Below are 55,837 nucleotides of genomic sequence, written 5' to 3'. Positions count from 1 at the left end.
AGGATTAGATACACAGCTCAGCAGACAGTATCACACAGGATAGGATTAGATACACAGCTCAGCAGACAGTATCACACAGGATAGGATTAGATACACAGCTCAGCAGACAGTATCACACAGGATAGGATTAGATACACAGCTCAGCAGGACAGTATCACACAGGATAGGATTAGATACACAGCTCAGCAGACAGTATCACACAGGACAGGATTAGATACACAGCTCAGCAGACAGTATCACACAGGATAGGATTAGATACACAGCTCAGCAGACAGTATCACACAGGATAGGATTAGATACACAGCTCAGCAGACAGTATCACACACGATAGGATTAGATACACAGCTCAGCAGACAGTATCACACAGGATATGATTAGATACACAGCTCAGCAGACAGTATCACACAGGATGGGATTAGATACACAGCTCAGCAGACAGTATCACACAGGATAGGATTAGATACACAGCTCAGCAGACAGTATCACACAGGATAGGATTAGATACACAGCTCAGCAGACAGTATCACACACGATAGGATTAGATACACAGCTCAGCAGACAGTATCACACGGGAGAGGATTAGATACACAGCTCAGCAGACAGTATCACACAGGGCAGGATTAGATACACAGCTCAGCAGACAGTATCACACAGGATAGGATTAGATACACAGCTCAGCAGACAGTATCACACGGGATAGGATTAGATACACAGCTCAGCAGACAGTATCACACGGGAGAGGATTAGATACACAGCTCAGCAGACAGTATCACACAGGACAGGATTAGATACACAGCTCAGCAGACAGTATCACACAGGATAGGATTAGATACACAGCTCAGCAGACAGTATCACACAGGATAGGATTAGATACACAGCTCAGCAGACAGTATCACACAGGATAGGATTAGATACACAGCTCAGCAGACAGTATCACACAGGATAGGATTAGATACACAGCTCAGCAGACAGTATCACACAGGATAGGATTAGATACACAGCTCAGCAGACAGTATCACACAGGATAGGATTAGATACACAGCTCAGCAGACAGTATCACACAGGATAGGATTAGATACACAGCTCAGCAGACAGTATCACACAGGATAGGATTAGATACACAGCTCAGCAGACAGTATCACACAGGATAGGATTAGATACACAGCTCAGCAGACAGTATCACACAGGATAGGATTAGATACACAGCTCAGCAGACAGTATCACACAGGATAGGATTAGATACACAGCTCAGCAGGACAGTATCACACAGGATAGGATTAGATACACAGCTCAGCAGACAGTATCACACAGGATAGGATTAGATACACAGCTCAGCAGACAGTATCACACAGGAGAGGATTAGATACACAGCTCAGCAGACAGTATCACACAGGAGAGGATTAGATACACAGCTCAGCAGACAGTATCACACAGGATAGGATTAGATACACAGCTCAGCAGACAGTATCACACAGGATAGGATTAGATACACAGCTCAGCAGACAGTATCACACAGGATAGGATTAGATACACAGCTCAGCAGACAGTATCACACAGGATAGGATTAGATACACAGCTCAGCAGACAGTATCACACAGGATAGGATTAGATACACAGCTCAGCAGACAGTATCACACAGGATAGGATTAGATACACAGCTCAGCAGACAGTATCACACAGGATAGGATTAGATACACAGCTCAGCAGACAGTATCACACAGGAGAGGATTAGATACACAGCTCAGCAGACAGTATCACACAGGATAGGATTAGATACACAGCTCAGCAGACAGTATCACACAGGATAGGATTAGATACACAGCTCAGCAGACAGTATCACACAGGATAGGATTAGATACACAGCTCAGCAGACAGTATCACACAGGATAGGATTAGATACACAGCTCAGCAGACAGTATCACACAGGATAGGATTAGATACACAGCTCAGCAGACAGTATCACACAGGATAGGATTAGATACACAGCTCAGCAGACAGTATCACACAGGATAGGATTAGATACACAGCTCAGCAGACAGTATCACACGGGAGAGGATTAGATACACAGCTCAGCAGACAGTATCACACAGGAGAGGATTAGATACACAGCTCAGCAGACAGTATCACACAGGATAGGATTAGATACACAGCTCAGCAGACAGTATCACACAGGATAGGATTAGATACACAGCTCAGCAGACAGTATCACACAGGATAGGATTAGATACACAGCTCAGCAGACAGTATCACACAGGATAGGATTAGATACACAGCTCAGCAGACAGTATCACACAGGATAGGATTAGATACACAGCTCAGCAGACAGTATCACACAGGATAGGATTAGATACACAGCTCAGCAGACAGTATCACACAGGATAGGATTAGATACACAGCTCAGCAGACAGTATCACACAGGACAGGATTAGATACACAGCTCAGCAGACAGTATCACACAGGAGAGGATTAGATACACAGCTCAGCAGACAGTATCACACAGGATAGGATTAGATACACAGCTCAGCAGACAGTATCACACAGGATAGGATTAGATACACAGCTCAGCAGACAGTATCACACAGGAGAGGATTAGATACACAGCTCAGCAGGCAGTATCACACAGGATAGGATTAGATACACAGCTCAGCAGACAGTATCACACAGGATAGGATTAGATACACAGCTCAGCAGACAGTATCACACAGGATAGGATTAGATACACAGCTCAGCAGACAGTATCACACAGGATAGGATTAGATACACAGCTCAGCAGACAGTATCACACAAGAGAAGCTGTGATCCAGGCTCAGCAGGCTGTATCTCACATGAGAGGCTTAGATACGGCTGTGCTGGCCGCTCCCAGTGTTTGGGGCTCTGGAGATGGTGAGGGAAGCGCCTGTGGCCCTCAGTGATGTGAGGAGAGGAGCAGGAGCCATGTCTGGGTGTACTAACATGGCCGCCGGAGGTGTAGGGGGCGGGGCTAGTGCTGACTGACCAGTGTGCCGGACGTCACACCGCAAAGCATGCTGGGAGAGTTGGCCTAGAATAATGTCCTAGATGTCATCCTACCATATTAAATTACTGATGGATTGGTAAGTATATATATATATTTTTATTTTATTTATTTATTATTATTGTCCATTTCTTTTTTATATTTATCATTTGCCTGCATGCGGTTCTTCTAAATTCTTTGTCACGAGTGTTGACCTCAAATATCTGTAGTGGATTTTAGTTCATGTGACAGGTTCTGTAAATCCTTGGTTTAACCCCTTACTTTTGCTCCTATCTTGGTTGGATAGATAATATTCTATTTTGTAATTATTTATTCAGAGGTTTCCAGAATCTCTCTTCAGAGGAACGAAGCATATGTGAAGCCCTCATTGAGACCATGAGGGGCTAGACAACCCAGACGGTACATCCAGCGGGTTTCCTCCTGTTGTAATCTCTTTTGTCCAGGTTCCACATTCTGGGGCCTAACTTTACTTTTTGGATACCCTAAATTTTTAAGGTCTGGGTATTCCCTTTATGTTGGGTTTGTATATGTCTTGAGAGGGTGTATCACCGTCGTATTGATTGTACTGAGGTGTTTAGAGATGTGTCTCCTCAGTTCCTGTGTTGTCTTGCCCACATAGATTTTGGGGCAACCACATTGTATGGCATACACTACTCCCCTAGATTTGCAATAAATATATTTTTTAATCTGATATTCTTTTTTTTTTATTGTCAACCGGGTTGATGAATTCTTTTTTTGCTATTATTTTTCCGCAGAATGTGCAATCGCCACACGGATAGGATCCCACCGTACTCAGCCAGGTGGGTTTATTTTGCTTGTCACCCAGCGTAAAGTGGCTATGCACGAGTTTGTCCTTAATATTATGCCCCCTTCTGTATGTGATAGCTGGATTCGGGGTGATGATCTCTTTAGGGCTCTTTCACACTTGCGTTGTCCGGATCCGTCGTGTACTCCATTTGCCGGAATTACACGCCGGATCCGGAAAAACGCAAGTGAACTGAAAGCATTTGAAGACGGACTCGTCTTCAAAATGCGTTCAGTGTTACTATGGCAGCCAGGACGCTATTAAAGTCCTGGCTGCCATAGTAGTAGTGGGGAGCGGGGGTGCAGTATACTTACAGTCCGCGCGGCTCCCGGGGCGCTCCAGAATGACGTCAGAGCGCCCCATGCGCATGGATGACGTGCCATGTGATCACGTCATCCATGAGCGTGGGGCGCCCTGACGTCACTCTGGAGCGCCCGGGAGCCGCACGGACGGTAAGTATACCGCTCCCCTGCTCCCCACTACACTTTACCATGGCAAACAGGACTTTAGCGTCCCGGCAGCCATGGTAACCATTCAGAAAAAGCTAAATGTCGGATCCGGTAATGCGCCGAAACGACGTTTAGCTTAAGGCCAGATCGGATTAATGCCTTTCAATTGGTATTAATTCCGGATCCGGCCTTGCGGCAAGTCTTCAGGATTTTTGGCCGGAGCAATAAGCGCAGCATGCTGCGGTATTTTCTCCGGCCAAAAAACGTTCCGGTCCTGAACTGAAGACATCCTGATGCATCCTGAACGGATTTCTCTCCATTCAGAATGCATTAGGATAATCCTGATCAGGATTCTTCCAGCATAGAGCCCCGACGACGGAACTCTATGCCGGAAGAAAAGAACAACGCAAGTGTGAGAGAGCCTAAGTTCATCATCTGCTAGTAAGTAGTATGTGCCAATGCCGTCTTAATATACTTCAAATTTTCTCATGTTGCCCATCAAAATTTCCTATGCATCGCACTACTTTTTCATTTTTATTTTCTGAATGTTGTTTACTGTCACGAAGCAGAGTAGTTCTGTTACTTTTTTTGACCCAATTATACACGTAATGCAGTGTTTTTTTGGGGTACCCTCGTGATATAAACCTATCATATAGTGTTTTGCACTCTTCCTCAAACCCTTCATTTGTAGAGCAGTTTCTTTTAGCCCGAAGGTATTGTCCGATTGGAATTTACTTAACTTTTTTAAGGGTAGTGGGGTGATAGCTTCCCCAGTGCAATAAATTGTAGAGGTAGGCTTCCTAAATATGGTGGTATTGACACTCCCATTGTTCTCCAGGGTAATCGTAAGGTCCAAGAAGTTTAATGTTTTTTTAATCAATTTCAGCCGTGAATTTTAAACCTAGTAAATTATTGTTAAGTTCCTTGAGGAAGTCAAGAAAATGTGTGACAGTGCTATCCCATAAGATTAAAATGTCGTCTATGAAACGACCCCAGTAAAGTATGTGTTTTGTGAATTCCTGATTTTCCTCTACTGTGCGTTCTTCCCACCACCCTAAAAACTAATTTGCAAAACTGGGTGCACAGATCGTCCCCATTGCTGTCCCGGTGGTCTGTAAATAAAACTTGCCATCAAAAGTAAAATAATTGTGAGTTAGTAAAAAGTGAAGTAATGATAATACAAAATTGTTGTGCTCGTGGTACTGTGTGCCCTTTGTGTTCAAATAATACTTAATTGCTTCTAGGCCCTGATCGTGTTTGATGTTGGTGTAGAGGGCCTCTACGTCCAGACTCGCTATCAGGGTGGTCTCATTAACCTGAATATCCTGGATTTTACTCAGTGTGTCCTTAGTGGTAAGACGATAAACCGGTAACAAATGGGGATATCATCTGGTCCACATAGCTGCTGATCCCTTCACACAGGCTCTGATTGCCCGACACTATGGGCCTCCCTGGTATGGGGCCACGTTTTTTATGCACTTTGGGAATGGCATAGAAAGTGGCTATGGTGGTCCCCAATGCACGGGCAACGTCCGTGCGGTGGCCCTCTCTGTGTTCCCTACACAGTAGTAATGCCCTCTCTGTGTTCTCTACACAGTAGTAATGCCCTCTCTGTGTTCCCTACACAGTAGTAATGCCCTCTCTGTGTTCCCTACACAGTAGTAATGCCCTCTCTGTGTTCCCTACACAGTAGTAATGCCCTCTCTGTGTTCCCTACACAGTAGTAATGCCCTCTCTGTGTTCCCTACACAGTAGTAATGCCCTCTCTGTGTTCCCTACACAGTAGTAATGCCGTCTCTGTGTTCCCTACACAGTAGTAATGCCCTCTCTGTGTTCCCTACACAGTAGTAATGCCCTCTCTGTGTTCCCTACACAGTAGTAATGCCCTCTCTGTGTTCCCTACACAGTAGTAATGCCCTCTCTGGGCCCCACTGAGAGTGGTAATGCCCTCTCTGTACCCTCCTGTCACGGCGGAGAGTGGGGAAAACCTCCCACCATGCGGTATCAAAGGGTAAAGGGGATCAGCCTGGCCAAAAGCAGTAATAAGAGAGCAGTTCACCTCCTACCGCGTCCCTAATCCTCTCCCTGACTCCTCACCGTATGAGCGGACCCCGATGGTAGGACAATTCATACTCAGGATACCTAAAGACCCTAAGTCGCCCTGGTAATACCTCACCAAAGAACAGGGAAGAGACGACCTGTTCATCCCAGTAATGGAGGAACAGGAGTCTCTCTCTGAGGCCAGGCTGCCTCAAAGTAGTAATGCCCTCTCTGTGCCCCCCTCAGAGTGGTAAAGCCCTCTCTGTACTCCCTTAACAGTAGTAATGCCCTCTCTGTGCCCCCTTAGAGTAGTAATGCCCTGTCTGTGCTCCCTTAACAGTAGTAATGCTCTCTCTGTGCCCCTTCAGAGTGGTAATGCACCCTCTGTGCCCCCCTGAGAGTAGTATTGCCCTCTCTGTGCCCCTGCACAGTAGTAATATCCTTTCTGTGCTCCCTTAACAGTAGTAATACCCGCTCTGTGCCCCAACACAGTAGTAATGCCCTCTCTGTGCCCCTTGCAGAGTAGTAATGCCCTCTCTGTGCCCCTTGCAGAGTAGTAATGCCCTCTCTGTGCCCCCTTCAGAGTGGTAATGTCCTCTCTGTGCCCCCTTCAGAGTGGTAATGTCCTCTCTGTGCCCTCTCAGAGTGGTAATGCACTCACTGTGCCACCCGAACAGTAGTAATGTCCTCTCTGTGCCCCACAAACAGTGGTAATGCCTTCTCCGTGCCCTCCGCACAGTGGTAATGCCCTCTCTGTACCCTTCTGAGAGTAGTAATGCCCTCTCTGTGCCCCCCTTAAGAGTGGTAATGCCCTCTCTGTGCTCCCTTAACAGTAGTAATGCCCTCTCTGTGCCCCCGTAGAGTACGAATGCCCTCTCTGTGCCCACCGAACAGTAGTAATGTCCTCTCTGTGCCCCCCTGAGAGTAGTAATGCCCTCTCTGTGCCCCCTGAAAGTAGTAATGCCCTCCCTGTGAACCCCTGAGAGTAGTAATGCCCTCTCTGTGCCCCCCTGAGCGTAGTAATGCCCTCTCTGTGCCCCCTGAGAGTAGTAATGTCCCCTCTGTGCCCCCTGAGAGTAGTAATGCCCTCTCTGTGCCCCCTGAGAGTAGTAATGCCCTCTCTGTGCCCCCTGAGAGTAGTAATGCCCTCTCTGCGCCCCCTGAGAGTAGTAATGCCCTCTCTGCGCCCCCTGAGAGTGGTAATGCCCTCTCTGCGCCCCCTGAGAGTGGTAATGCCCTCTCTGCGCCCCCTGCAGAGTGGTAATGCCCTCTCTGCACCCCCCTGCAGAGTGGTAATGCCCTCTCTGCTCCCCCCTGCAGAGTGGTAATGCCCTCTCTGCGCCCCCCTGCAGAGTGGTAATGCCCTCTCTGCGCCCCCTGCAGAGTGGTAATGCCCTCTCTGCGCCCCCCTGCAGAGTGGTAATGCCCTCTCTGCGCCCCCCTGCAGAGTGGTAATGCCCTCTCCGCGCTCCCCTGCAGAGTGGTAATGCCATCTCTGCGCCCCCCTGCAGAGTGGTAATGCCCTCTCTGCGCCCCCCTGCAGAGTGGTAATGCCCTCTCTGCGCCCCCCTGCAGAGTGGTAATGCCCTCTCTGCGCCCCCCTGCAGAGTGGTAATGCCCTCTCTGCGCCCCCCTGCAGAGTGGTAATGCCCTCTCTGCGCCCCCCTGCAGAGTGGTAATGCCCTCTATCTGCGCCCCCCTGCAGAGTGGTAATGCCCTCTATCTGCGCCCCCCTGCAAAGTGGTAATGCCCTCTCTGCGCCCCCCTGCAGAGTGGTAATGTCCTCTCTGCGCCCCCCTGCAGAGTGGTAATGCCCTCTCTGCGCCCCCCTGCAGAGTGGTAATGCCCTCTCTGCGCCCCCCTGCAGAGTGGTAATGCCCTCTCTGCGCCCCCCTGCAGAGTGGTAATGCCCTCTCTGCGCCCCCTGCAGAGTGGTAATGCCCTCTCTGCGCCCCCCTGCAGAGTGGTAATGCCCTCTCTGCGCCCCCCTACAGAGTGGTAATGCCCTCTCTGCGCCCCCCTGCAGAGTGGCAATGCCCTCTCTGCGCCCCCCTGCAGAGTGGTAATGCCCTCTCTGCGCCCCCTGCAGAGTGGTAATGCCCTCTCTGCGCCCCCCTGCAGAGTGGTAATGCCCTCTCTGCGCCCCCCTGCATAGTGGTAATGCCCTCTCTGCGCCCCCCTGCAGAGTGGTAATGCCCTCTCTGCGCCCCCCTGCAGAGTGGTAATGCCCTCTCTGCGCCCCCCTGCAGAGTGGCAATGCCCTCTCTGCGCCCCCCTGCAGAGTGGCAATGCCCTCTCTGCGCCCCCCTGCAGAGTGGTAATGCCCTCTCTGCGCCCCCTGCAGAGTGGTAATGCCCTCTCTGTGCCCCCCTGCAGAGTGGTAATGCCCTCTCTGCGCCCCCCTGCAGAGTGGCAATGCCCTCTCTGCGCCCCCCTGCAGAGTGGTAATGCCCGCTCTGAATGTAAAATAACATACTAATACTTTTTAGTAGGATAGGGTATTTTAAGGACCATGAAAGGTCAGCACTTGTGTGAAGTGTCAATTTTGACAGTTCTTGAGACGACAATAGTATTTGGAAAGGTTAGGAATCCTCCTAACTCAGCATATCATTATTAGCTTTACAAATAAGGAATTCATGACGTAAGGGGTTTTACTTGTTAACCATATATGTCTGTTATAATGGTAAATTTAGGATACAATGTAACTCTATGGAGAGTCAACCTATAAAAAGGCTTTGTCTCATGACATTGGCAGAGCATTCTTTGACAAGACACCTGTTGCTCTCTACACACATTCACACATACACGTTACTTAAAGGGAATTACTTTTTTTTCACTCATTTTAAATTAGTTTATTGCTTGCTTGTTACCTTTTGTTATTCATCTGCTGAACTTTATTTTTTCTCTTCCTAAACTTTGTAACTGTTTCTTTTTATGCAAATTAAATCCTTTTAACTTTTATCTTTCATCAAGAACTCTCCATATTTTGTTGGCTCCTTCTGAAGCATCTCTTACAAAATTAAGAAATGCTGGACGATATTTAACAAATGGCGAGCCACCGATCTGATTTTTTTCTCAGATTTTCCTTCTGCTTGAAAAGGAGGGTCTACTAAGTAATTACTATTACAAGCTTCAGGAAATCGACAAAAAACAAACTTATACAAGAAGGAGTGAGCCATACATCTGTTGCACGTGTTCCAAGTGTCACTTCCCAGACGTATTACAGACGGAGGCCTGTGAAGAAACTACACAGAGATCCTTCCATAGACTGTAGAACAAGACGTGAAGAGGACATTGAGGACATTTTACCTGAGTAAGTAATGGAATTTCTTGATTCTTATTCTGATAAAAGTAAATTGGAGTTTAGAGTTGTGAGTAGTCATACTAATGGACAACTATGGGCAAGTTTATATAGTCAATGTGAAGAGGAGAACAAAAGAATTGATAAAAAGTTGTTATGTATAGATAAATTACAGAAGAAACTTAGAAATGTGTTACATATGGTCAAAATATTCAATACATTAGTTCTTGAAGACAGGCAGCCACAGAATCAGACACATAATGATAAGATGGATGCATTTCACAATGCTGATATCTTTGAATCTAATACTGATAAGTTTAACCTTAATAATGAACAGAAAAATAAAGTATTTAAAGTATGGATTCCCTCACATATGGCAAGGAGATTAGAGACCACGCCAAGAACAAATCAGGAGCGTGAAATAATACATAGTTCCCGAGCAGATCGATTGAGGCAACTTCTTTTATTTACTACTGGAGAATCTACTCCTACATTTGAAATCCTTGACATGTTAAAGACAACTTTACAGGATGATCCATTTGCATTCTTAATAAAATTTGAACAGGCGTATAGAATGGTCATGGAAATTGAGGATGACTCTGAACCCACCTCAATGATAAAGTCATTTGTGAAAAGATTTAAATACCTTGATCCAGTCTCCAGGGAGTTAGCATTAGGAAAGCTTAGTCTACAAGAGGCAGCGACGTTTATTGATCAGATTAGGAGATCGATGAAACAAAGTAGTGTAAGGGTCAAAGTTGCTGCTGTCCAAAAAAAGGATGAAAAACAGGTAACCAATTCAAATCATCTTAAATCAAACCCTCCCATGAAAGGGGAATATTCCAAACAGAAAGGAAAGGTGTCATCAGGGCCGGTGCAAGGATTTTTGCCGCCCTAGGCAAGATAAAAATTTCCGCAATAGCGGACAAGAATAGGCATATTCTCTTAGTGCCGGCAATGTGCGGTCCGCAAAATGTGGAACGCACATTGCCGCTGTCCGTGTTTTGTGGATCCGCAAAACACACACGGATGTGTGAATGGACCCTAAATGTGAGGTAAATTAGTTTCCAATGTAGTATTAATAACTAAACAATTACATAATAAACATATTGCATTGTCTACTGACCACCAGGACAATAAGATGATCTGGTCTCTGGCTGCAGTCTGGCTCTGGGGACTCCCTTGTCACTCTCTTCTCCCCCCTCCCTTGTCACTCTCCCCCCCCCCCCTTGTCACTCTCTTCTACCCCCTCCCTTGTCACTCTCTTCCCCCCCCCCTTGTCACTCTCTCCCCCCCCCTTGTCACTCTCTTCTCCCCCCTCCCTTGTCACTCTCTTCTCCCCCCTCCCTTGTCACTCTCTTATCCCCCCTCCTCCCTTGTCACTCTCTTCTCCCCCCCCTCCCTTGTCACTCTCATTCTACCCCCTCTCCCTTGTCACTCTCATTCTACCCCCCCTCCCTTGTCACTCTCTTATCCCCCCCCTTGTCACTCTCTTCTCCCCCCTCCCTTGTCACTCTCTTATCCCCCCTCCTCCCTTGTCACTCTCTTCTCTCCCCCCTCCCTTGTCACTCTCATTCTACCCCCCCTCCCTTGTCACTCTCATTCTACCCCCCCTCCCTTGTCACTCTCATTCTACCCCCCCCCCCCTGTCACTCTCATTCTACCCCCCTCCCTTGTCACTCTCATTCTACCCCCCCCCTCCCTTGTCACTCTCATTCTACCCCCCTCCCTTGTCACTCTCATTCTACCCCCCCTCCCTTGTCACTCTCATTCTACCCCCCCTCCCTTGTCACTCTCATTCTACCCCCCCTCCCTTGTCACTCTCATTCTACCCCCCCCCTCCCTTGTCACTCTCATTCTACCCCCCCCCTCCCTTGTCACTCTCATTCTACCCCCCTCCCTTGTCACTCTCATTCTACCCCCCCCCTCCCTTGTCACTCTCATTCTACCCCCCTCCCTTGTCACTCTCATTCTACCCCCCCTCCCTTGTCACTCTCATTCTACCCCCCCTCCCTTGTCACTCTCATTCTACCCCCCCTCCCTTGTCACTCTCATTCTACCCCCCTCCCTTGTCACTCTCATTCTACCCCCCTCCCTTGTCACTCTCATTCTACCCCCCCTCCCTTGTCACTCTCATTCTACCCCCCCTGTCACTCTCATTCTACCCCCCTGTCACTCTCATTCTACCCCCCCTCCCTTGTCACTCTCATTCTACCCCCCTCCCTTGTCACTCTCATTCTACCCCCCCTCCCTTGTCACTCTCATTCTACCCCCCCTCCCTTGTCACTCTCATTCTACCCCCCCCTCCCTTGTCACTCTCATTCTACCCCCCCCTCCCTTGTCACTCTCATTCTACCCCCCTGCCACTCTCATTCTACCCCCCCTGTCACTCTCATTCTACCCCCCTGTCACTCTCATTCTACCCACCCTGTCACTCTCATTCTACCCCCCCTCTCTTGTCACTCTCATTTTACACCCCCCTCCTCCCTTGTCACTCTCATTTTAAACCCCCCTCCCTTGTCACTCTCATTTTGCTCCTCCCTGGTCACTCGCATTTTACCCCCCCTTGTCACTCTCATTTTGCACCCCCCTTGTCACTCTCATTTTACCCCCCCCCCCTTGTCACTCTCATTTTGCCCCCCCCCTTGTCACTCTCATTTTACCCCCCCTTGTCACTCTCATTTTGCACCCCCCCATTGTCACTCTCATTTTACACCCCCCTTGACACTGTCATTTTACACCCCCCCTTGTCACTCTCATTTTACACCCCCCCTTGTCACTCTCATTTTACACCCCCCCTTGTCACTCTCATTTTGCACCCCCCCCATTGTCACTCTCATTTTACACCCCCCTTGACACTGTCATTTTACACCCCCCCTTGTCACTCTCATTTTACACCCCCCCTTGTCACTCTCATTTTACACCCCCCCTTGTCACTCTCATTTTACACCCCCCCCCCTTGTCACTCTCATTTTACACCCCCCCCCCCTTGTCACTCTCATTTTACACCCCCCCTTGTCACTCTCATTTTACACCCCCCCCCATTGTCACTCTCATTTTACACCCCCCTTGACACTGTCATTTTACACCCCCCCTTGTCACTCTCATTTTACACCCCCCCCCTTGTCACTCTCATTTTACACCCCCCCCCTTGTCACTCTCATTTTACACCCCCCCCCTTGTCACTCTCATTTTACACCCCCCCCCTTGTCACTCTCAATTTTACCCCCTCCCTCCCTTCCTCCCTTCCTCCCTTCCTCCATTGTCACCTCTAGTGTAGCGTGGCCGAGCTCTGTTCGGTCCGCGGTACAGGAGCATTTGTTTCTTGTACCCGGCCGGACTGAAAGGAAGTGCACACTAAGTGAGCACTTCCTGTCAGTCCGGCCGGGTACAGGAAACAAAAGCTCCTGTACCGCGGACCGAACAGAGCTCGGCCACGCTACACTAACAACAGCAGTAGCACAGAGCAGACACAGCAGGCTGCGCAGCACTGAGCCGGAGATTCTTTAGAGCGGCAAGCGCTCAGGAGGCGCAGCATGAGGGGCGCCGCCGGCCGGCCGCCCGCCGGAACTTCTATAACCAACTTTTTTTTTTTTTTTTTACACCGCAAAAGGGCGCCCCTTGCTAGATGGCGCCCTAGGCGACTGCCTAAGTCGCCTTACTGGTGGCGCCGGCCCTGGGTGTCATTTCACAGAGGACAAGTTACTTGTTATCATTGTGGGAAAATAGGACATTTAAAATGGCAATGTAGGAAATTCTTTAGTGAGACACAGAATTCAGGGAAAGAAAATGGTTTTGTGCCAACAGCTCCTTCTCCAGAGCAGGATCAGTCGCAGTTACCGTATGCACCTCTAATACGACAAATTAGAGAAGTAACATTGAATAACACAATGTACAAGGGGAAATCTTATGGTGATAAGATTGAGGAGACAACTGGTTTGTTACCTTCCCCATGACTAGTCCTTTGGAACTAGTAGCTCCAGTTTCATTAGATCAGTATGGGAGACCTTTTGTAAGGGGATCTTTACAGGGCAAAGAGGTGACATTTCTCATTGACACAGGAGCTCAATTAAGCGTGACTAATCAGGATTTGCCTCTAACTCTAAATGCACCTGTTTGTACAATTGTTGGTTTTAGTGGAAAGAGCGGCACTAAAGCGATTTTAGCTCAGAATGTTGTTTTGGAAATACCTGACTATCTGAAAACTGAAATTGACATTTGGCATAGTACTAGCGCTGAAAACGTCATAGGAACTGACATCATGAAAAAATGGGGTTTGGTCATTGACTTAGGGAATACGGTGATCTGGAAAGATGTTGATGGATCTAAACCTGTAGTCACTGATCCCACTGAATACAGTCATGTTGGGACTGTTAGCTTAACTGAAGTTGTTTCTTCAGAACATTTGTGGCCAGACACTGGTGATGACGAAGATATGCTATAGTCAAAGTTCCCCGCACATAAAAAAGGCAAACATGAGCTAGTTATTGGAAACAATACAGTAGATGCATTGGCTAAGGAAGCAGCTAAGACACGAAAGTTGGAGGGAGAAACTGAATCTTTGAAAGCTTTACCAGTTAGGAAAACAGACACGCATTTGCCTTCCTTTGCAGAAGAACAAGCAAAGGATTCGTCCATTGCTGCTTCTCAGGTTGATCCAAAACCTCCCTTTGTTTGTGAAAATGGGGTTTTGTGTCATGACTGTAAGGGGGAATTGCGTCCTGTTGTCCCAAAACACTTACAAATTGAATTCACCAAATACAATCATGAGAGTTTAGGTCATTTGGGTCAGGAAAAGTTGTTAGGAGTTCTCAAAGAGAAATTTTACTGGGACAAAATGGAGAAGACTGTCCAAGATGTTGTTCAGTCATGTCTCATTTGTGCTCAAGTCAACCCGCGACCTAAAGGACAAAAGCCTCCACTTTTACGAATTGCACCTGCTGATGGTCCTTGGTCTACATTACAGATAGACTACATAGGTCCTCTACCTTCAGGTAAACATGGACTCAGGTATGCATTAGTGGTGGTGGATGTATTTTCAAAATGGGTAGAGATCTTACCTGTCAGGAAGGATGATGCTCTGTCTACAGCAAGGGCACCGATGAATCATGTGTTTTGTACTTGGGGGATCCCAAGAATGATTACATCTTACAGAGGAAGTCATTTTACAGGTAAAATCATGCAAACAGTTTGTGCTATTCTAGGAGTACAACAACGGTTCCATGTATCGTATCACCCACAATCTGCAGGCATTGTGGAAAGAATGAACAGAACAATTAAGACAAGGATTGCAAAAATGTTATTAGACAAAGGGAATACATGGGTTGATGCAGTACCCTTTGTACTGATGAGTATAAGAGGAACCGTTTCCTCTACGACACAATATACTCCATTTGAATTGATGACGGGAAGAATAATGCCATTAATTTTCCCAAGCAAACCATTCTTGTCTACTCCTCAAAAAGATGCAGTAGCAAGGTCCAGGTGGTTACAGTTATTACACACACACATTCACGTTACTTCAAGGGAATTACTTTTTTTTCACTCATTTTAAATTATTTCATTGCTTGTTATCTTTTGTTATTCATCTGCTGAACTTTATTTTTTCTTTTCCTAAACTTTGTAACTGTTTCTTTTTATGCGAATTAAATCCTTTTAACTTTTATTTTTCATCAAGAACTCTCCATATTTTGTTGGCTCCTTCTGAAGCATCTCTTACAAAACTAAGAAATGCTGGACAATATTTAACACTATGCCCCCCTGCAGAGTGGTAATGTCCTCTCTGTGCCCCCCTGCAGAGTGGTAATGCCCTCTCTGTGCCCCCCTGCAGAGTGGTAATGCCCTCTCTGTGCCCCCCTGCAGAGTGATAAGGCCCTCTCTGTGCCCCCCTGCAGAGTGGTAATGCCCTCTCTGTGCCCCCCTGCAGAGTGGTAAGGCCCTCTCTGTGCCCCCCTGCAGAGTGGTAAGGCCCTCTCTGTTCCCCCCTGCAGAGTGGTAAGGCCCTCTCTGTTCCCCCCTGCAGAGTGGTAAGGCCCTCTCTGTTCCCCCCTGCAGAGTGGTAAGGCCCTCTCTGTGCCCCCCTGCAGAGTGGTAAGGCCCTCTCTGTGCCCCCCTGCAGAGTGGTAAGGCCCTCTCTGTGCCCCCCTGCAGAGTGGTAATGCCCTCTCTGTGCCCCCATTCAGAGTGGTAATGCCGTCTAGTACTCCCCTGTGGGCACAGATGGCGCTGCAGTGCTGTGTGGGAAGAGCACAACCAGATTCCCAGCTCCTCCTACACGGTCCGGCAGCGCGATCTGTGTCTGGAGGTCTGAATGGTGAAGCAGAGAAGGGAAGGAGCGCGGGGAGCAGAGCGGTCAGTGAGAAGTTTACTGGGGCTCTAGCAATGAACACTTCCATCTGTATTGATAGAAGCACCCCCCCCCCCCCTCCCTCTGCCACGCCTCTGTGTCCAGCTTTGCCGAAGATGCATGTGTACAAGGTTTTTGGCTGTGAGCCGCCATCTAGCTCCAGCTTCTGGAAGACCTGCAGACAGTCGGCTCAGGTTGTCGGGGGGGTAGTTCAGACCTGGATGCAGATGGAGGAGGGAAGTGATATTAGAACTGGTGCAGGGGCGGGGGGGTATTGGCCTCCAGGGCAAAGTAAGGATTACCATATCAAGGTGGTGGGTGACATTTTTGAAATGGCATTAAAGGGGGATCTTGTAGTTATGGGTGACTGGTGTAGACTAGAATATTTCCAGTGCTCTTACATGTAGGAGCAGGAATCTAATAGATGCACTTACAGGAGCAGCAGCTCGTCACATCCCCCACAGAGGAGAGGACGTTCTAGATTTAGGCTAGCTTCACGCTAGTATTGTGAGATCCGGAGAACAGTCGGCGGGTCTCTCTGGATCCAGCAGTGCAGCAGTAAGTAGTCCGGACGGGAACGCAGAGGCTTCTGGCAGATCCAGAGAGACCCAGTAGGCTGTTCCCTGACGGATATTCCAATGCTAGTGTGAAACTAGTCGTAGAGATTTGGTGTCGGAGGTTCATGTGGAGGAACATTTGGGTTCCAGCGATGACTAATGTTTATGGGAACGATCCTACACTACAACCAAAGTATTAGACTTTAGAAAGAAGAACTTCAAGGAATTGGGGGAGGATAACGCAGCAGGAGCGAGCACCCAGTGGACTCCATTAAAAGTGGTCGTCTTAAAGGCAACCAAACTATATGTCAGACAGATTAGTAAAAGGAAGAGGAGCCCTCCCAAGTTTACTAGAGAAGTAACAAATATAGTAAAAGATGAGAAGAAGCATATAGGAAGTCTAAAGACTAGAAGTGAAGCCAAGAGATAAAGCCTTCTTCAGGTCTATTAGTGATAGAAGAAAAACTACCATTACAACAATCAGAAATGGCGATCAGGCTATGGCTTAGCGTCTGAATATCTCCTTTTGTTCAGTATTTTGAGTCGGCAGCTCTCAGAATCATCACTTCTATGGGCAGGGCAGTTACAGTCGTAAGAGTGGAGCTTCAGGGATTTCAGAGGCTCAAAGGGGTTGTCTCATGACAAACAATGGGGGCGTATCGCTAGGGTATGCCCCCATTGTTTTATAGGTGGGGGTCCAACCCCTGGGACACAGAGCCCCGAAAGTGAAGGAGAGCGCACTGTGCATGCGTATCCGCCCTCCATTCATTTTCTATGGGGCCGGCGAATATAGCTATTTCCCTTGAGCCCATAGAAGTGAATGGGAGCGATGGGCAGTCATGCGCGGTGTGCTCCCATTCACTTCCATGGGGACCGCGCTTGGTGGTGGCCGGACCGGAGTCCTCCAGCCACCACCTTGCATGACTCCGTTCGCAATATAGGTGCGGGTCCCAGCGGTGGGACCCGCACCTATAAGACAATGGGAGCATATCCTAGCGATATGCCCCCAATGTCTGAGATGAGATAACCCCTTTAAAGTTGAACACGGCCATGGGGCCAGATGGCATCCGAGTCCTTAAAGAACTCCAGTCTGTGACTTGATTTGTTTAACCAGTCCCTCTTAGGCCGAGATCACACTTCAGTAATTTCCATCAGTTATTGAGAGCTACAACCGGGTGCGGGGAGAAAACACAGAGCAGTGAGCCTAACATCTGTAGTAGTAAAATGATGGAAACCCTCCTGAAAAAGAAGATAATCGACCACCTAAAAACTAACAATGTACTGGCCCTAAAACAGCATGGCTGCTCCAAGGGCCGATCACGTCAGACTAATCTTATAGATTTCTTTGACTACGAAGGAGGTTCCGTGGATGTTTCTGGCCTGGATTTTAGCAAAGCCTTAGATACAAAGCCACAGCCAAAGCTGACAGATAAATGGCTGAAGATTGGACTTAATCCGCGGATAGTCCAGTGGATCCGCGGTCGGGTGTTGGACAGATATCAGAGGCTTGTTGTTAATGGGGTGCATTCTGAGTATGTAAGAGGGTTGACGTTCCTGGAGGGGTTTGTAACATGGAGAAGATTCATCCGCAGTAGATAAATGGTCCAAACAATGGAAACCGCAGTCTGAAATCAGCCGGGGGTACGATCAGGAGCAATGTCAGATATTATTTTACTGAAAGACTGGCTGAAGCTTGGAACAAACCTCCAACAGATGTGGTTGAAAAGCCTACAGTAAGTGACAGTAACCTGCCCGGGATAAGCGCAGGTCTATCCAAAGATAAAGGGCGACTAGATGGACCAGGTGGTCTTTTTTTCCCTTTCGCCCATGACAGCACCACGAGAGAGATAGGATCTGCCCCCACAGACAGGAAACCTGCAGAATAAAAGGATGGACACTCTTCTCCCAATTCAGTGTGGTTTCCTGTCTCTGGGGAAGCCTGCAGTTTTTTTTTAGGTCCTTCCCTCTGGTGGTGCTCCCTAACATACCTGTGGTCCCTGAGTAGGTAAGGCGGCATCTGTTTGTGCGCCTGAGGGCGGGCAGAGGCAGAGCTCCGGAGGGGGTGATTGTGTGCTGGAGCTTGTAGTGCCTATCGGCATCGCTGATGCACTAGAAGCACAGGCGCCGAACCCCAGGGGGAAGAAGAGGAGCTTCCGGCAGTGAGAATTTCGGGGAAAGCAGGGAGGTCACGTGATCGGCTCGCAGCGTTGGATGTGACATTATCTCAGGAGCCCCTATGAGTAGGGCGCGCTTTGAGCTACAGACTGGCGTCCTAAGCAGCGCTTTGGTTACCAGCAACAGGAAGCATGGAGAAGGACAAACTCACTGAGGAGTCTGCAGTCCCTCCAGTGTTGGTACCTCTGAGGGGGTGAGTGAGTTTCAGACAAAACCTGGGAAAGTGGTTACTAAGAGGAAGAATAAGGAATGTGCTCTGTGTAAAACTGGGTTGTCTTCGGATTGGGAAACGAAAATGTGTCAGTCCTGGATTGATAGAACAGTGGCTGAAGAATCGCCATCTATTTATAAATGTCTCCAGGCATTAGTCAGATCAGAAGTTAATTCTACTGTCATCCAAAAAAGTCTTGGGGGAGAAAGATCCTAAAATGAGGCGCCATGAGTCTGTACAAGAACATTTATCATCTGACTCTGAGGAAGAGGAGATACACTTTTCTTTATTTGGACATTCTGATGATTCATCTCTATCTTCCTCTGAAGATGGTGAGATTAGTGGTAGACCCTGTTTTCCCATAGAAGATACGGAAAAACTCCTGAAAGCTGTACGCTCGACTATGGGCATTGAGGAGACAAAAGAGCCCTGGTCTATACAGGACATTATGTTTGGTGGTCTAGAATCCAGACACCACAGCACTTTCCCAGTGTCACTACCAGAGCTTTGAGACGTTCTCACAGCTCTGTTTCTCCACCCCTGTGATGATGTCACTACTAGAGCTTGGAGGAGTTCTCACTGCGCTGTTTCTCCGCCCCTGTGATGAAGTCTTTACTTTCGGTTTCCTTCCTCCCAGCTGTTCCTCCTGCGGTTGATTTCCCTGCCTTTAAATCACCCCTCCTCCTATTGTAGGGTGTGGATTATATTTCTCATTTCAGTTGTAGCTCTTACTTGAGTATCTTCACTTGTAGCTATCAGTTCACTGGACCTGTGTTCTGCTGCAGCAAGCACTCCGGATATTGCCAGCTGTCCTTGGATCCGTCTTCTCTGCGGCTGCAGCTCCTTTGTAAGGAAAAAAAAATCATCATTTTTTGCTAACTTGTGACAAAAAATAAAAAATTCTAGGAACTCGCCATGCCCCTCAAGGAATACCTTGGGGTGTCTTCTTTCCAAAATGGGGTCACTTGTGGCGTAGTTATACTGCCCTGGCAATTTAGGGGCCCTAATGTGTGAGAAGTACTTTGCAATCAAAATGTGTAAAAAATGTCCTGCGAAATCCGAAAGGTGCACTTTGGAATATGTGCCCCTTTGCCCACCTTGGCTGCAAAAAAGTGTCACACATCTGGTATCGCCGTACTCAGGAGAAGTTGGGGAATGTGTTTTGGGGTGTCATTTTACATATACCCATGCTGGGTGAGAGAAATATCTTGGCAAAAGACAACTTTTCCCATTTTTTTATACAAAGTTGGCATTTGACCAAGATATTTCTCTCACCCAGCATGGGTATATGTAAAATGACACCCCAAAACACATTCCCCAACTTCTCCTGAGTACGGCGATACCACATGTGTGACACTTTTTTGCAGCCTAGGTGGGCAAAGGGGCCCAAATTCCTTTTAGGAGGGTATTTTTAGACATTTGGATCCCAGACTTCTTCTCACGCTTTAGGGCCCCTAAAAAGCCAGGGCAGTATATATACCCCACATGTGACCCCACTTTGGAAAGAAGACACCCCAAGGTATTCAATGAGGGGCCTGGCGAGTTCATAGAATTTTTTTTTTTTGGCATAAGTTAGCGGAAATTGATTTCTTTTTTGTTTTTTCTCACAAAGTCTCACTTTCCGCTAACTTGGGACAAAAATTTAAATCTTTCATGGACTCAATATGCCCCTCAGCGAATACCTTGGGGTGTCTTCTTTCCAAAATGGGGTCAGTTGTGGGGTGTTTGTACTGCCCTGGCATTTGAGGGTCTCCGCAATCATTACATGTATGGCCAGCATTAGGAGTTTCTGCTATTGAGCATACGGGTAATGAGATTTTTTTTTTCCGTTCAGCCTCTGGGCTGAAAGAAAAAAATGAACGGCACAGAATTCTTCATTCGCATCGATCAATGTGGATGGAAAAATCTCTGCCAAAAAAAAAAAGGAGGGGAAAGGCGTCTGCCAGGACATAGGAGCTCCGCCAAACATCCATACCCACTTAGCTCGTATGCCCTGGCAAACCAGATTTCTCCATTCACATCAATCGATGTGGATGAATAAATCATTGCCGGGATTTTTATTTATTTTTTTTATATACAAAGTGTTTGCCAAAGCATAGGAACGCCGCCTCCTCCTCAGCTCGTATGCCTTGGCAAACGTATCTTTTACTGCAGAGGAGAAATCTCGTCTTGCAGCGCCGCATACACCGACTTGCGTGTAATCTGACAGCAGCGCAATGCTTCTGTCCGAATGCACATCAGTGCTGCAGCTAGTCGATCGGTTGGTCCACCTGGAAGGTAAAAAAAAAAAAAGAAAAAGAAAAAACCAGGCCGCAACGCAATAATTTTATTAACTTTGGAACAGAACATATAAACTTTAACTTTTTGAACTAAACATTAACCTTTTTGCTTACTGGTGTTTTTTTTTTTTTTTTTTTACCTTTATAGAACAAACCTCTCCTTCCCCATGGGTCAATGTGCAAAGCGCAAATCGCCCAAAGATGTGGCGAAGTACGTTATGCACTTTATCCCAGGTGAAAGGAGAGGTTTGCAGCAGCTGTGAGTAAAAGGGCCCTAATAGCCCTGTGTGCCTGTCCTGTGAGATGCAATCCCTATGCTAGGTGTACCTGTGTGTGGTACTTCCGGAAACACTCTCCAAAGCATAGGGCAGGGTGGTCAGGACAGTCAGGACAGAAATAGCGGGTGTCACGCCTTATTCCACTCCTGCTACAGACACAACATCTTTTTCGGGGTGACGGTTGGGTTGAGGTACCAGGAACGACATTGGGGAAATGTCGCTCGTGTAGACGGCTAACTACACTGGTGGATGGGGCCACGGAACCTCCTGGATACAGGAGGTTCTCGATGATCTCTTCCTGAAATTTGAGGAAGGATCCAGTTCTCCCAGCCTTACTGTAGAGAACAAAACTATTATACAGAGCCAATTGAATCAAATATACAGACACCTTCTTATACCAGCGTCTGGTTCTGCGGGAAACTAAATACGGAGCCAACATCTGGTCATTGAAGTCCACCCCTCCCATGAGCGCATTATAGTCGTGGACACAGAGGGGCTTTTCAATGACACGGGTTGCTCGCTCAATTTGTATTGTCGTGTCTGCGTGAATGGAGGAGAGCATGTAAACGTCACGCTTGTCTCTCCATTTCACCGCGAGCAGTTTTTCGTTACACAATGCAGCCCTCTGCCCCCTTGCAAGACGGGTGGTAACGAGCCGTTGGGGGAAGCCCGCACGACTAGTTCGCGCGGTGCCACAGGCGCCAATCTGTTCTAGAAACAAATGCCTAAAGAGGGCCACACTTGTGTAGAAATTGTCCACATAAAGATGGTACCCCTTGCCGAATAAGGGTGACACCAAGTCCCAGACTGTCTTCCCACTGCTCCCCAGGTAGTCAGGGCAACCGACCGGCTCCAGGGTCTGATCTTTTCCCTCATAGATCTGAAATTTGTGGGTATAGCCTGTGGCCCTTTCACAGAGCTTATACAATTTGACCCCATACCGGGCGTGCTTACTTGGGATGTATTGTTTGAAGCCAAGGCGCCCGGTAAAATGTATTAGGGACTCGTCTACGCAGATGTTTTGCTCTGGGGTATACAAATCTGCAAATTTCTGGTTGAAATGGTCTATGAGGGGCCGAATTTTGTGGAGCCGGTCAAAAGCTGGGTGGCCTCTGGGACGGGAGGCGGTGTTGTCGCTAAAGTGCAGGAAACGCAGGATGGCCTCAAAACGTGCCCTGGACATAGCAGCAGAGAATATGGGCATGTGATGAATTGGGTTCATGGACCAATATGACCGCAATTCATGCTTTTTAGTTAGACCCATGTTGAGGAGAAGGCCCAGAAAAATTTTAATTTCGGAAACTTGGACTGGTTTCCACCGGAAAGGCTGGGCATAATAGCTTCCCGGGTTGGCGGTTATAAATTGTGTGGCATACCTGTTTGTTTCGGCCACAACTAAGTCTAAGAGCTCCGCAGTCAAGAATAGCTCAAAAAATCCCAGGGCCGAACCGATCTGAGCCGTCTCAACCTGAACTCCAGACTGGGCGGTGAAAGAGGGAACTACAGGTGCGGCTGAAGTTGGGGACTGCCAATCAGGGTTTGCCAGCACCTCAGGGATTCTAGGGGCTCTACGGGCCCGTCTTTGCGGTGGCTGCGACGGGGTCACTACTGCTCGTGCCACCGTACCAGCTTCAACTGCCCTTCTGGTGCTCGCTACTTCACCATGTTGTACGGCAGTGCTGGTACTAGGTCCAGGGAGGGCTGCGCTGCTGGTGTATGCCTCACCACGTAATCCGACAGCGCCAGCCCCACTCTGCTGCCCTTGAAGCGGATCCTGCGCAACCTGTGGTCTAGCGACACGGGGCCGGGTACGCCTGGTGCTATCAGGGACCTCAACCTCCTCGTCCGAACTTTGGGTCAGAGAGCCACTGCTTTCTACAGGTTCATATTCTGACCCGCTAGATTCGTCAGATGAGGGTTCCCACTCCTCATCCGACTGGGTCAGAAGCCTGTAGGCCTCTTCAGAAGAATACCCCCTGTTTGACATTTGGGCAACTAAATTTAGGGGTATTCCCTGAGACTACCCAAGAAAAAAAGCAAGCCTGTCTTACAAATGGGAGGCTAGCGAAGTACCGGAGGCCGCTGCGATTGATAAAAAATATCAAAACTGATTTTTTTTTATCGCCGCAGCGCGTGTAAAGTGAATGTGCAGTGATCAAAAAAAAATTTTTTTTGTCACTGCGGTGGGGCGGGTGTGGGCGAACGCACGTGTGGGCGACCGATCAGGCCTGATCGGGCAAACACTGCGTTTTGGGTGGAGGGCGAACTAAAGTGACACTAATACAATTATAGATCTGACCGTGATCAGTTTTGATCACTTACAGATACTATAAAAGTACAAATGCTGATTAGCGATACGCTAATCAGCGAATCAGTGACTGCGGTGCGGTGGGCTGGGCGCTAACCGATCCCTAAACTACCTAACCAAGGGGCCTAAACTAATCCTAAAACCTAACAGTCAATGCTAGTGGGAAAAAAAAGTGACAGTTTACACTGATCACTTTTTTCCTTTCACTAAGTGATTGAAAGGGGCGATCAAGGGGTTAATTTGGGTGCAGGGAGTGATCTGGGGCTAAAGTGTGGTGTTGGTGCTACTCACTGTGAAGACTGCTCCTCTGCTGGATCCAACCGACGAAAAGGACCAGCAGAGGAGCAGGGCAGCCATATAACAGATCATATTTACTAATATGATCTGCTATGTGGCTTCTGATTGGATTTTTTAAAAATCATCAGCTTGCCAGCCGCGATCATTGGCTGGCAAGCTGATGACGCGACCCCCCCTTGACGAAATGCCGGCCCGAACTGCGCATGCGCGGGCCGGCAAAGCGCGTCATCTCGCGTCTCGCGAGATGACGCGTATATGCGTGACTCTGCGCAGCGCTGCCACCTCCGGACCGCAGATCTGCGTTAGGCGGTCCGGAGGTGGTTAAAAGGGTTGAAAAGTATAACTGTGCAATGAAAAGGTTTTATGGAGTTTAACCCCTTTCCGACCAGCGCTGTAAAAGTACGGAGCTGCGAGAAGTGACTTCCCGACCAGTGCCATAGTACTCACTACATAAAGTGACACATCATATTTGCAAAAAATGGCCTGGGCAGGAAGGTGAAAACTGGCCCGGCGTACAAAGGGTTAAATACAATGTACATGCTGTAATAATATTGTTTGCATTATTTTGTACTTTACACTTTCCTTCTGGTAGCGCCCCCTGCTGTTTATCCTTTGGGTAAAATTCTGGTCCTGCATTTTGGGATGGACACATGCTCAGTATCTTCCCTGCTCTCTTCCTCCTGTCAGTGTCGGTGCAGTCATCTCGTGGAGAAGTGGTGCAGACTCCTTTCATTCATCCTTAATAGTGTAAACATAATGTTCCCCAAATATAATTGCACTGAGATGGATGCCTCCCCATAATAATACTTCTACCCAAAGTCCCACTAATAGTAATAAATCTCTGCCAGAATGCACTCAGTGCCCCCAATAGTAATAATGTCAGCATTGTGCCCATACTAATCATGTTCCTCTAGTCCCCTAGTAGTAGTAATCCCCCTTATAATGTGTGCCAGTACAAAGATCTCCCCTTCTGTGTGCCAGTACAAAAATACCCCCTTACAATATGTGCCAGTACAAAAAATACCCCTTTTAGTGCCCCTAGCAGAACCTTTGTCCCCCTAGTGCCCCACCCACTAAATAATGTGTGCTAGTGGAAAAATGCCCTTTTCAAGCGCCCCCAGTTATAATAATGTGCACCCCGACCTGGCCCAACAGCCTGCTGCAAAGAAAAAGAAATCAAATACTTACCTCCATGTGTCTGTCAGGATACAATGCAGGGCAAAGGATTCTTCTGGTCTGTGCCCTGAGCTGCGCTGGCCTCTGATGGGCTTCAGGCCTAGTGTCTGTAGCTTTGCAGAGGGGATGGCGGAGCAGGGAGGCATCCTACAGTTTAATATGCAGAGATGAATCCTTCCACAATGGAAGCGCTCATTGCCCAGGTCCCTGCCACCAACCCCCAATTGACCCTACCCGGAACCGCCTCAGACAATCACCTCACATTGCTTATATGGCACTGCGACCCTGTGAACACCTTATTAACGTATTAAATAATTTCTGAGAAACAGGGCCCTGGATTTCAAGAAGAGAGAGGTTGTTTCACTCAGTGTGATCAACTCTAAGAGGCAGTATATCTGGGTTAGCAGGGTTGATTCTGCTGACACATGCTTTTTAATGCTGAATTTTTTATTTTAAGGGAAGAGAACATTCTAATAGGGAATGGTAATCCAGCCTTACGCTGGCTCCATAGCCATGGCTTCCTCATATCGAATATAGAACAGAGAAAAAAAGCGGAAGTTAATTCAGACCCGTGAGGATCACGACGTATCCCAAAGGAATGAAAAAATCTGGGCGCCGACAGGGGTGGTTGGTGTTAAAGGGGAATATTAATCACCAATATTTGTGCAAATATTGGTAATTAATATTCATAAATAGGAGGAACTATGTATTAATGACTCCGCCTATTTATACCTTTATATAAAAACAATACAATGCTTTGACTATACTTTGCCTTACACTAATCACTAAGCGAACTGCATGCGCCTTACTAACACTATACTAGGGTGGCGACTACTAAAAACACCATACACTGTATTATGAACAATAAGGAATATTTATTACACAATACAATTATACAAGTCTAACAATACGCTATATCTATATATATCTATAGATCAATTGATACAAATATACATACAGGTAGACGTACCCACCGCAGTATAGAAATAGTACTACAATAAACACAATACAAACCTAACTACACTACACACAATTACCATTCCACCCCACACACTATCTATACATTATAATGATACATTCATACCCACAAATATCAGTAACCCACCCGCCTGACTAATCACTGTCCCTACGGGGTACAAGGGGTTAAACACAATGGTGGCTCTGCAGGGGTTTGGGGGTTAATGCTCTACAGGGACAGGGGAGCAGAGCACTGAAGGAGTTAACAGGGGACTGGCAGTGAGGGGGTTACTGAGATCTGCCAGGGTCTCAGCAGGGGTTCATGCTGCTTAGGGGTTCTGTGCTGCAGGGCAGCAGGAATAGGGGTGCAGGGGTTAACCAGGATCGTTGCAGGGGTTAACCAGGATCGTTGGTGGGATAGGGGATCATAAGGGGGATAGAGTGGGATAGTGGTAGGGATAGATCAGGGGTTATAGGGTTAAATATAGTAGGGGGTCAGGGAATAAGGGGGTGATACTTATGTTCCAGGGGTCTGCTCGTTCGTCCAGGGGGGTGGCGGCACGGCTCTTCTACCTGAGCGCCGATTGCGCTCTTTCCGAGGGGGCCGGTAGGGGTCCTCAGCCGGAGGGGGGACCGCGCTGTACTGAGCGCCGATCGCGCTCTCCTATCAGGGTGGGGGGTCCGGTCGGGCACCTTTTCCGGAGTGCAGGACGCGCTCTGCTTCAAGGTGGGGGGGTCCCGACTCTTCCTACTCGAGTGCCGCGCCCGCCCATCATCCACGTGGGCCGGCGCAGTGATATGACGTCACTGCGCCGGCCCGCACATCGGGGACGCGCTGCACGCCAACAGGCGGGAGAAGCCTTTGATCTCCCGCCTGTGGCACTCTGCATTCCGGCCAGCGAGATGTTAATTTCGCTGCCGGAATGCGCATAATAGAAGGAGGGGAGGCTTCTTCCCTTCTTCTATTATGCGTAATTATCTCCAGCAGCGCTGGCGACAATTATATCAAAGGGGGCAGTGATAACAACTATATTGCACAAAATGTATCATAAAACAATAGCGTGGAGTAAAGATAGTGGGTACTCCGGGTAGAAGACCCTGAATATACACAGCTATAGAGATAGGACCGACTAGAACCCTATAGAAATAATAAAAAATAATAATATAGATGGTATAGTTAGTAATGATAAAAATGTGAAGTGCCCAACAGGGCAATTTCACACAAATAACACTCACTTCACTGGGGGGTAGTCATCAGGATAAGCATAAAACACCTGTGACTTGAACCCCCCGGCCAGGATCGCATGTAGAGTCGTAGTGATGGAAGGCAGCAAAAATCCAGTGCTTCTGATTAATCACCTTTAATGTACATATGTGGCTCGACGCGTTTCGGGGACAACAATTCCCCTTCTTCAGGAGAATTACATAACCAAATAACAATGGAATAAAACAATTTATACCCTGATAACCCTTAAAAGGGCGCGTTTTTCGAAAGACCGGAAGTGGTATGACCACATTTCCGGTATTTGGAACGCATATGCGTTCCATATTGTAATTACAAATAAAGCATCTTGAATAGTGATAGTAAAAAAAAAACAAGTAATAGAGTATATAATATATAGCAAGCCAAACGAGCTAGATACATATATCCAGAGTTGCCCTTTGTATAAAAGAACTATGTCTAGCAACTCAGACATATCGGACCGGAAATGACCCTGACTTCCGCTCCGTGGAACGCAAGGTGATGCGTCCCAAAGCTTGTCGTAACTACAAGCCTGTGCTAACAAATCGGACCACAGCAATTCTGGTGGGGAGGATGGGGTTAAATGTGCTGTGTTTAGCTAGCTGGTGTAGTGTGGAGAAGTCCATACTCACGTTTTGAAGAGAGGCCATCTTCCTTGGTGCTGTCCTTTGTTGTCCCTTGTGGAGAAGGTCCTGTAACGTCTTCTCCCGCTCAGCCGGACTTCTCGGTTCAGCTCCAACGGCGATGGTCCTCTCTTCGCAAGGTGATGCGCCCCACCAGGGGCGAGAGCCAAGGGGTCCGGTAAGTGGCAACAGCATCTACACAACCTAGTTAGTCTAACTAATAGTTCGGATTGCTTGCCAGAGTATTCGAGGTGCTGTGGATCGTTGCACCATGCCAGGACAATTTGGAGCGGAAGTGTACCCGACTTCCGCTCCGTGGAACGCACCTAATGCGCTCCAACAGAAACAGGAGCCAGGGTTTCCAGTCCGTGACATTGAGGCTCTGGTGGAACGCACAGTGCGGGTCAACAGGAACCCGTGATAATTAGCAATTAATGCCCAAAGGAAGCAAGGGGCATATTGGAATGCCGGTACTGCGCACACAAAAAACAGAACTGGTTATTCTAATAGAAAATGGACATAAAAGCATGCATATACAAGGGTATAAAGGACTTATTAAAAGTATGTATATATATATATATATATATATATATATAAAGTGATGAAAATTCATATATATATATATATACAGTACAGACCAAAAGTTTGGACACACCTTCTCATTCAAAGAGTTTTCTTTATTTTCATGACTATGAAGGCATCAAAACTATGAATTAACACATGTGGAATTATATACATAACAAACAAGTTTGAAACAACTGAGAATATGTCATATTCTAGGTTCTTTAAAGTAGCCACCTTTTGCTTTGATTACTGCTTTGCACACTCTTGGCATTCTCTTGATGAGCTTCAAGAGGTAGTCCCCTGAAATGGTCTTCCAACAGTCTTGAAGAAGTTTCCAGAGATGCTTAGCACTTGTCGCCCCTGTTGCCTTCACTCTGCAGTCCAGCTCACCCCAAACCATCTCGATTGGGCTCAGGTCCGGTGACTGTGGAGGCCAGGTCATCTGGCGCAGCACCCCATCACTCTCCTTCATGGTCAAATAGCCCTTACTTTCAAAGTTTTCCAAATTTTTCGGCTGACTGACTGACCTTCATTTCTTAAAGTAATGATTGCCACTCGTTTTTCTTTACTTAGCTGCTTTTTTCTTGCCATAATACAAATTCTAACAGTCTATTCAATAGGACTACCAGCTGTGTATCCACCTGACTTCTCCTCAATGCCACTGATGGTCCCAACCCCATCTATAAGGCAAGAAATCCCACTTATTAAACCTTACAGGGCATACCTGTGAAGTGAAAACCATTTCAGGGGACTACCTCTTGAAGCTCATCAAGAGAATGCAAAGAGTGTGCAAAGCAGTAATCAAAGCAAAAGGTGGCTACTTTGAAGAACCTAGAATATGACATATTTTCAGTTGTTTCACACTTGTTTGTTATGTATATAATTCCACATGTGTTAATTCATAGTTTTGATGCCTTCAGTGTGAATCTACAATTTTCATAGTATCACGGACGGTGTACAGGAAACAAGACAAAGCAACATGCATATATGACTCACTGGATCCAAAGCTAAGGAACCAAAAGGGAGACCCCTGCACAAGACCTGGCACTTTCCCTGGCTTTCCCTGGCTGCTATATAACCCCTGAACACCCTACAATAGTGAGGGGACATGACCACCGGCTCCCTACACCAGACACGGAGGGAGTCAGGGTCACCTGGGATCCAGCAAACAGAAAATAACAGATAAATGTACAGCACTTAACTTTGTAGCAGACTGGGAAACAGGATCACTATGCACACACACTCCAGGAAGAAGTATAAGCCGCCCAGTAATGCATTATGGGGCGGAATTTAAAGGGATGCAATCAGTCCAACTACATGACAGCTGAGAGAGGCTAACGAGATGAGGAACTGAACACCACAACAAAGAAAACTCAAGGAGGAGGTTCTGAAAGGCTTCTGTCAGAGCTTCTCAGCTGTCTGGTTGTGACAGTACCCCTCCCTCTACGAGTGGACTCCGGACACTCAGAGCCCACCTTCTCAGGATGGGACCTATGGAAAGCCCTGATGAGATGAGAGGCCTTAATGTCCGTCACTGGGACCCACATCCTCTCCTCAGGACCATAACCCTCCCAATGAACAAGGTACTGGAGAGAACCGCGGACAAGACGAGAATCAACAATCCTAGAGACCTGAAATTCAAGATTCCCATCAACCATAATCGGAGGAGGAGGCAAAGGCGAGGGTACAAAGGATTGAACATAAGGTTTCAATAAGGACTTATGAAAAACATTATGGATCTTCCAAGTCTGAGGAAGATCAAGACGGTAGGCAACAGGATTGATGACAGACAGGATTTTGTAAGGCCCAATAAACCTAGGACCCAACTTCCAGGAGGGAACCCTCAATTTGATATTCTTGGTAGACAGCCACACCAGATCACCAACATTCAGGTCCGAACCAAGCACACGTCTCTTATCTGCCACACGCTTATATCTCTCACTCATGCTCTTTAGATTATCCTGAATCTTTTGCCAAATAGATGACAAAGACGAGGAGAATCTGTCCTCATCAGGTAAACCAGAAGACCCCTCTCCCGAGAAAGTCCCAAACTGCGGATGAAACCCATATGCACCAAAAAATGGTGACTTATCAGAGGACTCCTGACGACGGTTATTTAAAGCAAACTCAGCAAGGGACAAAAAAGAACACCAATCCTCCTGATTCTCCGCCACAAAACAGCGCAGATATGTCTCCAGATTCTGATTGACGCGCTCCGTCTGGCCATTCGACTGCGGGTGGAAAGCAGAAGAGAATGACAACCGAACCCCCAAGCGAGAACAGAAAGCCTTCCAGAATCTGGAAACAAACTGCGTGCCCCTATCAGAGACTATGTCTGAAGGAATACCGTGCAATTTGACAATGTGATCAATAAATGCCTGCACCAGCGTCTTAGCATTGGGCAAACCAGGAAAAGGGATGAAATGCACCATTTTGCTAAAACGGTCCACCACCACCAGAATCACAGTCTTCCCCGAGAAACGAGGCAGGTCCGTTATGAAGTCCATGGACAGATGTGTCCAAGGACGAGAAGGAATGGGTGAGGGAAGGAGACGACCTGACGGCCGTGAATGAGGGACTTTGGCACGAGCGCAAGTCTCGCAGGCTGCCACAAAACCCTCAACCGACTTACGAAGCGCAGGCCACCAGAATCTCCGAGCGATGAGATCCAGTGTGGTTTTTGCCCCCGGATGCCCAGCAAGGACCGTATCGTGGTGTTCCTTAAAAATCTTGTGTCTTAAAGCGAGAGGCACAAACAACCTCCCAGGAGGACAAAGATCAGGAGCCTCTGACTGGGCTGCCTGCACCTCTGCCTCCAATTCAGAAAAAAGAGCAGAGACCACCACACCTTCGGCCAAAATGGGACGCGGGTCTTCAAAATTCCCGCCTCCCGGAAAACAACGTGACAGGGCATCTGCCTTCACATTCTTAACCCCAGGGCGGAACGTGACAACAAAATTAAATCTTGAAAAGAACAAAGACCATCTGGCCTGTCTCGGGTTCAGACGCTTGGCTGACTCCAAGTAGGCCAGATTTTTATGGTCAGTAAACACGGTAATAGGGTGTCTGGCTCCCTCTAGCCAATGGCGCCATTCCTCAAAAGCCAACTTGATGGCCAACAATTCCCTATCTCCCACATCGTAATTTCTCTCTGCGGAGGAGAGTTTTTTCGAGAAAAAGGCACACGGTGGCCATTTGGAAGGAGAGGAACCCTGAGACAAGACCGCACCCACACCCACCTCAGAAGCATCAACCTCAACTATGAAGGGTAAAGAAATATCAGGTTGTACCAGGATGGGAGCGGAAGCAAAACTCTCCTTGATATTAGAAAAGGCCTTACGCGCCTCTACCGACCAAGAAGCAAAATCTACCCCCTTTCTGGTCATATCAGTGAGTGGTTTAACAATAGAGGAATAATTCAAAATAAACTTCCTGTAATAATTGGCAAAGCCCAAAAAACGCATCAGCGCCTTCTGATTCTCAGGAAGCTCCCACTCAAGCACAGCGCGGACCTTCTCGGGGTCCATGCGAAAACCAGAAGCGGAGAGAAGAAACCCCAGAAATTGAATTTCTGGAACCGCAAACGCATATTTTTCCAGTTTCGCATATAATTTATTCTCCCGCAGAATGAGCAAGACCTGACGTAAATGTTCCTTATGAGTTTTGAAATCAGGAGAAAAAATCAAAATGTCATCCAAATACACTAATACAAATTTTCCCATCAAATGATAAAAAATGCTGTTCACGAAATGCTGAAAAACGGCTGGGGCATTCATCAAACCAAAAGGCATAACCAAATTTTCAAAATGGCCCCCAGGTTGTATGCCCCTCTTAGATCTAATTTGGAAAAGACTTTAGCCCCAACAATCTGGTTAAACAGGTCCGGGATCAGAGGAAGCGGATAATGGTCACGAATAGTGATACTGTTCAGCTCCCTGAAATCCAGACAAGGTCTTAAAGAACCATCTTTTTTCTTAACAAAGAAAAAACCAGCGGCAACAGGTGACTTCGAGGGTCGTATGTGTCCTTTTCTCAGACTCTCAGAGATATAAGCACGCATAGCGATCCTTTCAGGTTGGGAAAGATTGTATAAACGAGATTTAGGCAGCTTGGCGCCTGGGATGAGATTAATAGGGCAATCGTACTCCCTGTGCGGGGGCAAATCCTGAACTCCACTCTCAGAGAAGACATCCGAAAATTCGGAGAGAAAAGATGGTACAGTCTTAGTAGCAACCTCAGAAACAGATGTCGTGAGGCAATTCTCTCTGCAAAAGTCACTCCAACCATTTATTTGCCTCGCTTGCCAATCAATGGTGGGATTATGTTTAGTGAGCCAGGGTAGCCCCAACACTAGAGGAGTAGGCAAACCGCTAAGGACGAAACATGACACATCCTCAACATGAGCATCACTCACAATTAAACGGATATTGTGAACTTTGCCCTTTAATGATTTCTGAGAAAGTGGAGCGGAATCAATAGCAAAAACAGGAATATCCTTTCCCAAAGTGCACACCTGGAAACCATGAGTTATTGCAAATTGATTATCAATGAGATTGAGCGCTGCTCCACTATCCACAAAAATCTCAAAAAAAATGCTCTTGCTCTCTAGCGCCACCCTAGCAGGCAGGACAAAACGGGAACTACAAGCAAACGGAAAACCTTCAATTTCCGCCTCAACCCTGCCAATAGTAACAGACGGAACATTTTTAAAAGATTTTTTCCTCTTTGTTTCTTTATTACTCCCAGAGAACTGCCTGAATCTCCTAGAGGGACAAACATTTGCCAAATGATTTATACCTCCACAACAAAAACAAACCCTCCCATGCGGGCTGAATCTTCTATTGTCAGAAGCAATCAACCCCAGCTGCATGGGCTCCTGCTCAGAAGGGGCTGACAGCGACTGAGACCCCTGCGCACAGAATGAGACCGCTGCACTGTCCTGGGACTGAGTATGACAGGAAGGAGAGATCTCTCCTCTCTCTCTAAGACGCCTGTCAATACGAACGGCCTGAGACATAGCAGAGTCCAAGGAAATAGGCCTTTCATGAAAGGCAAATGCATCTTTCAATCCCTTTGAAAGACCATGGCAAAATTGACTTCGGAGTGCAGCATCATTCCAACCAGTATCAGCTGCCCATCTCCGAAATTCTGAGCAGTATATCTCTGCGGATTGTTTACCCTGGCATAATAGACGTAGTCTAGACTCAGCCAGAGCAATACGATCCGGATCATCATATATCTGACCCAGGGCTAAAAAGAATTCATCCACTGAACGGAGGGGCCGTGCCCCCTCCGGCAGCGAAAAGGCCCAGGACTGAGCGTTACCCCTGAGCAGCGATATAGTGATCCCCACCCTCCGTTCCTCATCACCAGAGGAATGGGGAAGAAGGCGAAAATGGAGTTTGCAAGCCTCTCTAAAATGCACAAAATTCTCACTACCCCCGGAAAACGTATCCGGGAGAAAGATCTTAGGCTCAGAACAAACTCCATGATTGCCAGCTGAACCGGTCACTTGAAGCTGAGAAAAAGTCCTGCGGAGATCAGCTACCTCCAATGAAAGACCCTGAAGGCGTTCAGCCAAAAGTGAAACCGGATCCATGCTTGAGACGGTTATGGCGGCTTATAATGTCACGGTGTACAGGAAACAAGACAAAGCAACATGCATACATGACTCACTGGATCCAAAGCTAAGGAACCAAAAGGGAGACCCCTGCACAAGACCTGGCACTTTCCCTGGCTGCTCAGCCTATGCAAAGATCCCAAAGGTGGATGGTTGCATATCCACGTACCTCGACGATATAACCCCTGAACACCCTACAATAGTGAGGGGACACGACCACCGGCTCCCTACACCAGACACGGAGGGAGTCAGGGTCACCTGGGATCCAGCAAACAGAAAATAACAGATAAATGTACAGCACTTAACTTTGTAGCAGACTGGGAAACAGGATCAGCATGCACACACACTCCAGGAAGAAGTATAAGCCGCCCAGTAATGCATTATGGGGCGGAATTTAAAGGGATGCAATCAGTCCAACTACATGACAGCTGAGAGAGGCTAACGAGATGAGGAACTGAACACCACAACAAAGAAAACTCAAGGAGGAGGTTCTGAAAGGCTTCTGTCAGAGCTTCTCAGCTGTCTGGTTGTGACACATAGTCATGAAAATAAAGAAAACTCTTTGAATGAGAAGGTGTGTCCAAACTTTTGGTCTGTACTGTATATATATTTATATAGATATATTGGGTTTCCATTTCCAGTTTTCCCCCTTTCAGCCCTCCTGGGCTGTATTCCCTTTTCTTTACCCCTTCTTCTTTGGGGTCTTTTCTGTTTTCTTACCGTTTTCTCCTTTGCAAACATATATATGACACACCTATGCAAACATATATATGACACACCTGGAGGATTCCTACATCTATGGGTGTCGCCACTTCAGCCATGTGCTGGGGTGGTGGCGCTACATAGATGATGTGTTCCTGATATGGGTGGGCGCCACAGAGGATCTCATGGCGTTTCACACATTCTTGAATGAGATTGACCCTAGTGTCAAATTCACTGTAATGTATTCAAAAGAAAAATTGCAATTTCTTGACACAGAGGTGATGATTCGGGGAGACACCCTGGTCACCGACCTCTATGTCAAGTCTACGGACAAAAATACTTTGGTCAGATATGAGAGTCACCACCCCAGGCCGATGATTGAATCTCTCCCCCTCAGTCAGACGTTACGTGTAGCCAGGATAGTAGAAGAAGGACCTGTGAGGGATCAGCGTCTATCAGAAATGGCCATCAAATTCAAAAGTAGGGGTTATCCTGATAAACTTTTACGACAGAGTATTCAGAAGACTAAGGTGAGGATGAGAGATGGAGACCAAGCAAAATCTAGAAAATCTTTATCTAAAATACCTTTGGTTACCGATTACTGCAGTAGCAGTCCTTATGTGTCGTCTATTGTCAGAAAACACTGGCCGATTTTGAGCAGTGGGTTTGACAATATTGAAGAATTTAAAGTCCCACCTCTGTGCTCCTTTCGGAGAAGTCGGAATTTAGGAGACAAATTAGTTAGATCTGATGTGGGATCTAAGAGGGTTGACTGTGGCACGTATTTCGGCTCTACTCGTAAGGGCTGTTATCCGTGTCACAGCTGTGTGAATTGCCCATATATGTTGAGGGGAGAGTCCTTTATCAATCCAGCTAATGGGAAGACGGTTCAGATCAAACAATACCTGACATGCGACTCTACATATGCAATCTATCTTTTATCTTGCCCATGTGGATTATGGTATTTTGGGGAAACAACCTGGGATGTCAAAACGAGATTAAATCAACATCGATATACTATTAGAAAGAAGAGACTCGATTTATCGGTGCCTAAGCATTTTACAGAAGCAAGTCATGTAGAGCGAGATCTTAAATTTAGAATTCTTGAACAAGTGCCCTTGCCCAGACGAGGCGGGGACAGGACCATACGCCTCAAAAGGAGAGAGCTCTATTGGATTTTTGAGCTTAAGACCCTCAAACCAATGGGGCTCAATGTGGATTTTAGGGTTATCTGACGTCTTAGTAGTGTCAGTGTTTCACTTTCTGTGATTCCATGAATGTAGGTGATCCTCCCCCTTCTTCCTCCCCTTCCCCCCCCTTCCCCCTCTATTTTTGTTTCCCCCCCTCCCTCCTTGTCTCTGTTTGTTGTGTCCTTATAATGTGGGGTTCTGTGAAATTCTACTTGCCTTCTGTGTAAGGCTATACTCTAGTGCAGTGTTGGCGAACCTATGGCACGGGTGCCAGAGGCGGCACTCGGAGCCCTCTCTGTGGGCACCCGCACCCTTGAAAAAGTCTTTGGTGTACTAATATGCCTTTGATTTTTCCTGTCCTTCATCAGCGCAGTGTATACTATGAATGGCACAGACAGTGCATTGACTGTAGGCAGGCTATTATAGCTAAATGATACATGGAAAATATACTATATTGCTACTCAGGTTAAATTGCTGGCTTGGCACTTGGCGATAAATAAGTGGGCTTTGGGTTTCAGTTTGGGCACTCGGTCTCGAAAAGGTTCACCATCACTGCTCTAGTGCATTTTGTCAATAACATTGAATAATAATATCATCTTTCTATTTTTTGTAGATCAATATAAAGTTAAGCTCTACAACTGGATCGTCTCTGAGATTACTGAAAGAAGGCAGGCTCTACTGGCACTGTTTTTAATGTTTGATATTTTGATATTCAGAGAATAATTGGTAGGGTTGGACGGAGATCGGGGACCTGAATCATAGATGGGGCATGACCTGGGGGCGAATGTGAGCATGGATCTTCCTGACTGACAGGCGGTCGAACAGGAGGCGGTAGCATGTATCTGTGTTGAATGGATGTGTGGATGTATTCTCCCTTGAGGGAGCTGTGATCTGGTATCACCTAACTATACTTGAATATGGCTGGTGTTCCCTTTTACAGCTGCCGTTTAGCCCTGATGTTGCCGACTGATACCCCGTTGGTGACTGCAGACATGGGAGATACGAACACTTATGCATGAACCACATGGACGCAAATAGATAAATTGTTGTCTTTTGAAAAATGGGATGAGGTGGTTTCACATTTGGGTGGTGAGTGCCACTGCTTTATTGGAAACTGCTGGACCCCTGGTGTATTACGCTATAGCGTGTGTATTTTGGGAATAATTACAGTCCATTACGTGGTGGTATGCCTGGATCAGGTGAGAGGTCACATGATCGCTATGCCCCGTAGTGACTCCGCCCACAGTTGGGATGAGACATGCACGTTACGCTCCGGCCTCTGTGCAGCCATCTTGATTGTGGGACTTGGATCTCCGTCCAGCATAGACATTCTTGCGAGAATAGTGAAGTCCCGCGCATGCGCATTCACGGTTTCCGGACGCCGTACGATTCCTGCTCGCTTTCAGTATGTGAGAGTTCCTGATCTTTTAACTTTTTTTAATTTTTCACAATCATGGGCACCTGTATAGAATTATCTTTAAATCATGTATACACAATATAATGAAGCAATTTATGAATTTCGCCTTATACCACAGTTGATAACACGGATATTTACTATACATCTCGTTTAGTATAATTACACGTGATGAACTTGTATTACTAATATGAATTATTGTTAGAAGTTTTGTATAATCATGTAACTTGATGTATAATCATGTAATTTACACAGTAATTATGTATGCTATTTAACACCTGAATTTTGCACTGATTGTTATGGCTTGACAAAGGCTCCATTGAGAGAGCTGAAACGTTGCTGTCTGCACATGTGGGAATAAACACCCTGTTTTTCACCGCTAATTGTGTGCTGCCTTGGATTTTTCTATTTTTATATCTATCTGGATCAAGTCCGTGACCTGCTCCAAGGAATTGCACCCCGTTTTTTCTTTGTTGTGTGTATATATATATATATATATATATATATATACATAAACAAAATGCATACATAAAATATACACATATACAAAAAAAAGGCGAAAATAGACTAAAAGTGGAAATAATAATACTAATAATAGATATATATATATATACACAGTACAAACCAAAAGTTTGGACACACCTTCTCATTCAAAGAGTTTTCTTTATTTTCATGACTTTGAAAATTGTAGATTCACACTGAAGGCATCAAAACTATGAATTAACACATGTGGAATTATATACATAACAAAAAAGTGTGAAACAACTGAAAATATGTCATATTCTAGGTTGCTTTGATTACTGCTTTGCACACTCTTGGCATTCTCTTGATGAGCTTCAAGAGGTAGTCACCTGAAATGGTCTTCCAACAGTCTTGAAGGAGTTCCCAGAGATGCTTAGCACTTGTTGGCCCTTTTGCCTTCACTCTGCGGTCCAGCTCACCCCAAACCATCTCGATTGGGTTCAGGTCCGGTGACTGTGGAGGCCAGGTCATCTGGCGCAGCACCCCAGAACTCTCCTTCATGGTCAAATAGCCCTGGAGGTGTGTTTTGGTCATTTGTCCTGTTGAAAAATAAATGATGGTCCAACTAAACGCAAACCGGATGGAATAGCATGACGCTGCAAGATGCTGTGGTAGCCATGCTGGTTCAGTATGCCTTCAATTTTGAATAAATCCCCAACAGTGTCACCAGAAAAGCACCCCCACACTATCACACCTCCTCCTTCATGCTTCACGGTGGGAACCAGGCATGTAGAGTCCATCCGTTCACCTTTTCTGCGTCGCACAAAGACACGGTGGTTGGAACCAAAGATCTCAAATTTGGACTCATCAGATCAAAGCACAGATATCCACTGGTCTAATGTCCATTCCTTGTGTTATTTAGCCCAAACAAGTCTCTTCTGCTTGTTGCCTGTCCTTAGCAGTGGTTTCCTAGCAGATATTCTACCATGAAGGCCTGATTCACACAGTCTCTTCTTAACAGTTGTTCTAGAGATGTGTCTGCTGCTAGAACTCTGTGTAGCATTGACCTGGTCTCTAATCTGAGCTGCTGTTAATCTGCGATTTCTGAGGCTGGGGACTCGGATGAACTTATCCTCCGCAGCAGAGGTGACTCTTGGTCTTCCTTTCCTGGGGCGGTTCGCATGTGAGCCAGTTTCTTTGTAGCGCTTGATGGTTTTTGTGACTGCACTTGGGGACACTTTCAAAGTTTTCCCAATTTGTCGGACTGACTGACCTTCATTTCTTAAAGTAATGATGGCCACTCGTTTTTCTTTACTTAGCTGCTTTTTTCTTGTCATAATACAAATTCTAACAGTCTATTCAGTAGGACTATCAGCTGTGTATCCACCTGACTTCTCCACAACGCCACTGATGGTCCCAAACTCATTTATAAGGCAAGAAATCCCGCTTATTAAACCTGACCTGGCACACCTGTGAAGTGAAGACCATTTCAGGTGACTACCTCTTGAAACTCATCAAGAGAATGCCAAGAGTGTGCAAAGCAGTAATCAAAGCAAAAGGTGGCTACTTTGAAGAACCTAGAATATGACATATTTTCAGTTGTTTCACACTTTTTTGTTATGTATATAATTCCTCATGTGTTAATTCATAGTTTTGATGCCTTCAGTGTGAATCTACCATTTTCATAGTCATGGAAATAAAGAAAACTCTTTGAATGAGGTGTGTCCAAACTTTTGGTCTGTACTGTACATATATATATATATACACACATACGTACACATATACACAAAAAATGTATCCATGGAAATTCCATTCATATTGTGGGGTTCATAATTGAATACAATATAGTTCGCCCATTCATATTTTGTAGTTCATGATTAAATACATTATAATTCGTGTTTATATAGAAAATGTATCCTGAATAAATAAGATGGGTGATAAAATCGGTAGGTAATAGGAATCAGGTACCAATGAATAAATGAATAAAAGAATAAGACTACTTATAAGAAAGAATAAACGAATAAGAGAATGAACTCGGGTCACATTATCATTTCTTTACTACAGAATGGCACTCTGCCTTGGGTATTTGCACCTACTGAAGGTGGTAGGTCTGAGTAACGGACACAGTGTATTGGTAAAATGCGAGAGTATACTAGATACATAACTCAAAGGAATTATATTCTTGGTTTTTGGTATTTTCGAAATATTGGCTATCTGAGTGACACGCAATTTCAATGGTGGAACTTTAGTAATTGGAATGTTCTAGAGATTCATTCAGCCCGAACGGGGTCAGGGTATTTAATTTGAAAATCTAAAACATCTCCTTGCGGCAGAGGGTTTGGTAGGAGTACGGTACCCACTCCAAAGGCGTGACACGGAGTGAACTAGAGTCCCCGTCGTGATGGATAGAAAAATGCTGGGAAACACTGTGGGTGACCACTTTGCGATGGATATTCGAACGATGTTCGTTCATCCGTTAGCGTAAAGATTGTGTGGTACGACCTACGTAGTATATATGGCAAGAGCAATACAATAAATATACAACAAAAGATGTGCCACAGTTCATCTCTTGCCGCAAGGAAATCGTACCCTCCAACTTGGTAAGGGATAACACTTTGGTGTTATGAGAAATCATAGCGCAACATTTGCACCGAGCCTTCCCACATCTAAAAGACCCTACCCTGATAGGGTGGGCGGAGTTTCCCAAGAAACTCTCCATTGTTGTTGGTTTTTCTGTGTCGCCAATTTTAGGGCATGAGGGGGCCAAAATTTCTTTTAGTGTTCTGGCTCTCTGAAATGTCAATACAGGGGCCTGAGGGATACTTTGGCCAATGATCGGATCTTTCAACAAGATCGGCCAATGTTTAATAAAGGTGTTTTTGATGGCGAGAGGTTGTGAATTGTATCGAGTGATGAAATTCAAAGGAAATTGCTTGGATTTCTTTCCTCCATCTACATTGGTTATGGGGACAGGCTCTTTTTTGGTCTCAAAAGTCCTTCTTTTTGAGTCTGCAATAAGGCCTTTAGGGTAGCCTTTTTCCAGAAATCTCTTTCCTATCGTCTCTAGTTGTCCCTGTAGTATTTTTTTATCAGAGCAGTTCCTCTGTATCCTACGCATTTGACCGTATGGAATATTATTTTTCCAACGGTAATGATGACAGCTCTTATAGTCAAGATAGCCGTTAGTGTCCACCTGCTTGAAATGTGTTCTGGTCGTGATGCAGTTATCCTTTGCACTCAAATGAAGGTCCAAGAAGGTTATTTCTCTCTGGCTGTACTCGAACGAGAATGAGAGATTCCAGCTATTTTTATTTAGTGTTTCCACGAAAGTGCATAGATCTCCTGCATCACCATCCCAGATGAAGATAATGTCATCTATGTACCGTTTGTATAGTCGGATATTGGGATGTGAGAGAAGGCCCATCTTTTCCTCAGTGACCCATAAAAAGGCTAGCATACGAAGGTTAGCATATGTCTGAGTTGCTAGACATAGTTCTTTTATACAAAGGGCAACTCTGGATATATGTATCTAGCTTGTTTGGCTTACTATATATTATATACTCTCTATTACTTGTTGTTATACTACCACTATTCAAGATGCTTTATTTGTAATTACAATATGGAACGCATATGCGTTCCAAATACCGGAAATTTGGTCATACCACGTCCGGTCTTTCGAAAAACGCGACTGTGACGGACGGTGTACAGGAAACAAGACAAAGCAACATGCATATATGACTCACTGGATCCAAAGCTAAGGAACCAAAAGGGAGACCCCTGCACAAGACCTGGCACTTTCCCTGGCTGCTCAGCCTATGCAAAGATCCCAAAGGTGGATGGTTGCATATCCACGTACCTCGACTATATAACCCCTGAACACCCTACAATAGTGAGGGGACACGACCACCGGCTCCCTACACTAGACACGGAGGGAGTCAGGGTCACCTGGGATCCAGCAAACAGAAAATAACAGATAAATGTACAGCACTTAACTTTGTAGCAGACTGGGAAACAGGATCAGCATGCACACACACTCCAGGAAGAAGTATAAGCCGCCCAGTAATGCATTATGGGGCGGAATTTAAAGGGATGCAATCAGTCCAACTACATGACAGCTGAGAGAGGCTAACGAGATGAGGAACTGACAGCAAAATAAAGGAAGCTCAAGGAGGAGGTTCTGAAAGGCTTCTGTCAGAGCTTCTCAGCTGTCTGGTTGTGACTGCGCCCTTTTTAGGGTTATCAGGGTATAAATTGTTTTATTCCATTGTTATTTGGTTATGTAATGCTCCTGAAGAAGGGGAATTGTTGTCCCCGAAACGCGTCGAGCCACATATGTACATTAAAGGTGATTGATCAGAAGCACTGGATTTTTGCTGCCTTCCATCACTACGACTCTACATGCGATCCTGGCCGGGGGGGGGGGGGGGGGGGTTCAAGTTACAGGTGTTTTATGCTTATCCTTATGACTATTCCCCAGTGAAGTGAGTGTTATTTGTGTGAAATTGCCCTGTTGGGCACTTCACATTTTTATCATTACTAACTATACCATCTATAATATTTTTTATTTTATTTCTATAGGGTTCTAGTCGGTCCTATCTCTATAGCTGTGTATATTCAGGGTCTTCTACCCGGAGTACCCACTATCTTTGCTCCACGCTATTGTTTTATGATACATTTTGTGCAATATAGTAGTTATCACTGCGAGTGGTGCTTTCTATTCCAATTCTATTCCATTTCTAACTGTACTTTGATACGGGGTTTGGCACTCTTTTTCCCTCATTTTTGTCTTTGGGGTCTATACTGCAAGTGATTGACTTTGTTCAACACTCCTCATATATCACCGCACTGTTCCTCTCCACTGCCCTGTACAACAGTGCATGTAGCTGTCAGGGACACGGGCACCACCTAATAGCACTGACTCGCAGGTCCCTTTATGATTCTCCACTTGGTATCCGAGCCTGGTGGTCTGAGGTCTACTGTCTTTGTCAATTTTTGATAGAATTTTGCTTCATGTTTTGCAATTTGTATCAGAATTTTTATGTTATAAAAAATCAATATCATTTTAAAGATTATATTATTTAAGAATTATTTTTAAAAGTTTTGTTCTTGACAGACGACTGTACCGGGAGCACAGAGGAACACCTGATACCTACATATTGTGATGCAGATGATTTGGTTGTCGCACCAGATACGTATGAAAAACGTGCCATTATCCCAGTTGTACACTCAGACCTTCAAATCAAAAATCTGCCATCTGATCCTTTAAAAAAGACTGTTATGCAGAATGCAAACTACAGAAGTGGTGCTGGATCCCAAAGAGCTCAGAAAGGGAAGAAGTCTTATTCGTGTTCAGAATGTGGCAAATGTTTTGCTCGGAAATCACATCTTGATATCCATCAAAGACATCACACAGGGGAGAAGCAGTATTCATGTTCAGAATGTGGCAAATGTTTTACTGAGAAATCAAAACTTGCGAGGCATCAGAAAATTCACACAGGGAAGAAGCCGTTTTCATGTTCAGAATGTGGCAAATGTTTTAGTGAGAAATCAAATCTTGGGAGGCATCAGATAGTTCACACAGGTGAGAAGCCGTATTCATGTTCAGAATGTGGGAAATGTTTTACTCATAAATACAATCTTAAGAGTCATCAAAGACATCACACAGGGGAGAAGCCGTATTCATGTTCAGAATGTGGCAAATGTTTTACTCATAAAGGCAATCTTGATATCCATCAAAGACAACACACAGGGGAGAAGCCATATTCATGTACAGAATGTGGCAAATGTTTTTCTCAGAAATCAAGTCTTGAGAGCCATCAAAGACATCACACAGGGGAGAAGCCATATTTATGTTCAGAATGTGGCAAATGTTTTTCTCGGAAATCAAGTCTTGATATCCATCAATTATATCACACAGGGGAGAAGCCGTATTCATGTTCAGAATGTGGCAAATGTTTTATTCTAAAATCAGATCTTGATATCCACCAAAGACATCACACAGGGGTGAAGCCATATTCATGTTCAGAATGTGGTAAACGTTTTGCTAATAAATCAATTCTTCATAGCCATCAGAGAATTCACACAGGGGAGAAATCATTTTCATGTCCAGAATGTGGAAAATGTTTTGCTAGGAAAAATCATCTTGCCGCACATTTAAAAATTCACACAGAGGAGAGGTCATTTTCCTGCCCAGAATGTGGAAAATGGTATGCTCGGAAAGCAAATCTTGTTAATCATCTGAAATCTCACACAGAGGAGAAGTGATATTAATGCCCAGAACGTGTTTTACTAAAGAATGTAAATTTGAGAATCATTAGGGAAGTCACACAGGGGTGCAGCCATGTTTATGTTCAGAATGTGGAAACTGTTTTATTCAGAAATAAGCCCTTGTTCAATATCAGAGAATTCATACAGGGGAGAAGAAGTTCTAACCCCTTCCCAACATCCTCCATACATGTATGGCGGATGTTGGGAATATAAAGATGGTGCCCACTCAAGAGTTAAGTAAGTGCCATAGGCGAAGCATGCGTGCGGTTTCACACAGCAGCGTCCATGATTGGAGATAGCTCTGATCGCTGACATTCCATCAGATGCTTTAGCCAACTGCAACCACAGCATCTGAGCAGTCATTTACTGGGAGCGAGCGAGGTGTTACAGCTTGAAGAGCATATGAATTAGAACCATAGATAACTTCATAAAACCAAATATAACAATAGCCACATGAAGTATAGTGAATAAAATATATAACAGAGAATGGATTGTAGTTCAAGGCCTTTACCATAGCTACCATAAACAAACCATTAGAGAGATTGCTTACATGATAATGGAGTATTTTCTGTTCTTACCTATATTAATGAGTCATTTGCACACTGGTGTTTGATTACCCGACGACAACAACAGCCCCCAGTTTCCCTGCTATGATAACATACGATGTGTGGAGCCCCCCTCTCATTTTCGTTACACAGATGTATCCTCATAATAGTGATAGAGATGTGAATATAATTTTTGTATAACTAGATGATTTTCTTATGTATTTACTTTAAGCTGCTTCTTTCTTATCTTAAGTGCTTCCCCCTTTGCTAGCCAAGCTGTATGTGTATACAACTCTGGAGAGAGAAGAGGGGGGGGGGGGGTGATGCTGCGAGCATATGTATGTAGAGACATATGTATAGACTGTAGAAGAAAGCATGAGCCAATGACTTAGTTATATAATATACATGTATACTCACTGCCTATAAAAAAGCACCTCCTTGAACTGTCACATATGACATATGCAGCATTGATATTAGTAAGAGGCCATTACAAGATGGCGGCTGACACCCAGATGTTCACATTAGTTCACATACCAAGGTTTGTAAGGCAGGGAACACTGCGCAGAAGCCAAGTGTTATCTTATCTTCTTAGCTAATGAAATAATGGCATGAGCCTGAAGATGTATATACAGCTTAACTCATTGTAATAAAGAAAGAGATTGCCTTGACCCTCTTTGTATCGGTGTCTAGTCTCTCCACGCGTGGATATAAATTCCTTGGGGAACCTTGATTTGTAGCCCCAGAGTGTATCTTAAACGCTTCAATTAAAAGCGACTTCAACAATAGTTTGGATATAGCTTTCATCACCGCTCCACACATGTGATGACTCCTGTCATCTGATGGCACCATACAGCAGGTCCATCACCGTCACCATTCAGACCTGTTCTACTCTTACTATCTCGTTCCTGTGATTGATGTATGCTGTTGATCTGTCCATCCATGTTATCATTCAGTATATGCCTCTCTGCTCCCATCAGATTTCTTTTTTCCCTACATATTTTTATGACTTGATTGCTATATGTTATGGTATGTGACTATACCAATAAGTTATGGGAACATGTAGCCTCCCATTAACAAAAAGGAAGCTTCACGGCACGCGTGCTCGCCTGGATCCTCCTCATCAGCAGTGCTTTTTTGTAGTTTTAATTATTATTATTATTAAATAACAGCTGGGTACGCAGACCCAAACATTTTTTTTTATAATATGTAAATATAATTATGATTTGCGGTACCAAACAAATCCGTAAATCTTCAAACTGTATGATATAAATCTAGGGTACCCCTCAGCACATCAATTGAGCATCATTCAAAGCAATATTTTTATTCAGATGTAAACTCATATCACTCTCTCCTTCTACCGATTGACTCCATCTTGAGCCGTCCCTGTGTTAACCAGTGATACCTTATTTAGTAGGTATTTTGGGCAGGTCTCATGCTCATGTGCTGTAGTAACAATCTACCCAATGTCCCCTTCATCTGCTCAATCAAATACCATTCTGTTAGAGAAAAAGTTTGCATTATGTTTTGTATTTCTGTGTCAGACATATTTGTGATAATAAAGCATTTCCACTTTTGAAAGAGTTTGTGTGTATGTCTATCCTTGGATTTCATTATGTCTAAGCGTTCCATAAGAAATTGTTTTTTTAAATTGCTCTTTATGTATTGTTGGCATTTCTTTTTGTAACCATATTTGCTGTATATACAGATATAGCATCGCTAGCGCTCCCTTCAGAATCGCGGCAGCACAAAGCGATTTCCAATTCATTTAGCAAACCCGAATCGCGTAAATAGCCATTGAGAAAATTCAGGGTGCAATGTTGGTTTGTTAACACCAGGTGGTGCATGGAACTACAGTCAGTAGTGCAGGTAAAGTGCAGGTTATTTTCCTGCTGGGGACCCTTTCACTGCTGGTGCCTTTCACTGCGCTTCTGGTGGAGTATGTGTTTATTAACTAAAATCAGGACAATAGCTATCTTATTTAATCTGTTTTGTCCATAGCGATAGTGCCAACATTACAATAAAAGATGGACACTTTACTTTCAGTGAGTCCGCGATCCCAAGACATGTATGGGGTTGTATAGGGTTTTTGTGTGTTGGCTCCACTGCTTGTCTGTATTAGATCCTATTGCAGCCATACTGAGGGTGTAAAGTAACACCATATAGTGTTAAACAGACTCCCTCACTTGTTCACATGTGATAATGAAGGGCGGCATTAGCATATGAATCGCAATTTGCATCTAAATACCTTCAGTGTTTAGGGAATAAGAAAGTTATTAGAGAATGTCCCAATTTCAAGTAATAAAATAGTTTTCTTCAAGTATGTCAGATACACAATCTATATGATTGCATTCATCAGTTTTTTTTTATCCTTTAAGTGTATAATGCTATTCTTAATGTTGGATCTCTTTCTCCACAATTGTGCAATGGAAACCTAATATGAATTATGATGTTAACACTGACACCATTAAACAAATAATATTGTTACATGAAAACCAAAAATAAATCAATACAGCTGCAGCGCTGGGTAAGTTTTAAAATACACCAAAAGTTTACAGGCAAAAATAGACCAATATATACAGCGTTGCTGCTATATTGATTTATTATATATAAATATATTTATATATATTTTATATATTTATATTATATATACATTTACATATAGTATAATTAGTGTAATATTGTATAATTATTAGATGATTATCTATCTATATCTCTATATGTCCATTATACTGTACAATACACTATATCTAAATCACCATACCACATATGGATCATGGAGAAAATAATTATACAATATTATACTAATTATTCTATATGTAAATTTATATAAATATATTTATAATAATCAATATAGCAGCAACGCTGTATATATTGGTCTATTTTTGCCTGTTTGGTGTATTTTAAAACGTACTCAGCGCTGCAGCTGTATTGATTTATTACTATACTACTGCCACTATGATCCTGCGATGATACTGCATTAATTAGGTAGAAGGATTGATATGTAGAAAGATAGATATGAGATAGATTATTACGGCACAATAGTGATTGCTATTACCGCATTAACCCAGTCTAAAAAGGCACAGTTTAGGCTATAATATGGAGTTTTATTTATTTATTTATTTTTGGTTTTCATGTAACAATATTATTTGTTTAATGGTGTCAGTGTTAACATCATAATTCATATTAGGTTTCCATTGCACAATCGTGAAGAAAGAGATCCAACATTAAGAATAGCAAGAATAGGTGTGGGAATTGTCCTGGCAGAAGGCAATGAGGAAATAAGGCTACTTTCACACTAGCGTTGTTTAAATCCAGGTTTCAATTCCGACCCGTGAACTGCCCGCCGGATCCGGAAAAACGTGTGAAAACGGATTACATTTGAATCCTGATCAGGATTTTGATCACAATGAAAAAATGCATTGAAAAAAACGGATCCGCCATTTATGGACTTCACATTTTTCGGGTTTAACATGCAAAAACCGGATCCGGTTTGACTGAACACACGACGCCGGATCAGGCGTTAATGCAAGTCAATGGGAAAAAAGCCTGATCAGGCGTTCAGTCAAAGTGTTCAGGATTTTTGGCCGGAGGTAAAAATACTGCATGCTACGGTTTTCTGAAAAGCCTGATCAGTCAAAACGACTGAATTGAAGACGTCCTGATGCATCCTGAACGGATCGCTCTCCATTCAGAATGCATGGGGATAAAACTGATCAGTTCTTTTCCGGATTTGAGCCCCTAGGACGGAACTCAGCGCCGGAAAAGAAAAACGCTAGTGTGAAAGTGCCCTAATCAAAAGGCTTTGCTAAGTACAAATGTATCCATACTGTACATGTTGTTTTTCGATACTGTATTAACATTCAGCCACTATAGGAACATAGCTAATAAATACTCTGTATCCACTATATTATATATATGTACACTGCTCCATTATATATCTGTATACACCGCTCCATTATATATCTGTATACACCGCTCCATTACATATCTGTATACACCGCTCCATTATATATCTGTATACACCGCTCCATTACATATCTGTATACACCGCTCCATTATATATCTGTATACACCGCTCCATTATATATCTGTATACACCGCTCCATTATAGATCTGTACACACCGCTCCATTATATATCTGTACACACCGCTCCATTATATATCTGTATACACCGCTCCATTACATATCTGTATACACCGCTCCATTATATATCTGTATACACCGCTCCATTATATATCTGTATACACCGCTCCATTATAGATCTGTATACAACGCTCCATTATAGATCTGTATACACCGCTCCATTATATATCTGTATACACCGCTCCATTATATATCTGTATACACCGCTCCATTACATATCTGTATACACCGCTCCATTATATATCTGTATACACCGCTCCATTATATATCTGTATACACCGCTCCATTACATATCTGTATACACCGCTCCATTATATATCTGTATACACCGCTCCATTATAGATCTGTACACACCGCTCCATTATATATCTGTATACACCGCTCCATTATATATCTGTATACACCGCTCCATTACATATCTGTATACACCGCTCCATTATATATCTGTATACACCGCTCCATTATATATCTGTATACACCGCTCCATTATATATCTGTATACACCGCTCCATTACATATCTGTATACACTGCTCCATTACATATCTGTATACACCGCTCCATTACATATCTGTATACAACACTTCATTATATATCTGTATACAACGCTCCATTATATATCTGTATACACCGCTCCATTACATATCTGTATGCACCGCTCCATTATATATCTGTATACACCGCTCCATTACATATCTGTATACACCGCTCCATTATATATCTGTATACACCGCTCCATTACATATCTGTATACACCGCTCCATTATATATCTGTATACACCGCTCCATTACATATCTGTATACACCGCTCCATTACATATCTGTATACACCGCTCCATTATATATCTGTATACACCGCTCCATTACATATCTGTATACAACACTTCATTATATATCTGTATACACCGCTCCATTATATATCTGTATACACCGCTCCATTATATATCTGTATACACCGCTCCATTATATATCTGTATACACCGCTCCATTACATATCTGTATACAACACTTCATTACATATCTGTATACACCGCTCCATTATAGATCTGTATACACCGCTCCATTATATATCTGTATACACCGCTCCATTATATATCTGTATACACCGCTCCATTATATATCTGTATACACCGCTCCATTATAGATCTGTATACACCGCTCCATTATATATCTGTATACACCGCTCCATTATATATCTGTATACACCGCTCCATTACATATCTGTATACACCGCTCCATTATATATCTGTATACAACACTTTATTATATATCTGTATACACCGCTCCATTATATATCTGTATACTGTACACCGCTCCATTATATATCTGTATACACCGCTCCATTATATATCTGTATACTGTACACCGCTCCATTATATATCTGTATACACCGCTCCATTATATATCTGTATACACCGCTCCATTATATATCTGTATACACCGCTCCATTATATATCTGTATGCACCGCTCCATTATATATCTGTATGCACCGCTCCATTATATATCTGTATACTGTACACCGCTCCATTATATATCTGTATACACTGCTCCATTACATATCTGTATACACCGCTCCATTACATATCTGTATACAACACTTCATTATATATCTGTATACAACGCTCCATTATATATCTGTATACACCGCTCCATTACATATCTGTATGCACCGCTCCATTATATATCTGTATACACCGCTCCATTACATATCTGTATACACCGCTCCATTATATATCTGTATACACCGCTCCATTACATATCTGTATACACCGCTCCATTATATATCTGTATACACTGCTCCATTATATATCTGTATACACCGCTCCATTATATATCTGTATACACCGCTCCATTACATATCTGTATACACCGCTCCATTATATATCTGTATACACCGCTCCATTATATATCTGTATACACTGCTCCATTATATATCTGTATACACCGCTCCATTATATATCTGTATACACCGCTCCATTATATATCTGTATACACCGCTCCATTACATATCTGTATACACCGCTCCATTATATATCTGTATACACCGCTCCATTATATATCTGTATACACCGCTCCATTATATATCTGTATACACCGCTCCATTACATATCTGTATACACCGCTCCATTATATATCTGTATACACTGCTCCATTATATATCTGTATACACCGCTCCATTATATATCTGTATACACCGCTCCATTATATATCTGTATACACCGCTCCATTACATATCTGTATACACCGCTCCATTATATATCTGTATACACCGCTCCATTATATATCTGTATACAACGCGCCATTATATATCTGTATACACCGCTCCATTACATATCTGTATACAACACTTCATTATATATCTGTATACACCGCTCCATTATATATCTGTACACACCGCTCCATTATATATCTGTATACACCGCTCCATTATATATCTGTATACACCGCTCCATTACATATCTGTATACAACGCTCCATTATATATCTGTATACACCGCTCCATTACATATCTGTATACACCGCTCCATTATATATCTGTATACACCGCTCCATTACATATCTGTATACAACACTTCATTATATATCTGTATACACCGCTCCATTATATATCTGTACACACCGCTCCATTATATATCTGTATACACCGCTCCATTACATATCTGTATACAACGCTCCATTATATATCTGTATACACCGCTCCATTACATATCTGTATACAACACTTCATTATATATCTGTATACACCGCTCCATTATATATCTGTATACACCGCTCCATTACATATCTGTATGCACCGCTCCATTATATATCTGTATACACCGCTCCATTACATATCTGTATACACCGCTCCATTATATATCTGTATACACTGCTCCATTATATATCTGTATACACCGCTCCATTACATATCTGTATACACCGCTCCATTACATATCTGTATACACCGCTCCGTTATATATCTGTATACACCGCTCCATTACATATCTGTATACACCGCCCCATTATATATCTGTATACACTGCTCCATTATATATCTGTATACACCGCTCCATTACATATCTGTATACAACACTTCATTATATATCTGTATACACCGCTCCATTATATATCTGTATACACCGCTCCATTATATATCTGTATACACCGCTCCATTATATATCTGTATACACCGCTCCATTATATATCTGTATACACTGCTCCATTATATATCTGTATACACCGCTCCATTATATATCTGTATACACCGCTCCATTATATATCTGTATACACTGCTCCATTATATATCTGTATACACCGCTCCATTACATATCTGTATACACCGCTCCATTATATATCTGTATACAACGCTCCATTATATATCTGTATACACTGCTCCATTATATATCTGTATACACCGCTCCATTATATATCTGTATACACCGCTCCATTATATATCTGTATACACCGCTCCATTATATATCTGTATACACCGCTCCATTATAGATCTGTATACACCGCTCCATTACATATCTGTATACACCGCTCCATTATATATTTGTATACACCGCTCCATTATATATCTGTATACACCGCTCCATTATATATCTGTATACACCGCTCCATTATATATCTGTATACACCGCTCCATTATATATCTGTATACACCGCTCCATTATATATCTGTATACACCGCTCCATTATATATCTGTATACACCGCTCCATTATATATCTGTATACACCGCTCCATTATATATCTGTATACACCGCTCCATTATATATCTGTATACACCGCTCCATTATATATCTGTATACACCGCTCCATTATATATCTGTATACACCGCTCCATTATATATCTGTATACACCGCTCCATTATATATCTGTATACACCGCTCCATTACATATCTGTATACACCGCTCCATTATATATCTGTATACACCGCTCCATTATAGATCTGTATACACCGCTCCATTATATATCTGTATACACCGCTCCATTATATATCTGTATACACCGCTCCATTATATATCTGTATACACCGCTCCATTATATATCTGTATACACCGCTCCATTACATATCTGTATACACCGCTCCATTACATATCTGTATGCACCGCTCCATTACATATCTGTATACACCGCTCCATTATATATCTGTATACACCGCTCCATTATATATCTGTATGCAGTAGACCGCAAAAAATCCGGTACAATGTATCACCAGGTGTTATCCAAATCTAATCCACTTCTATCACAGATGTAAAGACATGATGGAGCGGTGTATACAGATATATTATAGAGCTGCATATGCAAATATATAGTCTAATATTCTAGATGTACTGAATCATAATTGTGATGCATAAATATATGAACGTACAGTTCGTCCATTGTACAGTAGTTGGTCCTGTGACGGTGCTTAGCATGAGCGCAGCTACAGCTGCTAACAAAAAGAAAGAAGAGCGCTTCAAACCATTGGACTCACAACTGCAGTGACTAAGGCCTCATGCACACGACCGTTGTTGTGTTCTGTGTCCGTTCCGTTTTCCGTGATTTTCTGCGGACCCATTGACTTTTAATGGGTCCGTTGAAAACTTGGATAATGCACCGTTTGTCATCCGCGTCAGTGATCAGTGTTTCCAGTCCGTCAAAAAAATATCACCTGTCCTATTTTTTTCACGGACAACGGTTGGCGGACCCATTCAAGTCAATGGGTCCGTGAAAAAACACGGAGGCACACAAGATTGTCATCTGCGTTCGTTTTTTTCCTATCATTTGCACGGCAAACTTGACTTAGATTTTCTTTCACTTTCCTTCATGTCTGGTAATCCTCCGAAAATCAAGGAAGACACACGGAAACAAAAACGGGAACGGATCACGGAACAACGGAACCCCGTTTTGCGGACCGCGAAAAAATACTGTCGTGTGCATGAGGCCTAATCCCAACCCCCACAATTATCATCTATTGTTCTCAAAGAAAAAAAAAACGTAGTGCATATAGTACTTTCTTTAGCTGGGGGAGGGGGGGAGGGTAACAGACCAAATGTGTAACACCAAACCAGAAATAGAGGGGGGAGGGGAAACTCTGTTTTATTCTTCTCATTATATTTATCCATGGTATCTTTCTGAGTGTATATAGTATGTATTCTAACCTAACCCCGCACCCTCAGAAATGATGAAGTGCCTGCCCTTCAAGTACAAGTCACACTGGAGCCCTGCACTTTTATTAATGATGTATGCTGGCACTTGTAGTTCCACCACAATAGACCACTCTCTCATAGTGATAACAGACAACCTGTAGCTTTGGATATGCTAAATATATATTGATGTATACAGAGAAAAACAAATAATAAATAAAAATTGCTTGCTAGAATTAACTAAGATAGAGAATATAGCGCCATATTTTCTATCTTCGTTAATAAGAAGATATAATATATATTATTATTATTTGTTTTTCTCTATATACATAAACGGAGAGCTCAGTGACATAATCTGTACCCAGTATGGATGACTATTTATTTAAATACTGTAGTAAGGTAGAAGGTAATAAGGAGTACTAGAACTCCCCCTCATGTCCTTGCCACCAGAGCATGACCCTTTTTAGTACAATAAGTTCAACCTGTATCACTGTTCATCCTGCACCTCCTGGTTCATGAATAGAATGCCAGGTCTCTTGAGCTCTGCTAATCCTGATCTGTATACACCGCTCAATTAGTGTACAGTGTGTCTTTAGATCTGTGACTGTACAAGTGGATTGGAAATAAGAAAGTACTGTGCCTAGCCTTTTGCATATATTTATATATAGGATCGATGGTCGGCTCTGTATATAAAATATTAATCTATTTATTTTTTTTATAATTTACTGTGCATAAAATCACTAAAATCCCTGTATCCTTATTTAAAAAAAACATAGAAAAAGATAACAAAAAAATAGAAAAATACAATTGCACATTTTATTACTACCATATAATAGTACTGTAGTGAGCAGATAACCACTACACAAGATCCATGATTGCCAGCAATATATATATATATATAAATACAGTAGATACACTGTACAGTATATACACTCTGAACCTAAGCCATTCCAATATTTATATGTGGACATTACATTAAGGCTGAGTTCACACGGGCGAGTATTCAGCGCGGGTGCAATGTGTGAGGTGAACGCATTGCACCCGCACTGAATCCGGACCCGTTCATTTCTATGGGGCTGTGCACACGAGCTGTGATTTTCACGCATCACTTATGCGTTGCGTGAAAATCGCAGCATGCTCTATATTGTGCGTTTTCCACGTAACGCAGGCCCCATAGAAATGAATGGGGCTGCGTGAAAATCGCAAGCATCCGCAAGCAAGTGCGGATGCGGTGCGATTTTCACACACGGTTGCTAGGAGATGATTGGGATGGAGACCCGATCATTATTATTTTCCCTTATAACATGGTTATAAGGGAAAATAATAGCATTCTGAATACAGAATGCATAGTACAATAGCGCTGGAGGGGTTAAAAAAATATAAAAAATAATTTACTCAGATCCGACAGTATATTCTAACACAGAGGCGTTCCCATAGTGATGGGGACGCTTCAAGTTAGAATATACTAAGAACTGTGTACATGACTGCCCCCTGCTGCCTGGCAGCACCCGATCTCTTACAGGGGGCTGTGATCCGCACAATTAACCACTCAGGTGCCGCACCTTAGGGGTTAATTGTGTAGATCTCAGCCCACTGATCGGGTGCTGCCGGGCAGCAGGGGCCAGACCCCCCTCTCTCCCCAGTATTAAAATAATTAGTGGCCAGTGCGCCCCCCTCCCTCCCTCCACAATATTAAAACGATTGGTGGCAGTGCGGCCCTCCCTCCCTCCACAATATTAAAACGATTGGTGGCAGTG

General features: G+C 44.4%; 1 protein-coding gene across 4 annotated transcripts; it reads left to right on the top strand.

Moving 5' to 3' along the window:
• The first annotated feature begins 3,049 nt into the window (after positions 1–3,049).
• Positions 3,050–44,859, top strand: LOC121000867 (gastrula zinc finger protein XlCGF17.1-like). 4 transcript variants are annotated; one of them, XM_040431607.1, is made up of 3 exons: positions 3,053–3,092; positions 3,769–3,813; positions 43,124–44,859. In XM_040431607.1, exon 3 carries the CDS (start codon positions 43,288–43,290, stop codon positions 44,272–44,274), a length of 987 nt encoding a protein of 328 aa, XP_040287541.1. In that variant the 5' UTR covers positions 3,053–3,092; positions 3,769–3,813; positions 43,124–43,287; the 3' UTR covers positions 44,275–44,859. The 4 variants fall into 4 exon arrangements, with proteins under 4 accessions (XP_040287540.1, XP_040287541.1, XP_040287542.1 ...); XM_040431606.1 differs by lacking the exon at positions 3,769–3,813 and having other exon boundaries at positions 3,050–3,092; XM_040431608.1 differs by lacking the exon at positions 3,769–3,813 and having other exon boundaries at positions 43,109–44,859.
• Positions 44,860–55,837: the final 10,978 nt, after the last annotated feature.

This window comes from Bufo bufo, chromosome 5, assembly GCF_905171765.1.
Source record: "Bufo bufo chromosome 5, aBufBuf1.1, whole genome shotgun sequence".
Classification (NCBI taxonomy): domain Eukaryota; kingdom Metazoa; phylum Chordata; class Amphibia; order Anura; family Bufonidae; genus Bufo; species Bufo bufo.
Note: the sequence above shows the minus strand (reverse complement) of the source record. Positions and strands in the feature narration are given on the sequence as shown.

Excerpts from the sequence above, each read along its gene's own strand:
- LOC121000867 (XM_040431606.1), top strand. The coding sequence starts at position 43,288 with ATGCAGAATGCAAACTACAGAAGTGGTGCTGGATCCCAAAGAGCTCAG.